At 38.8% G+C, this 72,089-nt stretch overlaps 1 protein-coding gene across 1 annotated transcript; it reads right to left on the bottom strand.

Moving 5' to 3' along the window:
• Window positions 1-24,248: 24,248 nt before the first annotated feature.
• gpd2 (glycerol-3-phosphate dehydrogenase 2 (mitochondrial)) lies at window positions 24,249-71,872 on the bottom strand. Its single transcript, XM_062997684.1, has 17 exons — window positions 71,785-71,872; window positions 66,547-66,651; window positions 60,091-60,262; window positions 58,324-58,448; window positions 56,036-56,133; window positions 51,274-51,437; window positions 47,343-47,507; window positions 46,628-46,772; window positions 46,054-46,247; window positions 39,809-39,943; window positions 38,683-38,858; window positions 36,232-36,363; window positions 35,375-35,533; window positions 32,422-32,534; window positions 32,253-32,331; window positions 30,085-30,183; window positions 24,249-27,332 (listed from the first exon to the last, which is right to left on the bottom strand). The coding sequence occupies exons 2-17, from the start codon at window positions 66,643-66,645 to the stop codon at window positions 27,207-27,209; spliced, it is 2,181 nt and encodes a 726-aa protein (XP_062853754.1). The 5' UTR covers window positions 66,646-66,651; window positions 71,785-71,872; the 3' UTR covers window positions 24,249-27,206.
• Window positions 71,873-72,089: the final 217 nt, after the last annotated feature.

The raw sequence follows: 72,089 nt of genomic DNA, 5'->3' as shown, positions 1-72,089 counted from the left end.
TAGCGGCTGCTGGTCTTTCAAAGAGGGGAAGCTCATTGTCGGCTTACATCATAAAATTTGTCAATTTATTTATACATAAATTCTGCCCTCCGTTCCTTTTCAAGAAAATGGCCTGTGATCCTATTGTACCAAGTAGGCGTCTTTTCCAGGGACTTGACCAGTGTCCTGAAACAAATACTATGAGTGTGTTTTATTTACACAATGAACAATGGAAATGGTCAAGTAATTTCACCAAGCAAATACCAAGAAATGGGTTGCAGTTTGTCTTTCGACTTCACTCGCAAAATCTGCAATGGGACTGAAGCTCCCAGTGATTAAGTGATGGTGTAGAGCTCAAAATAGCTGTCAATCAAAACGGGATTCAGCCTTTCGACTGATCCTCCAATCATCTTGCAGAAGCTCCGCGTCCAGACCCGCCCACAGCTCTATTCACCCCCAGAGATGCTCAGCGTCCGGGGGCGGGACAAAATCGTGGCATTTATCCAATGACCGGTGAGTTTCGAAGCAATGAAAAAAACCATTCCATGCAGCCCCATAGAAGTGAATAGACGCTCAGCTTCTACGGGCAAATGCATTGATGCTACGGGAGTTAACAAAATCGAGTCAGTCGATTTGTGATAAGTAGCTGATTCTGAACAAACTCGTCTTCGAGATGAACGTGTTCTAACGCATTTGTACGGTGTACATTTGTAGTCAATGAAATGTTAACACAACTGTACATATTTGACCATTTAATTTTTGACATTTTAGGGGAAGCTGAGCTTCCCTTGCAGTCTTAGAGAAATCACCACTGATACACACACACACACACACACATTGTCTTTTAATTATTTTAAGATTTTACTTAACAAAAATATTGTTGTGTTTTTACTTTCGTTATTGCAGCACTTTACCGCTAGCATTAGCCACTTCCTGCTGTAGAGGGTCGGCTCACCTAGCCGCTGCGAGTGCTGCTCATCCGGCGGGGATGCTATGGGTCTTTTGCTGCATGTGGTGGTGGAAGTGTGGGAATACAGGCACACAACAAGGTAGAGTTCACTTTAACTGTTTAGTCAGGACTTCAATGAGCGTTACAACACTTCAGACTGCCTAGCTACAGCACCCGAACTTTAATGCTCGGGCCATACGGTGAGTCTCATATACAAAACTAACTGCAGAATGTGAGAACGCACATGTATAAACCGGGTGCTGGGTACCGCCGCTACAATATTGTAATATAATAATAACGACCTGGCAAATGCAGCCAATTTGGGGGTGGGTGGGGGGATGCAGTGCGGTGGGGGGTTGAGTTCATGTCCATGCCCCCCAGCCATGGGCCCCAGTGCACCTGCCCTCCCTGAGTCTGGCTGTATTTTTTCTGGTCTCTATGATGGACTAAACTAACCTATGTATTCTTCTCCATATCCATGCTCTTTCTTAGATTTATTACTCATATTCATAATGTTTTTATCTTATTTTACAGAGGTGTTACTGTTCAAATGTTCAAAAAGGTAACATCATGCATTAGATGAAGAATAAGAACTAATAAAAAAAATCTAATTCTAATTAGATTAGAATGTACTGATGCTGTTTTTCTCTTAGTATGGTCAAGTTGTCCTGAGGGTAGAGCATTCTCTGAATAAACGGTTACAAAGGAAAACCAAAAACAGAAAGACCACTGTTTATAGGGACTTTCACACACATGGGTGGATGCAAGAATGTAAGAAATCTGTTTTGTTATAAATGTGAAAAATGACTGTAGTCCTTCATTAATAAATGGATTGTGAACCAAGCACTCGAGGGCTCAATGTCAAGAAAATCTTTATTGATCTTTATAAAGGTGGTCAACACCTCCAGGAGCCTACAGGTGGCAGTCTGTCAATGAGAATCAAAACATCGCCATTCTTTAAGTCTCCACGACCCCAAAAGTGCCCCTGGTCACCCTTTTCTATCAGCACAGACTCACACTGAACAGCTCTTTTGACCAAGGTTTCATTTGTTAGATAAGTCACCCAATCATTTCATTAACACTCATTCCTACAGCCCAGCCTAGTCTGCTGTGATTCCAAGTCTTCTTTAAGAGGAAATATGAAGAGGGATTAGGCATGTAATTCTAAATTGATGGAATATGTGCTGCAGGGTTCAATGTTTTAGCTCTTTAACCTAATCCTACTGTTCCTTCTTTATTATTATATTCAGCAGCTTCAGTTCATTATTTAACATCCCTAAACACAAATCAGTAGTTTAATTGAGTTGCTACCCAATGCCCACAAGTTCACTATGAAACACACACATTAAAATTAACCAAATGCCTTAAGATATGTGGACCACAAGCCACACACTTGTTGGACCTTCCATTCCAAACCAGGGCATTATTAACATGGGCATGCCTCCATTCCGATCCTGCACCTATAACAAATAAAGCTGACCAGTCCAAACAAGAAGAGCTTTGATGTGTTTGTGTCCATTCAGTCAAAAGAGTGTTTTGACATTATATGTAAAAATCGTGAACATGTCTTCTATTTTTCATGTTTTAAATACAGTTGAAGGAACTTGTGTACAACTTGCACCTAACTCAAGAACAACAGCTTACGAACACCTGTATACATTGAAATCAAAAAAAGGACACAAAAGGAGTGTTGTCCTTATGTGTGCTAGGGCTATTTTTAGCTGATGTAATTAGATCTATCACTGATGCTCCTTGTTCTTGTCTCAGACATTAGGTGTTATGTCAGACTTATTCTTTAACATAAATATAAAATGGCTTTAAATAATGGCGAATAATTGCAGGCACCATTAACGCTGACAAAGAGCATTAACTCTCATTATAAATAAGAGACATTAGAATATTACACAAGACTGACGTCTTCTTCTTGAACCACTATTAGTTTGTGCTGGAAAGCTTTGAATAAATGGTGCAAAACAAGTAAAACAGCAAGTTACCGTATATTCCCCAGTGACTTCCACTGCTTTATCGTCAGCAATGATGAAAGAATAGACACGAATTATTACAGAGATTGTTTTCAATATGACATCACAAATGGTTACAATGTACAAAGAATTTACCTTAGCACTGGTGTCAACACACTTTCAAATCTTTAAGGCAAAGTATGCCTATTTGATCAGGTAGATTTGCCATAGAGTTGCAAATTTAGGTCAATGAGTACCATAAAAGAACAAATATATATCTAGTATATTTTATGTACAGATAAAATATAATTAACACAGTAATGTCTACATATAAATAGAATGCTAAAATATTTATTGTCCTAAACTATTTTAAGATTTCATTGTTTTATTGTTCACATTTGTGTGCATTACCCTGACTTTATACCCTGTCACACTGACATATTATTTAAAGCATGTTTAAAGCAATGGCAGGTCAGATACATTAGAACTAAATGTTGGACAGATGTGATTGTATTGCTTTTATTATTTAGTAATAGAATTGTCAATTAATTTCATTTCCATTAATCATTTTATCTTGGTCTTGCAGCTCTTTGGCCACCCACTTAGACATAGCCAGTCAGGTCTGTGTTGATGCCTAGCTGGCTAGTGACACTGCTGAGATTCGCACCTGAATCTAGCATAATAGACCTTACACTCTAGCACCTATGTACATTTTTAGATGTATTTTTCTTGTCAATGTCAGTTTCAAAGGGTCAAACCTTTCCTCGCTTAGCATTATCCGAATTAGGGTATATCCAATTCTCATATGTATTCTGGCCAAGAAAGGGCTAGCTTCTACCTCTTTAGACATGTGTGAAGTCACCAACAGGTAACCTGTTAGACTGCTGTGCCACCCGGACACTCCACCTTTTAACAAATGATTCAAATTACAATAACAAAATTACATTTACACTCAGTATTTAGACCCATTGTTATTGTAAAGCCAGATTCAAACTCGTTGCCTTGGAAACTTGCTTAATTTATGTATAATTAACAACTACTTCAAAAGTTTTTAAATCTGCTGATTTGCTCTACTTTGTAAGTCCTAAAAGTTCTATTATCTTTGTGAGTTCTGTATAGAATCGTCCACAAAACAAATCAAGACTTCAAAAGAGCATCAGACCAAGCCAGATCTGGAGAAGGATGCAATATCATTTCAAAGGAACTAAAAATACATCAAAGCCTAGTTTATATCCCCACACATTGTGTATTAAGAATACTTATAAGCAGTAGATCTCCCTTATACCAGAAATGTTAAACTAGCAGTTTCAACCACTACAATTACTAAAATTAACTATATAATGGAAATATTATGCTTCCAACTTTGCAGCAACAGTTTAGGGAAGGCCCTTTACTGTTCCAACATTACTGTGTCCTTGTGGACAAAGTAAGGTCTATAAAGACATGAAGAAAGGCTTTAAGAAACTCAGGATAAAGAGGTCATTTAAAATATATAAATGAATAAATACATTTTATAGAAGCTGGTATTTGTTATCAGGGTAAGGCAGGTGTGTGTGTGTGTGTGTGTGTGTGTGGGAGAGAGAGAGAGAGAGAGAGAGGGTATTTATTTATGTGTATCTTAATTGGCCTTTGGGGAAAGGTGAGCAGGTTAATGAGGACATTAATGTGGATGTTAAAAACTGCACCCCCTCCCCTAACTAGCACTGGGCCACAAATTGAAAGTCTCCTGGATGAGCCCATTACACAGCTGCCCATCTTCTGGTCTTACATATCAGAACTATGTTCACTAACCACATCTGCCCAACATTTACTCCTAATGAGAATGACCTGGCATTGCTTTAACCAAGTTTGTCAAGGTGACAGGGTATAAAGTCGAGGCAGGACACAAATATGAAGATATAACCAACATTATGCCACTGAAAGAGTAAACACATGTTTATGTGTATTTTAGATCAGAATGGTGAATGTAGGGTTGAAAGCAAGATTTGGTTGTTTTGGAATAAAAGCCCAGGCTCTATTAATAACTACTGAAGAGCTGTTAGGCAGGGACAAGAGATCTATTAGCGTGTACTTGTTTATGTAGCAGTGGATCAAAGAGTTCCTGGACAGTGCTTTACTTCTGAATGCAATGATTGCAATCATTATTTCATTTTTGTTTTCAGGATAGGGGAAATGCATGAAAAAAGCTTTATGAAAATACTATGCAGGCAACAAGCAATTTTGTGTTCCTTTTACAACTGTGCATAAAAGAATGTTCAGACATTAAAAAATAAATGTAATTTTCCTTGTGCAACAAATGTAGGTGATCAGACAAAACATGTCTCCTTAAGTTACCCAAGTTTGCTTCTTTAATTATTCTTCATAGTTACAGAACTGCAGCTGGAATATTTAGCCACAAAATAATTTACATATTGATTATGCTATTAAATAGTAATAATAATAACTTAAATACATTAATAATTATATAATTCCTCTCTTTGTTCTTGGCGCATAAAAAAACACATTTAAACAGATTTAAGAAAATATATATAAAAATGATTTAATATGGCAGTTAAATTAGAATTAAGTTTAACTGTACAACACAAGCAGGAGGCTAATCTGTAGCAGTCCTCATAGTGATTATAATATGGCACAGTTACACATACATTATCAGTCCCTGGGCAATAACTACTACAAGTATAATAGACAATAATTGATACCCAAATTGTAACTGCATCTGTAATTGATGGTGACTTAACAGCTCTTCTCCTTCCCAGGCCCTGCTGTCAGCACCCAATACCAGACAGTCCTCTTTTCAGAAAAATCTAATTAAATCATGCTAATGCCTGTATTCCCTGGATATGACTGGCTAGGTAGGTCTGAGCCCAGCCAATTATGGGGTTAATCAGACCCTAGGTAACAAAAGTTTTACTTCCCCCCATACATACTAAATGAAATCAGAATCCCAGATACAGGAAGAGTGAAATGAGCAGGTATTAGAGAAATGAGAGAACGTATCTCAATGTCCAAGTGTCTGCTCAGCCTGAATAATCAACCGAGGTGTAAAGGTTATTATTTTATACTCATTTAAATTCAGGATTTAGTTGTGTTTAAATGGAGTTTTTTATATGAATTCATTTATTTTCAATAGTCACTTAATCCCGATCAGGGTCGCAGTGGGTATTGTGACCTCAAAAACACAAGTGCAATGCAGGAATACACCCTGGATAGAAAGCCACTTTATTGCAGGTTAATATACACCGATCAGCCATAACATTAAAATCACCTCCTTGTTTCTACACTCACTGTCCATTTTATCAGCTCCACTTACCATATAGGAGCACTTTGTAGTTCTACAATTACTAACTGTAGTCCATCTGTTTCTCTACATACTTTTTTAACCTCCTTTTACTTTGTTCTTCAATGATCAGGACCCCCACAGGACCACCACAGAGCAGATATTATTTAGGTGGTGGATCATTCAGAGCACTGCAGTGACACTGACATGGTGGTGGTGTGTCAGTGTGTGTTGTGCTGGTATGAGTGAATAAGACACAGCAATGCTGCTGGAGTTTTTAAACATCTTACTGTCACTGCTGGACTGAGAATAGTCCACCAACCAAAAATATCCAGCCAACAGAGCCCCGTTGGCAGCGTCCTGTGACCACTGATGAAGGTCTAGAAGATGACCAACTCAAACAGCAGCAATAGATGAGTGATCGTCTCTGACTTTACATCTACAAGGTTGACCAACTAGGTAGGAGTGACCAATAGAGTGGACAGTGAGTGGACACGGTATTTAAAAACTCCAGCAGCGCTGCTGTGTCTGATCAAGTCATACCAGCACAACACACACTAACACACCACCACCATGTCAGTGTCACTGCAGTGCAAAGAATAAACCACCATCTAAATAATACCTGTTCTGTGGTGGTCCTGTGGGGGTCCTGACCATTGAAGAACAGAGTAAAAGGAGGTTAAAAAGCATGCAGATAAACAGATGGACTACAGTCAGTAATTGTAGAACTACAAAGTGATCAGTGTACAATGGGCAACATTTTAAGTAGAAGGAAAACTGGAGTACCCAAAAGAAACCTACAAGGACACAGGACAAACTCTTGACACCCATAGGGTGTCAGAGATTACATCTTTCTGACCCTGGTGCTGTGCAGCATTCACGCTACCTGCTACCCACTTATTTAGAGATTTACACTATTTTTATTACCTATAGTATAGCGCTCAGACAGTTTTCACTCTCCAGCTGCCAAAAACAAATCTAACCAGTCAAATTAGACTATGTATTTAACTGAATCTGAGATACTGGCTTCTACTGTTACAGCATCCAAAAGGCCTGCTGCCTTACCAACTATTAATAAATTGAATTTAGTAATAACAATATCCAGATGATAATACTAATTATACCATAACCACACAATATAACCCACTTGTTTTTGATTGACCAGCAGCTTCAAAGTACCCTGAATGGACAACTATATTTAAACACCTGATCAAGACCTTGTTGAACATCCCATTCCAAAATCATGTGCATTTTACCATGAGGTCTATTATGTAAGTCCACCACCACCACTAAGATCTGGGTTTGAATCTCAGCTGTGCAGTTTACACAGACATGACTTGGAAGGAATGGGGGGTTGGCGTCCTTTCAAGGGTATTGTGGACTCGACCAGCCACAACCCTGAGCAGAATAGGTTAATGAAAATGAAAAGTGAAATGAAAAAAATGTAATTTTATAAACCTTTTATAAATCTTTTTTGTTCAAACATTTGACCTATTAGAGCAATGTTTTAATCTGTAAGGCTATATTAATAATTAAAACACAGACAGAAGACAGAGGAATGCTTTATACTCCATACATTTTTATGCTGATGCAACCAAACAGTAGTAGTTGCTGTTGCAGAGGTGTACCCCATGTTAAATTTAATTTTAAATATTGAAATGGTCCACAAGTTGACAAGTACCTAAATTATTTTAGGAAAAAGAAAATAGCTCAGAAATGCAAAAAGACCTAAATCTGTCACATTTGCATCAGCACCTTTGGCTACAACAACAGCTGTAAACAATTATTATAGTCCAACGTGTTGTTTTCAGTCCTGTTTACAGTGTTTTGCTGTATTCTAGTAGGTAACATGCAGTAGATGTGTTTTGGGAGTGAGCAGTAGGTACATCTTCTAACCCTCTGCCAGTCACAACACATACAACATCAAGGCTGTCTTCACCAAAATCAGTGCCCACTCATACAAATGCTCTTTTGACTGTATGGGCACAAATTCCCAGTAGAGTGGCTGTTGTCATAGCTGAATACATAGAGGTCACTCTATTTTAATACCATTTGTTTGTAAAATAGGATGGTAAACAAGTTTATAGCCAGGTGTCCAACTGGGTGTCAATATAGTATATTTTAAACTTGATTTTCAAAGTCTAAAACTAACAATTTTATATTATACGTGCAGTATTTAATTTATAGTTAAATATGCTTACTAGTAGTGCTATTGTTTAATTCATTAATTTTTGTATTTTAGAGCCTGACGTTCAGTTGTTCCGTTGGAAAAAAACATTGCAAATGACTACTGTTGGACAGAGATAATCACTTCAGATGGGGACATAGGTGGTAGCAACATTGGGAGACAAATAAGAGGATTAATTAGAGAAATGGTACACAGGTTGTCTAATACCTGTTTTGTTCTGTGTCATAGTGGCCCATATTCCAGATGACATACACTAACATACTTTACACTCTCAGCAGCAGTCAGAATAGTATCTAAAATAGAAGTCCTCAGTAATTAGAATGCCATTGTTCATACCCAGTCACCTACATTCTAAATAGGTGCAGACACTAAATTTAGTTGCATTTTCATTCAGACTGGCAACACTAATAATATACACTGATTAGCCATAATATTTACCATATAAAAACACTTCTACAATTACTGACTGTAGTCCATCTGTTTCTCTACATACTTTTTTAGCCTGCTTTCACCTTGTTCTTCAATGGTCAGGGCCCCCACAGGACCACTACAGAGCAGGTATTATTTGGGTGGTGGATCATTCTCAGCACTGTAGTGACAATGACATGGTGGTGGTCTATTGGAAACACCTACCAGGTTTGTACACCTTGTTTATGTAAAGTCAGAGACGATCGCTCATCTGTTGCTGCTGTTTGAGTTGGTCATCTTCTAGACCTTCATTCATGGTCACAGGACGCTGTCCACTGGATATATTTTTGGTTGATGGACTGTTCTCAGTCCAACAGTGACAGTGATGTGTTTAAAAACTCAATCAGCGCTGCTGTGTCTTATCCACTCATATCAGCACAACACACACTAACACACCACCACCATGTCAGTGTCACTGCAGTGCTGAGGATCATCCACAACCCAAATAATGCCTACTCTGTGGTGGTCCTGAGAGAGTCCTGATCATTGAACAGCATTAAAGGGGGCTAACAAAGAATGCAGAGAAACAGATGGACTACAGTCAGTAATTGTAGAGCTACAAAGTCCTTCTATATGGTAAGTGGAGCTGATGAAATGGACAGTGTGTGTAGAAACAAGAAGGTGGTTTTAATGTTATGGCTGATCGGTGTGTATCCCAAAGTAGAGCATCACAATAATAATAATTTGTATTTATAATAAAGACCAAAATGTCTTTAAATGTTCAAATTCAATAATTAAAAAAATGATAATGATAAAAACAAACAGAAACCACTAAATACAAAACAATATTATAAGCTTTATATCTGCTTTACTATAGTATTTGATTAATAATCTATTTTATTCTTATTTGTAGAGGACATACAAAATGGACATGTTAAGCAGTACACAGTATTTTTAAATGATGAATGTGTACTGATGGTAGTGGTAGTGATCTGGGAGGGGTAGCATGCCCACTTTGCCATATTTTATAATGAGTCCTTCCATACTTAATTAATGCCATGACAAAATTAATTCTGACAAAATCAATTTACCTAGGGGTGCTTTTTTGAGCTGCTCCCTCACTAAAAGGAAATAAGCATAAAGAGGGGAATGAGCAGGATGCTCATTATTATTATTATTATTATTGTGTTTGCGTTTAGACCCGTTCCCCGCTGACTCAGGCTAATTCTAATTAAGACTAATTAAAGACTCATTTAGAAGAATGCCTGTGATAGCTATGCAAAATGCAGGAAGGCTACGGTTTACATGATAATGACCTGTTCAGGCTGGTAAATTAAGACCTTCTCCTTAGCAATTAGGACCAGATGACACACAGGGCCCATGTGTGTTTGAGGAGGGGAAGGAATGGGGCTGAAATCTTTTCATACAATCTCTCCTGTTATTCACAGGATCCTCTAATGACCCTGACCTCCCTTTTTGACGGCTAAGGTCTTAATTCTTTAAAACAGAGGAACTGAGATTTTAAATTTATATTTATATTATTATATTTATAAGCTGCATTTAGACTATAAAAATAAGTGTGGAAGCATAATGAGTGTGTAACTGTGCTTTATGTGACTACAAGTAATAGCAATTATTAGCAAATGTGATTGAATAGTGTGGGCAAGAAAAGACAGATGTCAGATTAGTGTGGGAAAGCCTGCCTCATCCAATCATATCTACTGTATTTGTTCTACATCATCATAGACTGTGAAGAATTGCATGATACTGAACAGAGAGCAGATACTGTAACTGCAGCAAAGGTAAACTCTTTATAAATATATGTTTAATATATGTTTAATATGCACATGTGCATGTATAGATGTCTACATATGGATAAAATGGATTTGTATTTCTCTCAAGATTCATGCCTCTGATATGTTTTCTTCGTCGAGAAATTTGTACCCTTAAACTTGACGTTTCCCTCAAAATCAACGTGTGTGCGACTGCCACTGTATTCAGCACTTGGCTTGAGTGGTGCAGTAAAACGTCATCAAAGTGCGAATATGAGACGAATCTGCATTTGTGTGGAGTAACTGTCAAATTCACTCTGAAAGCGTCCACATATATCTGTGTTTAGCTGGATTTCCCTCACTGTTTCACTTTTAAACTTGTGTTATAGCTCAGGGTTCTGAGAAATTGTAAGAATCAGCTTTTTTGAGTCTAAAATGCTTATCATTAAAAAAAGCTTAACTTGACTTAACTCGCCACTAATAAAATTCCTTGCTAGTTGATTTAGTACAATAAGTCACGTTAAGCATTGTGTACCACCACAGTCCATAGGAAATAATAGCACAGTCAGCGCAAAAGCTTTTTTTGTGGCATCGAGTTTAAAAGGCGTAAGGAAACAATAAGAAACCAAGATCAAGCATCTCAGCGATTAAGAAGCGTAAGGAAACAATAAAGAAGTAAAAGTAAAGTGCAGGTTTTTATTGTATTTTTTATTGATTTCTGTTTTTAATTGTATTTCAGTGTTTTTTGTTATTTTAAGTGTATAAGTGTCAAAAGCCTAAAGCCTAAAATATATGCAGTTTCACATGACCATGGAACGCATTAACAGGTTCCTATACATCTTTATCGGAAAAATACCTTGAATCTTAACGCCTTTAAAACTTGACACCACTCCCAGAACCAATTAACGTCGAGTTTTAAGGTACCACTGTATATAACTTTACAACAGGCCAGGCAAGGATCTCAGTTTCTCAGAATCCACTGTCTTTCCAGGCTCTTCTTGGAGCTTCTAACTGGAGCTCAGTCTCTCACACACCAAGAAAGTTACCAGGAGGGAGAAAACACAGGCAGTAAAGAGGTAGTAATTAGCACCACAGGTGTACCCACTCACTGATTAGCCGTCTCATTCATCCTCTAATCTTCCCTCCCCCAGCTCTGTTGATTTCCTACAATTTATTCATCTGACCGCTTTTGTGGATATTATTATGCTGACAGACCTAACAAAAATGTGTTACTCTGTAGCCTACCGCCACAGTGTTAGCTTACTAAGCTAACACAGTTAGCCTCAGGCCATTCAAACCAATAGGCAGAGGCAACACAACCTACCAGCATACCAGTCGACATTCTCTTACACTTGTACACTTTTATAAAAATTAATGAGAATTCCTTTCACTTAAAAATACCTCTGCTGCTCCATTTCCATCCACCTTATTAGAATTTTTTTTGGCAGTTGTTCATACAGGGTGGGAGCAGAAGCCGGGACTTCATAACTGATACAATTTTGACCTCTGCTGGCTGATTAATGGCGCCTGCACAGAGTCGAGGGATAATGCGTTGATCAGGGTGTGGCTCTCTGTACACAAAGCTGATCCGCATATGAACTCACCTTGTGCAGGTGAAAAGATGCAATCAGCTACTGCACATGTGTCGGAGGGGCGTGTGCCAGTCTTGCTCTTCTCAATCAGAGCAGGGATCGGCATTAGTAGAGAGGAAGCGTAATGCAATTGGATAATTGGATACGCTAAAAAGTCGGGAGAAAAAGGGGAAAAATGCATAAACAAAATATCACCTAGTCACCCTAGTATTGTGCCCATTTAGTCAAAAGAACATTTGTGAGGTCCAGCTCTGATGTTGGGTAAAAAAGACTCTACAGTCTGGTTTGCCATGGACATTTCATTTTTTCTTAAGGTGTTCAGTGCGTTTAAGGTCAGGGTCTGTGCAGGCAACTAAGGTTCCTCCATATCAGACTAATATCTTTATGGACCTTGCTTTGTGCATAGAGTAGAAAATGCTTTGCTTTGTGCAATCTGTAACAGAAAATGAAAATAGGGAGTGAAGTCTATGACTTATTTTCTTACCCTTAGTCCCCTTTGCACAATAAGCTTACTGCTGTTTCCGGTTCTGCTGACGTAATCACCTCGGCCTGGCTTTGTTGACACAGGCAACTTCCGGTGTAGACAGTATTGTCTTTCACACCCCTCTACTACAGAAATACAGTTCACACAAAGGCAGGCCCAGCAAATGCATTATACAACTCTAAAAGGCTGCTGCTAATAATACTATTAATGATCATTTTACAAAATAAATGGCAGCCTAACACTTGCGAGAAACACAATCGTGCCTAATGCTGGCGCCAACTTCTACGGCTCTTTTCTTAAGTACGCAAGTGATAATAATGACTAGGCTATTATTAGCAGACCAGTGGCTAGTGGTCACACCTTCAGTGCATATGTGGGAGGTCAGTGTAAGCTGCCAGGATCAGATTCTACACTTTTGTCAGCAGCCTGGCAACTGTACAGTCCAGATTTATTTTGTTTTCGTTGCCTAGTCACAGTAATGAGTAATAATAAAAAATAAAATATTAAAAACTACTATATTTTTTGGCAATATAGTGTCATGGTAGCCAATGCCTTTATCTAAGGAGATCATAATTTAGAACTTTAATATTTTAGTGTGTATTGTATAGGTCTATGTAAACACAAATAAGTGGGACAATGGGAAAACAGGACCTAAATTCTATTCTACAATTAAATGCTGAATGCAGGTATAACACTGAAATTTAATTTATTCATTCATTGTCTGTTTTACCACTGCTTTTCAGGGTCGGGTCCTGGTGGGTGCAATCCACTGGGCGAAATTCAGGAACCACCCTGAATTTCCCAGGAACCATCACAGGGCAAGCACGCACGCACGCACGCACGCACACACACACACACACACCTATGGCAATTTAGTAGCTTTACCTACCCTGACTGGGGTGGCACGGTGGCTAAGTGGGTAGCACTGTCGCCTCACAGCAAGAAGGTCCTGGGTTCGATCCCCAGGTGGGGCGGTCCGGGTCCTTTCTGTGTGGAGTTTGCATGTTCTCCCTGTGTCCATGTGGGTTTCCTCAGGGTGCTCCGGTTTCCTCCCACAGTCAAAAGACATGCAAGTGAGGTGAATTGGAGATACAAAATTATCCAGGACTGTGTTCGATATAACCTTGTGAACTGATCTTGTGTAATGAGTAACTACCAGTCCTGTCATGAATGTAACCAAAGTGTAAAACATGAAGTTAAGATCCTAATAAACAAACAAACCTACCCTGACTGCATGTCTTTTGACTGTGGGGAAAAAACCCCAGCATCCAGAGAAAATGGGGAGAACATGTAAACTCCACACAGAAAGGACCCATACCCCTCCACCTGTGAATCAAACCCAGGACCTTTTTGCTGTGAGGTGACGGTGCTACCCACCAAGCCACTGTCTTGCCCAATACAGAAAATTAATCAAACAAAAGCAGAATGAAATAAGCATTTAAATAATGTAAGAAACCAAGAACTGTAAAGGGATAAAAGACTTGTTTAAAAGAGCATTAACAATCTTTGAGCTTAGTTTAGTTCATCATAAAGAAGTAAAAAAATATATATATAAAACACCTCTTTAAACTTCCTGATAAACTACAGAGTGGCTACTGTGACATCAACTGTTACTCTGACTGTGTTGTAGAAGTTGCCCAAAAGCAAAATTAATGTTTTAAACCTACACCAAAAGGACAGAATTTGAAATAAAAAAAACTCATTTAGAAATAATTTAGAAAGGCTGCTCAGGTGGTGCGGCGGTAAAACACGCTAGCACACCAGAGCTGACATTTGAAGTTGTCGGTTCAAAACTCGCTGGGCACTTGCTGGGCGACTACATGAACAATGATTGGCTGTTGTTCATACAGGGTGGGAGTCGGATAGGGACCTCTATAACTAATGCAATTACGACCTCTGCTGGCTGATTGATGCCGCCTGCACAGAGTCGAGAGATAATGCGTTGATCAGGGTGTGGCTCTCCGTACACAAAGCTGATCCGCATATGAATTCGCCTCGTGCAGGTGAAAAAATGCAGTCGACTATTGCACATGTGTCAGAGGGGGTCTCGCTCTTCTCAATCAGAAGTGGAGATCAACTTCAGTAGAGAGAAAGCAAAATGCAATCAGATAATTGGATACGACTAGATTGGAAAGGAAAGATTTACAAAGAAAAGTGGCAGAAAGCTATGTGATCTGGTGAGATTATAGTGGAATTGCAGGTTAAATTCTAAACAAGTGCAATCAGCCAGGAATCCCTACTCCTTCTGTAAAATATGATGGTGGTAGCATCATGTTATAGAGATGATTTTCAGCAGCAAGGACAACTGGGTAGAAATATGATTGCTCTGCTAGAAAGCTTAATCTGCAAAGGACATGGTTTAATAAGTGGTTTAAATGAAAGAAAACTGACATTCTTTAAGGTCCAGGTTCTAAACTTATGCCCATTTAGGGTAAGACTCAAAAATCAATGCACACCACTGCTCCTTACTTAACCTGGCCAAAGAATTGTGTAAAAATAAGTGGGCCAAAACTTTACGTACAAAAAATTGGGGGTTGTTCCAAAATTCTAAAGTCAGCTTAACCAAGGGCTAAATATGGAAAATGAATACTGCCATTATAGGCATTCTGTGTAATTCTGCAACTATAGTGTTTCAAGACCCACTAGTTAATAATAATAGAATAATAAACTAACAGCAGTACAATATAATAAAAACTAGGGGTTAGGCAATTTTCTAAAGTGACAAAGATGTCATACATTATAAACTACCAACATTTTATTTCCAGGTTTAACTCGTGGCATTTCAGATACGCCTTTTCAAATCAAATTACTTTGTTGTGGCATTTACTTTTTGTTGGCTGTACACGCGCCTACAATAATGCAGATGATATTTGTTGTTTTGTTAGTACAGGGTCTGGTTTATGTTTGGTTTTGCTCCCATGTTGAAGACGCAGGTAGTCTGGCTGGTTTACACCATCATTCCGATATTGCTGTGTGCTCCCTGGTGTGTTGCCTAAATATCAAACAATAGGGCCTGGTGAAAAAACACCCCCCGCCATCAAATACAGACTGCAATCGCCTCCAGCAATATTTGGTATCTTCAGTTAGATTTATGATCTATGAAGTCTTAATGTATTCAAACATTTATTTTAATAATCACTTTATTCTTGGGATTCACTATAGATGTCAATCATTCAGGACTATACCATTATCTTGGTGTACACAACTTATGTTAAGATGTTTTAAGTGGGTGGGGTTGCCAACTATATATTAAAGTGTGATCAAAGCAATTTAAATGATGTGCACACACAAAAAAAAGCAGTGATTTTAAAAAAGTGAATAAAGCACAATATAATTATAATAACTTTTATGTCCATAAATGCAAATGCACTGAAAATACTACACTTTCAATTCTAAATTAAAACATTAACAACATTTAGCCAGTTTGTGTTAATTCTTTACAGAAAATTAAGAAAAATGAATATTAGGCTGTTCAAAAAAAATAGCAGTGCAGCATTTTTCTTTAAAAGCTCAAAAAATTTATCTATAAACTGAAAAAAATGTTTGAGGTTTCACTTTACTTTAAATTACTGAACTAATATTTAGTGGCAGAACAATTGTTTCCGAGATCTGTGTTGCATGGAGTCGACCAACTTCTGGCACCTCTGAACAGGTATTCCAGTCCAGGATGATTAAACTACATTCCACAGTTCTTCTGAAATTTTGGGTTTTGCCTCAAAAAAACACGCTTCAGATATCAGCCCACAAGTTCTCTATGGGATTGAAGTCAGGGGATTGAGCTGGCCACTCTATTACCTCAATCTTGTTTGTCTGTAACCAAGATCTTTTGGGTCACTGTCATGTTAAAACACCCGTTTTAAGGACATTTCTTCTTCGACAAGGGGCAACATGATCTCCTCAAGTATTCTGATATATTCAAACTGATCCATGATCCCTCGTATGAGATAAATAGGCGTAACACCATGGTATGAAAAACATCCCCATATCATCATTTTGTACCACCATGCTTTACTCTCTTCACAGTGTACTTTGGCTTGAATTCAGTGCTTGAGGGTCGTCTGACATACTGTCTATGGCCACTAGACCCAAAAAGAAAAATTTTGCTTTCACCAGTCCACAAAATGTTGAGCCATTTCTCTTTGGACCAGTCAATGTGTTCCAACAGTAGTTCCATGCTTCCTTCTGCGTCTTTCAGGTTTTGGTTGTCACTTCAAGGCATTTGAGATCATTTTAGCTGAGCAGCCTATAATCTGCTGCACTTCTCTGTATGTTTTTTTTCCTCTGCAATCAACTTTTTAATCAAAGTATGCTGTTCATCAGAACAATGCCTGGAACAACCCATTTTACCCAGTATTTCAGAAGGAAATGTGCTATGACCAACCTGTGCAACATTTGCCACCCTCCTAAATTAAATAAGGGCCAAAATTGACATTCTTCTGCAGAATGAATGACTTCACCAATTGAACTCCTCACTGCTATTATTTTGAACAACCCCCTTTCAATCAATGCTTCGATTACTCAGAATGAGCGGCATGCATGTCTTAATTGTTGGGTTTGTTTTGTTTTCATTACTCTACTACACTTTCAAGTAAATTATTTGCTATGTAGAAATAGCATTTCTACTAAAAACTGTGATTTATCAGGTTAATGGTGTTGGACTGCTATTTTTTTTAACACCACTGTACATACACACAAACACGGTGTGGCAGTATTGTTGCCAACAAACAATAGACTTTATTCTACTTATTGTTACAGGTGCTTGATCAAACTAAATTGCTAAATTACATTACATCTCCTTTTGTTTGATCAGTTTTTTTCTTTAGTTTCAGGCAGTTGGTTAAACCTTCTTTGTAATGTATGACCAGGTCAAAAAATTTGATCTCTGCACCCTTTACACACAGCCTAATCCCCTCTTGACACTTGCTGCAGTTCTAGAACATGGGGCTGCATGTCATCCAGCCTTGTAACCCATTATTCCCAGAAATTAATAGCCCTCTGTGGTGCTGAACTTACCTGACGAAGACATGGAGAAAAAAAATCTCTAGAAAACAGAGGAAATTAAGAGGCGAGGATGCTGGAGGTGTCACTCAAATCTCCTGATGACCTTTACTGAAGCTCTGATTCTCCTTTCTTTAACAGCAGCAGAAGAAAGAGCTCTAATTGCAAATATCTTTTTTTTTTTGCTCCGGTACTGATCAGTCCGTCATCATCATCACCTGAGGACAAGCTACACGAAGGTAACCTTATCGTCCAAAAATATAGTTGCATAAACCTTTGGAATTACCTGGATTAATTTCCATTATACTGAGGCGTGACAAATGCATTTAGTCAAGATAATAAACAGACAAATATTTGTATTTTTGTGTCATAATTCAACACATTGATTAATAATCCACAGTTCAGGCTTTAAAAACTAATGCAAACCTTGTACTTAAGTGAGTGTAGAAGCTGCTTTAGCTTTCTATTGTTTTCTGTTGATGCTAATCAGACTAAGGTAATGGTTTTGTATATGGGTCTGGACTTTACACACACGTCTAGCCATTACACACAAATTTTCTTCTCTTTCCTAAACCATTCTGCTGTTGTTTTTGAAACCATTGTCTATTGAATTTCAGTTGACAGATCGCTAACCTGACATTATTTTGTAATGTTGAGTTTATATATTTATAAACCCAACTCAAAAATGTTGGGAGATATTTAATGTTTTACATTATCAAATTCACTATTAAATCATTATTAAATAAATAAATTAAATCATTATTAAATAAAGGCAAGTTCCTTATCATAATCAAAACCACCTTTTTGGAAATGTTTATAAGTAAACATTTAATTAGGTAACAGGTATTCCAATCATTCTGGAGCCCAGCTTTTTTTTCAACTGGAGCAAGGCACACAGTAACACCCTGGACGGGGCACCAGTCCATTGCAGGGCAGACACACATACACACATACACACACCCATTCACCTACAGGGCAATTCAGTGTCTCCAATTAACCTGACTGCATGACCCACGCAGACATGGGGAGAACATGCAAACTCCACACAGAAAGGACCCAGACCGCCCCATCTGGGGATCGAACCCAGGACCTTCTTACTGTGAGGCGACAGTGCTACCCACCGAGCCACTGTGCCGTCAAGGTGGAAATCAGATTGTGCTAAATCCATACTTTGCACTTTTTCTCAGTCTCTAAAACATGACCTATTACTACTCCTCCCACCCTCACCGTTTCCAACCAAAATATAAAAGTGCGGAAACTTTTTGAAGATCCCACGTAAGTGAATTTTTCAGAAAACCTTTGTCACTAAACACAGCTCATTTTTGACTTCACAAATGCAAGTTAAGACTCCAGAGGCCGTATATTAACAACATCCAGAAACACTTCAACTTCTCTAGTGATATTTGGATTTATATCCACTATAGAGCCAAAAGTATGTGGACACCTGGTCATGAACTTGTTGGACAACCTGTTTTATAACCATTATCCCTAATGTAAAATTGCCCTTCATTCTAGCTTTAACATCCTCTACTCTTTTGGGAAGGCTATCCATAAGATCTCAAAATGTGTGAGAATTTTTGCCCATTACTGGTTGCACTCCAAAGCAATGCCAATGCTTTTAGAATAAGATGTCCAACAAGTTTAGGTGCCTCCTTACAAGTGCAAGTCAACAATGGTGTTGCTACCAATATGGCATTCTATTTCTGTAGTAAGTGTTTTTAGACTGTGCCATGGTGCAAAGTGTGAATGTGAATTATCTGCCCTTCAGACATGGTGAATTACACACAGTCAGCATGAACTGAAATCTTTTACATGCTTATGGGAAGAAAACTAATCAATTTGCATTGATACTGCCCTGCAATTTTCAGCTTAGCCATATTTTGTATTTGTTCTGCATTGTTACCCATGAAACAAAGTCTGGGTGTTCCCTCTTGTTTCAAAAAAATCACACACTAGGCAATAAACCTGGCATCCCTCGTAAATAGTTTGTGTAGGTCTGGTGATTATTTCAGTTTCCCACCACTGTCTGTATCAGTGGGTAGTGTGAAATAGCTGATTTTATAAAAACAAAAAGTGGCCTTGAAATCTGCACAGGGCAGCACAGAGATATTTCTGGCAGGAATCGGAAAACCAAATTCCTTTACAACCCACGATGCATCTGTACTTCAGTGTCGTCTTTAACGTTCCAGTGAGGGGATTCTTCCTGACACTGCCAGTAGACATTCACAGTTTCATTCTGTTAGTCACCCGGGTATGTTAAAAAGGAATAATTGAACAAAGGAATTAGTATGATTAGTAGGATGGTGAGCGTAAACACACTATATGGGCAAAAGTATGCAGACACCTGACTATGAGCTTGTTGGACTTGTTGGTCCCCTACTGTGCCTTTAACAGTCTCCATTCTTCCGGGAAGCCGTTCCACACTATTTTGGAATAAGCCTTTTGGAATGTGCCCATTTACAAAGTATTTTTAAGAACAGACACTAATGTTGGGTATGAAGGACTGGTCTGAAATTAACATTTCAATTTATTCCAATGGTATTTAAAGATACTTTAAGTTAAGGCTTTGTTCAGTGAATGAAATTCTCTACTCTTTTTGCCAAAAAAAAATCTACATTTACATTTGCATTTTCAGCATTTAGCAGAAATTATTTATCCAATAACTTATCCAGAGTGACTTACAGAAGTGCTTCCATAGTAAACATTACCTTACTCTAGTTTAAGTAGACAACAGTCCAAGAATACAAATCTGCTGAAACCCTGTTAGAACCAAAGGTTTTTTTAATGCAAGGAATAAATAAGAGCATGCCAGTGCTTAAGTGCTTAGTAAAACAGACAGCGAGAGACTCAGATTTTCGGACTGACAAGGGAAGCTTGTTCCACCACTTGGGTGCTAGTACAGAGAAGAGCCTTGATGCATGTCTACCTTGAGTCCTGGGTGGAGGATCAAGTCGAGTGAGACTAGTTGTGTGTCTGAGGTTGTGTGTTACAGAGCGGCGTTTTATTAGGCCTCGAAGGTGGTTTGGGGCTGGCCCATTTTTGGCCTTGTAGGTGAGCATCAGTGTTTTAAACTTTGTAGGCAAGCAGCTACATTTTGAATAAGTTGCAAGGGTTAATAGTGGACATAGGAGCACCTGCCAAGAGGGAGTTGCAGTAGTCCAACTGTGACTGGACAAAACAAGTGACTGGACAAGAATCTGAGTGGCTTCCATGGAGATAAATGGACGGATCTTCTTGATGTTGTAAAGGAGGAACCGGCACGATCTTGTCATGTGGTCTACATAAGGAGAGAAGAGCAGTTGATTATCCAGGACAACACTACACCTACAATGACTGTTTGAAACATATAAACACAACAATTAGAAGGTATGTCCACTATACAGACTATATAGTGTTTACTCTCCTGTATTTCCCACACATACACTTTGGATTAAACTAGATAACATTTGCAAGCCAGGCCTTTCGGTCCAACATCTGCACCTGACTATCCAAATCCATTTGGGAACCAATTTTCACAGACACATTCCCAATTTCCTTAAAAGGACTTCTCAGAAGAGCAGAGGCTGTTATAGCTGCTAAGAATGGGGGAAGCTGCAACTTTATATTAAAGGGTTTGGAATGGGATGTCCAACAGGCTTATAATCATGTACATAACAAGACACAAAGTAGTCATCAATCCCGTAGTGAAAGATTATTTTTTAAGTGGAAATAAGATTTTTTAATCACATGATCACTCTAGTTTCCACTTGGGTCTCAATGCTAACCCAGGCCGAAACTGGTTCAATATGCCAGTGTAATCAGACTGGATTCACATGGCTATAGTCGTACAGCTGCTCAAATGAAGCTGAGGATTAGCGCAGGCCGTGTCACTGCACCGCAGGTTTAATTGCGTTGTGCTGGGTGCTGATGGCTCTGCTTTGGCTTTCATCATTCTCAGTGTGGAGCAGTCTGTCAAAGGGATTATTAGACAGATAAAGGAAGTATTGATACTGAAGAGCTTTAATGCTGAGAGCATGGATGGGCCATGTGTCTTACATTCTCATTAATCAGCAAAATTAGAACATAATAGATTTATTATGGAGTTGGAGGTGGATTTGGAGTCAATTAGATTGAAACCTGCCATGAAAGGAAAATACTGTACGGTTTATGATGGTGTTTGAATGTGTGTGTGAAAGAGTCATGTCCATATTATTCACTAACTCATTCATTCCTCCACAGTAGTAACTGCTCAGTCTGGAGCCATCTGGAATCACTAGGAACAAGACAGAAATACACCATAGACAGAGCAGGACATTCACATTCACTCATTCACATTCATATATTCGCATCTAGTTCATCTTCTTAATGTTTGTTTGGGGTGGGGGAAAGTTGAAGTGAAGAAAATATGAAGACTGAAGACTAAATTCAAATACAGATCTCCAGCAACCATGTGCTGTGCCACCATGTCACCTCTTGCTCATCATCATCATTATTATTGATGCCCTGCATTGGACTGGTGCCCTGTGCAGGATGTACTGTATTTATGCCTTGCAAGCAGTAACTAAAGATGTATGAATCAATTACACATTTATCCAGAAAAGTGTCTGCTGCATCCCAAACCACATACTCAGAACGAAGCTAACCCACACCCCCTCCGACACGTGGGCAGCATGCCGTATGCATCTTGTCACCTACACTTTGATGAGTGCAGTGAGCTCAGTGTTGTGTATGGAGATACACACCCTGAGAGCACTCTTTTCTCATCTCTGTGCAGGCGCCATCAATCAGCCAGCAGAGGTCGCAATTGCATCAGTCACGAGAGAGATAGACCCCATCCGGCTTAGTCCCACCCATATCTGAACAACAGGCCAATCGTTGTTAATGTGGCCGCTCAGCCTTAGCCGGCAGAGCTGAGATTCGATACGATGTGTTCGAGGTCCCAGCTCTGATTCCAGCGTGTGTTTTTACCGCTGCGCCACCGAGCGGCCTATACAAACAACAAATTTGATTTGTTAATAATAAAAAACTTTTATTTAACTAAAAAAGAAAAAAAAATTCCAATGCTTTCACTGACCAAGTAAACTGTATTTTGCAAATCTAAACAGATTTTGAAATTCATTTCTGCAATACGCTCAAAAAAGTTAGGACAGGAAAAATAAGAGAAAAAGGAAAGTTTATAGAATATTCAAGTTACATTGTTTTGAAACATTCCACAGTAAGCACTTGAACTGGTAACTGGTGTTGGTATCATGACTGAGTATAAAATTAGGATCCTACAAACACTGTCTTTGCAAGCAAAAACTTAGGCCACGTTGTGCCAAACTTTGTAAGAGGATTGTAAACCAAATTGTTAATTTAGGTCTTTCACCATCTACCATAACACTGTGAAAAGATTCAGGAAATCCAGAGAACTCTCATTTTCACAGTTGAATGTGTGTGACCTTTGAGCTCTCAGATGGCATTGCATAAGAAACTGTCCTGCTACTGTAAGAAAATATAGCCACATGGGCTCAAAAGAACATCAAATTCACTTAACACAGTCTTGCATGTGTGTAAAGGTACTATCAGTGCAGAGGCATATATTGAAATTTTACAAAATACAATAAAGTTGGTCAGTGACATTAAATCTTTACTTTATACTTTTGTCTGTTAAATAAAGATTCAAGAGACGCAAGAAATCACATGTACTTTCTTTTATTTTTTTATTAAGTCTCCCAACTTCCCCGGAAATGGGGTTTGTAGTTTAATGTTGAAAAAACTGACTGGCAGAGAAGATTTGCAGTCAGTATTTATTATCCATGATATATCTAGAGCTTCCACTGCTAAAGCCAACCCACCAAGCATTTTGTATAGTAATGACACACACTAATTAAAAGACCTAATGCTACCGTTTTGTAATCACAAATCAAAGTTATGATGTAATTCAAAAATTTCAAAAGTTTCTAGTCAAATTAGTACAAAAATATAGTGACAATTACACATAGAGCTGAAGCTAAATACTATTTAAGGTAATGTATATACACTGTATTGCCAAAAGTATTTGAAAACCTGACCACGAGTCTAAAAAGCAAAGGAAAATACAGTGCAAATGCCAATCTAATCTAATCTAAGAACATAAACTGTACAACAATCTGGAAAACAAGCTCAATAACACCAAAAAGTCACTGATAACAAGTACACAGGAAAACAATATAATACTGAACAAGGAGACTGATAAGAAGGGCATTTAAAGGAGGCTTGACGAGATGGGAATAGGTGTCAGGTGGGGGTGATCAGGTAATGTGGGGCTGGTCAGGTGACTTGGTGTGCAAGGGCTGATGGGGCTTGTAGTTATTACAGCTGCTTTTATGACAGATTTTCTCTATATCAAATCGCACGGTGGATGAGTAGGTAGCACTGTCACCTCAGCAAGACCTTTCTGTGTGGAGTTTGCATGTTCTCCCTGTGTCTGCGTGGGTTTACTCTGGGTGCTCCGGTTTCCTCCCACAGCCCAAAGACATGCAAGTGAGGTGAATTGGAGATACTAAATTGTCCATGACCGTGTTCGATATAAACTTGTGAACTGATCTTGTGTAATGAGTAACTACAGATCCTGTCATGAATGTAACCAAAGTGTAAAACATGACGTTAAAATCCTAATAAACAAACAAACCAGTATAACCAGGTTTTACTTTTTATTATCTGTTGAGTGAAAATTTATTTTTTAACAACAAATTATAAATCATCAGTTTAACCACTAACACTCACGCATGCAAGATACAAGATAACAGTGGAACAAAACTTGGATCAACTTAAGAATGCTGATTAAACCTACTAAATATTTGAATAAAATAATCTAATACAGCAGTGAATATTAACAACATTTAGCAACATAAACTCAAAAGATGTGTTAAAAATTGTGTTTATTTGTGCGTTCATTCGACATGCTGAGTTTATGTATGCTCATTAAGTATAAAACAAGGCACATTTAATACATTCCTTACAGCTAGGATATGAAAAAATCAGCAGAATACATTGTATACCCTTTTACAACCAAAGTTTCTCTTTAAAAATGTCAATGAGTTAAAACTGAAACACTAGGAAACAAACTATCAAATAAAAACATTGTGGTGAAACAATCATTATGTAAGAAATATTCTTCTGTAATAAATTCCATACTGTACATGAACAAAGAAAAACCCACAGTGTCTTCAGGCAAAATCATTAATACAGTATAAACACCAACATTTAATTTTCCTAAACACATAAAGCTCTTTCCTAAATCAAATACTCTTGCAGAACATACAGAACAAATACTAAATATGTATCATGTTACATTAGAAATGTAGGAAGCTAACAGTACAATGGTAGGAGTGATGAAGTTACAGTCAGTCTACTCTTTGGGCTATCATTTGAAAAGCTTTGCCATACAGCCACTGTTGGGTCCTTGAGCAGGGCCCTTAACCCTCTCATGCATACAATGGCTGACCCTGTGCTCTGATCCCAGCTTTAAAACAAGCTCAGATATGTGGAAAAAGAATTTTACTGTACTATACACGTGTATAATTATGGGATCTTCAAAAAGTTTCTGCACTTTTATATTTTGGTTGGAAAAGGTGAGGAAGGGAGGAGTAGTAATCGGTCGTGTCTGAGAGACTGAGAGAGAGCCTATAGTCCGGATTTAGCACCATCTGATTTCCACCTTTTTGGACTGCTCAAAGAAGCTTTAGGGGAAGAAGATTTTCATGTGATGATGATGTGAAAGCAGTGGTGCATCAGTGGCTACACGCTCAATCAAAAACATTATTTGCTAATGGCATTAAAAAGTTGGTACGACGCTGGGTAAATGCATCGGAAGGTGAATGTGTAGAAAAGTGATGTCATTTGTTTTTGAAATTCTTAATAGAGTTTTAAAAAGTGCTGAAACACTTTGAAGAACCCTTGTGTATATATATATATATGACAAATAAAGGCATTCTATTTTTTTATTGATCTGTAGTGTTCTTAGCAATGACCATGAACGAGAACGTTGAAACATTTTCTATACTGAGAAAAAAATGAAAAAAATCTGTCCATTTAAAAATGAACCAGTAATAAAAGTCTATGGAAGTTTGTTCATTTGTCTTGGTAGAGCATTGCTTAACACAGCAGTTAACATCTTTAAATGAAACATTAAACTACAGTATATCATAAAATAAATTCAGGATAAGCTATTTATTAAATAAATGTAATGTAAGTGTAGCTGATGGAGAAGCAGGTTTATGCAGCTCTTTTCCACTTATATATTATATATTTTATATTTCTCCCAATTTAGCATAGTCAATCTGTCTTCCGCTGCTGGGGGATCCCCGATTGCAGTCGAGGTGAGTATATTGCTGCTCACGCCTCCTCCGACCCGTGTGCAGCCCTTAGCGGAACCCTTTTACACCCATGGATTCTGCACAGGCGCCTCTATCTGCTAATTAGGGTCCTTACACCGGTCATCCCGCCCTAGCAGAAATGTGTCAGCTGCAGCCCTAGCAGAATCTATGCCATGCCGAGTTTCGAACAGAGGAGTTTGGAATCTCTGCGCTGGTGGGCTAGAGGAATATCCTGCTGCGCCACCTGGGCGCCTTATGCAGCATTCTTTACAAATACTATAGGGCAATAAAAGAAAAAGGGGCAGTTGTTGGTATAGCCAGTTTGGAACAGCAAATTGTTTTAGTAATGCCTGCTTAGTGGTGTACTACTATCAGATATTATATTGTACAAAATATAATATTACAGACCACACAACCATTTGTTTAATTTATTTTACTTAAAACGTTAAAACTAAAAGCCTACTTATATAGGCTTATATATAATACAAGTCTTGCCAATGCATTTTTGGCTATGCAAGTCTACAAGAGGTGCATGGGTGGCGACAGGGTCTATTACACTAGCCCACTCCCGCTATTGGCCGGCTGCACATCTACACAGACATGATTGGCTATTTCTGAGGAAAGGGAGGAGTTGAGGAAAGGCCGCCAATCATGTCTGTATTTACACACCCAACTGGTCAGTGGCACAGCTTGGGATTCAAACCCTGGATCCCAGCAGTAGTGAGCTAACATATTTTGTCGCTGCTTTAACTGAATGGCCTTATTTTATTATTTATTCTGATAAAACTTAACTTGCATTATAAATGAGCTTTTTTCTCAGTACAGCAAAATGTTAAAAAAAATTTCTCGTTTTTATTCTACAGATCCCTTGGATAGAGCCTAAATAAAAAATAAAAGGACACACCAGCATGTGTAAACTTGAGTTAATCTGCAGAAAGTGCAAAGATTGGCAAATTGCATCAAAGAAGATTGATTAAATAGCACATGTACACATGGCACAGCAGTAATTCTTAACACCAAATTAAAAAACCCTAAAAACTGTTAAAATACAGAATAGGCGTCATAACACGCTAGAACTACTGACCAGCATGAAACACACCTGGTACTGCATGCATCCACAGTGTATATCAGTGCAAAACATAGAGCAATAACACCAATATTAAATAATGACTAACAGGCTTATTAAATGAAACATAAAATAGAATGAAACATTACAAGACAAAGTGAGTTGATTTTTTGCAATATTCGATAGTTTCCAGGTTCTAGTTACAGACTAGCTCTTACACTCCACCTCCACTGCGGTCTACAGACACTGGTCCTCTGGAGTCCAGACCCTCCTCTGCAGCCTTCATCAGAATAGCCAGTCGACTGTCAGAGATTTGGCCCCTCTGTACGGCGCTCATGAGCTAAACCAATGACAGAGAGCAGATCAATCGTCAGTTCAATTGCTTTACATGAAGAGTACAGCTGGATTTCACATGCTTCTACATGTACAACATGATGCCTTTAGTTTTTAGTTTAAGCAGCATCAGAAACTATTGCGTGTCCATATCACTCAGATTGGACTCAGGTCCAGGTCCCCAGGTTTTCTAATATAGCTCGTTACGCCTTTTCTCAAGAAAACAAACTTTGACCCCTTAGTCCAAGCCTAAGTTTTTCAGTCTTGTTTCTAAAGCTTCAAAGTAATGAATTGACGCTAGCTAACATGCTAAATTAACCACCGCCTGCCTCTGACTTTGGTTGTGTTTCTCTTCTAGTATTGACCTTAGAGTTTGGCAAACTGGCTCTTGACTGGTTTAACTCCTACCTGACAAAGTATTACTCACTTAGCTATCTAGCACTGTCGCCTCACACCAAGAAGGTCCTGGGTTCGAACCCCAGGTGGGGCGGTCTGGGTGCATGTTCGCCCCGTGTCTGCGTGGGTTTACTCCGGGTGCTCCGGTTTCCTCCCACAGTCCAAAGACATGCAAGTGAGGTGAATTGAAGATACTAAATTGTCCAACACTGTGCTTGATATAAACTTGTGAACTGATGAACCTTGTGTAATGAGTAACTACCGTTCCTGTCATGAATGTAACCAAAGTGTAGAACATGACGTTAAAATCCTAATAAACAAACAAACACTTAGCTATCCAAAATATATTATGAATTTAACAAGGCATATTAGTAGCTCTTGCCATTAAATGCACCATTTATGATTCACAGAATCAAAATCAGAATCATTATTTATTTGCCAAGTACCAGGTGTACATGAAATTTTTCTTGGTGCAGGTGTCGGCATATTTTAGCTCTATTAAAAAAATAGAAAGGTATACTTTATATAAACATAGAGTAGGGACATAAATAGACAGTACATACACAGTACAGACATAGAATAGAGTCATAAATAAACAGTACACTATCAAAACTTTAAGTAAAAAGTGTAAAAAAAGTGTTCAATTGAGTCATTTTTAGAACTGAATTATAATTTTGAATGATGGTTTATATAATTATAATTTATAATGTATCATTTATAATTTTTAGAATTGAATTATAATTTTGAATTATATGTAATATAATTATACTTTTAAATAATATAATTATAATGTATCTTTTATCATTTTTGGAATTGAATTTTAATTTAGAATTGTATGTAATATAATTATAATTTAAAATAATATAATTATAATGTATAATATATTATAATTTATCATTTATAATTTTTATAATTGAATTATAATTTAGAACTATAATTAATATAATTATTATTAATATAATTATCATTCATAATATATTATTATTATTTATCAATTAGAATTTTTAGATTTATTTATAATTTTCATTATTATAATTTATAATATAATTTATCATTTTAAAAATCGAATTATAATTTGAAATTATAATTAATATAGTTATAATGTGTAATATAATTTATAATTCTTAGAATTGAATTGTATTTGTATTGTCATTACCAGGATTTACCCTAAACCCTTTCTTGTCTGTTGATGTAAACTACTGAGAAATAAAAAGTGCTACATAACGTATATTTTTTCTACTGGTATGATGTTTCAGTTCTGATCTGGATATCGTTTTGATTCCTGTAGATGCATAAAAACACTGTACTCTTGCATAACAGATGCAGTAGTCAAATAAAAGGGTATGTTAACACCCGGCTTGTTCACACTTGCCTCAAAAGGCAACTAAAAGGCGGTATGCGTCAATTTAGGTTTTTGGCATTTAGCAGACGCTCTTATCCAAAGCCACTTACAAAAGTGCTTCCACAATAAACATTTCCTACTTTAGTTTAAGTAGACAGCAGTCCAAGAAGACAAATCTGCAGTTTTTTTAATAAGATGCTATAGAAGGTTAGTAAGGGCATGTTATTTCTCAGCCTAAGTGCTTAGTAAAAAGGTGGGTTTGTAATTGTCTTTTAAAGACATCAAGAGACTCAGATGTTCGAACAGACAGGGGAAGTTTGTTCCATCACTTGGGTGCTAATACAGACTCACATACTCATAACAGTATTTACAAGGTTTCTGTAGTAACAGCATGCATGCTATTTGGGTTGATTGCTAGTTTTAGCCAAAAGCAAACTGGTCAGATTTTACCCATAGCGTGAACATACCCCGCCCCTGTCTTATAGCCTATAGTTCAATGAATTGACATGTGCAAAATTACACAAGTTAAAAGGAACATATAGACTTTGAAATAAAAGCCAATAGCCTGTGCACGTCATGTCACACAACATTAGCTTACACTCTCTAGCAGTGGGCGCTCATTAAGAACAAATTAAAAAAAGACAGTGATCATCATACTTTAACACCTGTCCCCTAGTTCCTATCAATTATACTAGTAATCTCATTCATGCTTGGTTATAGACAGACAAACTCCACATGCCTGGTGCTAATTTACCCCTGGAGGACAAGCTCATTATTCTAACTTCCATAAAACCATTTCAAAGCTTTTAATTACCCCCAGCCTGTCAGAGCTCAGGTAAAAATGCATACATGACATAGTTAAGCTTCAGCACCTCTGTCTCAGCAAGCAGGAGATTCAATCCAGTCATGCTTCTTAAACTTAAGACATGCTCTAAAAATACCATAGCTATACTTTTTTATTATTATTAATGATTTACATTCAGACAATGTAGCCAGTGTCTGTCTCACTGGCTTTGTGTACCTGCAGAAACTCGTCCAGTTCCACCTGTCCATTTTTGTTCAGATCCACCTCATTAAGGATCTCATGGAGTGAATTCTCATCAATCTGGATGCTCAGTTTCTGATGGAAAAAACACCAATACGTCAATGTGCTATTAAAACCTCCACATGTATCTTAAATAAGTAAAAGTTTTTGTCCATAAAAAAACTTCACAGAGACACTAAGAAATGCACTATATGGCCGAAAGTATGTGTGCACCCCTGCTGATAATTATTGGTAAGTTTTAACCATACCTATTGCTAATAAGTGAAGAAACTGAAACATTAAGTAAATTATATGTTTTTAACCTTGAGCCAACAGCTCAGGGAAGAGCCTTTTCTGTTCCAGCTTGACTATGCCACTGTAGTGGCCTGTACAGAGCCCTGACTGCAACCCCAGTGAGCACCTTCTAAATGTGGTAGCCTAATTAGAGCTTTGGGCTATCAACTGAAAGGTTAATAGTTCGAATCCCAGCTCTGCCATGCAGCCACTGTTGGGCCCTTGAGCCTTAACCCTCTCTGCTCTAGGAGCGCAGTACAATGGCTGACCCTGCGCTCTGACCCCAGCCTCCAAACAAGCTGGGATATGCAAAGAAAGAATTTCGTTGTACTGTACACGAGTATATATGAAAAATAAAGGCATCCTTCTAAATGAACTGGAATGTTAATTGTAAGCAGGGCCTTCATATCTAATATCAATGCCGGACCACAGAATTTCTTTTTTATCTCACTGAATGGACACAATTCCCTCAAACAATTACAAATGTCAACTTTATATTTATGCCAATGGTTTTGATATTTGATATCTGACAAGGTTCCTGGTCAGGGGTCAACACGCTTTGGACATATAGGGTCTCTTTGAAAACATAGTGGGCTGCCTAAGTAAAGAGGATTCTAATAAGCCATTAAACTTATAAGGCAGATTATTTGGACGCACTACTTAGACGGTGATTATGGCGATTACGTCACCAGTTTCGCTTACTAAGCTAACACAGTTAGCCACGGGCCATTCAAACAAATGGGCTGAGCCGGCACAAACTGCGAGCATGCCAGCTAACATCTCCATCCGTGTACTGAAAACAGTTAAACTGTCAGTGACAAGCCCGAATTTGTAAAAAAAAATTGGTGCCACACCGGATTGCCTTCACCGCTAAGGAAGCATCTGATGCTCATTCAGTCAGATTATCACTTTGAAATAAGGCACCATAGTAGGCAGCATTTTAAGGCATCTAAGAATTTGGACAGCCTTCTTCTCGGGAGTGCATGTAGGATGATGTAAAATGCGTCTATGTAGAGAGCTCACTAGGTTTTTGGACAGACCCATAGTGTATGCTATTGTTTTTACTATTTCAATAAGGTGGAAAGATTTGGAGAAAACAATAAAGCTAAACAGTAAAAATAAGTGTGAGCAAGTCTATTACTATACAACAAAGCCAGTTTGGCTTGTTTACATTCCCCCAAAAACTCCTCTTAATTTCACCCAATCAACATTGCTTGGAAATTAAGCATCTTATCATTTATGGTAATATTTGAGTTAAAACAAGAATTATTTCTTCATTAGCCCAGTCAGCTCATAATGTGGAATCTGAGTCAAATTATCAGACTAACTTTAAAATTGCTTATAAAAACGAGCTTGCAGGTTTCCAGGGACCTCATCATTCTCTTATTATTTAAAATGCAGAGAAGATGAGAATGGGTCCAGCACAGGTACAATTATGACTGAATACAATTTAAGCAATTGAGTAATAAAGGCCTCAGCAGCGGCAGAGTGTCACTGGTGGGGCTTAAAGCTGCAACTTACTGGTTACTAGTCCAGTATTTTCACCACTGAAGCTCTGGATTGGCAGTAGGTGAGAATTAGGCAGTAAGTGAGTTTCTGGTGCACCGTGATGAATATTTATCGAATCTGTATTTCTTCATACAGAAATAGGGTCTTTTTAGTAATCTAATGTGTTTTATACAACCACAATGTGAAGCAATTCATTACTCATGAATTAATCTATGATTTATTATATGATTATGCGTCAATACAGAACGTACAGTGAAAAACAGATCAATGTTATAATCATTATGTGTCACATTTAATAAAGACAATTACAACACAATTAATGTAACACAATCATACACTCACTCTGCATTTTGAACCCTCACCTCAAGAACTTGCTGCACATCCAGCATGGTAATGAATCCTTTGCTCTCTTTGTCAAATTTGTAGAAGCGCTTCTTATATCTGTATACACATAAGTGTTAGTACAGTTCATAGAAATCTTCACTTACACATGCATCCACATATGCACGCACACACACACACACAGTGTACCTGGCCACTTGATCAGCATTAAGTGAGATCTCGGAAGTCTTGGTGAGCTGTTCGGAGCGAGCTTTGTAACCCATCTCCTGGTACAGAAATGTCTTGGCTGCCTCCAGCTCCTCCTGAAGGATGTAATTTTGTAGTTGTAATTATTTGTAATTGTAATTATTTATTTCTTCTTGTTTTAATTTAGTGGCCCTTTTACAAAAAAAATGTTTTAACACAGGGCGTTTGAGTGTCACTGGTTCATTGCACTAGCTCACTACTAGTTCCCAGCAGTGCTATCAGCCGATGCCTACATACAGACATGATTGGTTAAGTCTCAGGGGGAGGGATGGCTAAGGCCCTACAATGGATTGATGTCCTGTCCGGGGTGTGAGTGAGCAAGTGAGTGAATGGGTGTGAGGTGCTCTGCAAAAGCACTCTGGACCCACTGTGACTCTAAGTGGGATAAAACAGTGATAAATTTAGATTTAGAGTTATCTAAAAATTTAAACGAAACAGAATAGCATGCTACAGCAGGTACAAGTCTGGGTTCCTCCCAAAACCATGCAAATAGGTAGAATGGCTACTCTAACTTGCCCAGTAATGTGACTGGGTGGGTGCGTGACTGGGTGAGTGAGTGAGTGGGTGGATTGAGGTGTTGTCTAGAGCCTACCTCTTGCTTCGAGGTAGGCTCCAGACCCACTTGGACCCTAATCTAAATACAAAAGTTACCATAACTAAAACTAAACTCTCCCAACAGGATGGCATGCTTGAGCAGCAGGTACAGAGGGTGCTGCAAAGCAACACTGGTCCTAGGGTAAATCTTGCATTTGTTCACTGTCTGTGAGAATCTTGCCATGTTCTTGTTAACAGTGCAAAAGAGGCTACTCTTAAGCTGCGAGTTGATGAATGAGTGTTTAGTGCCATACGATGACATAACCATAACACCATAACCCTGATGAGGATAAAGTTGATTAAAATAAAGTAATTAGTAGACTCACAGAAGAGAACAGAAGAGTTCAGTAAGTTCAGTCGCCTCATGGGGTTGTATTACCACGCATTAGAAACTAATAACTGACACAATACACCTGAAAAGGCGATGATTTCCTGTGGAGTGTGTACACATATGGGTGTAGGGTGCGGTGCACCTGTATTGTGTGCTTTGAGATGGAAAAATTGTTGAACTCCTGGGAACTGAGAAATATCGAAGCAGCACAGCGTTGTGTGCTATTTTTAGAGCTTTTGTTTACACAGGAAACCTTGAATTCACGTGAAAAGGCCAGAGTAACCCTATCACCCTCTCACACACGCTGAAAGAAAACACTCATGCAGGAATATAACACCCAGACACCTACGTAAAACACAGGTATGCCACCCAACTGATATTGTGTTAATACTATTGTGGATTATTTTAAGCTGCGGGCTCCCTGCTATTCAAACTATTTAAGACTGGTGTTAACAATAGCTTAAGTAGCAAGCATCAGCCAACCTGGCCGAGACTGTTCATTGTCACACCCGACAGAAAACTGCTATGTAGTTATGCAGGAAAGCCATGATGTTAATGAAAAAAGTGAGCCAGACCCAGCTTTAAAAATCTGACATGATCAAGTGTGCATTAAACTAATTCAACCGGACGTTTTTCTTAAGGTTACTACACACTGGGGTCCATAGGTTAGTATTATAAGAACAGTGACAAATAGTTGGAAAAAGCAGTACTTCGAACTAAAATGACTTACAACCCCAAATCAGAAAAAGTTGGGACAGCACGGCCAATGCAAATAAAATAAAAATGCAGTGTTCCTTACATTTACTTTGACTTTTATTTGATGGCAGACAGTTTGAACCCGAGATATTTCGTGTTTTATCTGCTCAACTTCATTTCATTTATTAATAAACATCCATTCCTGCATTTCAGGTCCGAACACATTCCAAAAAAAAGTTGCAACAGGGGCAATTTAGAACTAGTAATGAGGTGAAAAAACTAAATAATGATGTGATTCCAAACAGGTGATGTCAACAGGTGATTGTAATCATGGTTTGATACAAAAGCAGCATCCAGGAAAGGCTGAGAGCAAAGATGGCCAGAGGATCTCCAGTTTATCAACAAATGCATGAGAAAATGATTGCAATGTTTAAAAACAGTGTACCTCAAAGAAAGATTGGAAGGGATTTGCATATTTCTCCCTCTACAGTGCATAATATCATTAAACCATTCAAGAAATTGGGAGCAATTTCAGTGCGTAAAGGCCAAGGGCACAAGCTTAAGCTGAACACCCGTGATCTTCGATCCCTCAGACGGCACTGCATCAAGAACCGCCACTCAACAATAGCTGATATAACCACATGGGTGAGGGATTACTTTGGCAAACCTTTGTCAAGCACTACAATACAGAGTTACATGCACAAATGCAGCTTAAAACATTATTATTATTATTATTATTGCAATAAAGAAGCCTTATGTTAATCATGTCTAGAAGCTGCGTCAACTTCTCTGGGCTCGGAGGCATCTAGGATGGACCATCACACAGTGGTAAAGTGTATTGTGGTCAGATGAATCAGTATTTCAAAAAAAAATGGACGCCGTGTGCTCCGGACCAAAGACGAACAGGACCATCCAGACTGTCAGCCAGGAACAGAGAACAGACTGGGATACTTCTACACAGATTAATTATAAGGAGACCGATAGAGCACAAGTGTATACAATTAACAAGTGCTAATTACAGACAAGGGACATACAGTAGATAGACAAGGCAAGGGAACACAGACACAAAAACAAAACAAGATATCCCTATGGAGTAGAGGTCAGGACGAAGGTTATAGATATGTTTTAGAATATTTGTAGACGCTTGTGTTCAGGAACATTATTAAACACACTATTTTTATTTAACAAAATAAAGGTTGCCACTTACCTCTTTCCAGGTCTAGCAAACTATATTCCAATATTTACATTCCCTCTGCACAAGAACTAGTAATGTACCTTTTTTTTCTGCTCGCTCCAGCCCAGTTCTTTTGCCATGATGTCAACGACTCGTGGCAGAGCTTCATCTGCAGCCTGGACGTTTAGAAAACCCAGCCGTGTCCTTCGGGCAATCATGTCAATGGCTGTGCAGGCATACTCCTTAATACCATATCTCACCTACAGAAAGGCAAAACAAAAAATTAACTTTTGATAATTCATCTATGTGCTCTAATATTAGTTACATATTTCTAACTATTCAGACAGTGGAAGCCTAGTGAGTTGAGCTTTGGGCTGTCAATCGGGAGATTGTTAATTCGAATCCATGCTCTGTTATGCAGCTACTGACCCCTCTCACTTGCCCTCTTAAAGTCTTGTACAAGACAACTAATGTTAATTCAGAATGTGATACTTAATGATTTGCTGGTTGATACACTGGCTGATACACACGGCAATATGTAAATAAGAGGAGTACCGGCCCCTTTTCACCACTTTAAGCACTAAGTTTGGTGAAACCCCTTTTCCTGTGTCAGCAGGGAGGAATTTCAGTGGCCTGCACAGATCCTTAACCTTAACTCTATTAAACACTTTTGTGATAAACTAGAACACAGATTGAAAGTCAGGCCTTCTTGTCCAACATCAGTGCCTGACCTCAATGTACAAACATTTAAAAATATTGTGAAATGTCTTTTCAGGCTTTTAGAGCTGCAAAGAGAAGGAGGGGGGGATACATTCATGTATTCATTGTCTGTTTCACCACCACTTTATCCTGATCAGGGTCACGATGGGTCTAATTTATTGATAAACCAAAACAAAACAACAACCAAGCAACCTGTGAGAACTGTTCTTTGCTTATGCTAATGACTATTTCTACATACCTCACTTTCAATGTAGGGGAATTCAGAAACAAGGCGTTTCCCCACTATGGGCCACCTCTTTCCTGTGACCTGGGCCATCTTTGCAACTTCAAATGACCTCCCTCCATAGGTGGCTGCTAAGTGCTGGGCAACCTGTGAAGAAAAATAAGGATTGAAGTACTTGACACAGTTCACTTCAATATCAGAAAAATGCACATTACATGATTCCAAAAACATCTATTTATTATTTATTTATTCAGATTTTAACGTCATGTTTTACACACTTTGGTTAAATTTATGACAGAAACGGTAATTACTGGTTACACAAGATTCATCAGTTTAAGTTTTTAATGTTATAGACAATTTTGTATCTCCAATTCACCTCACTTGCATGTCTTTGGACTGTGGGAGGAAACCGGAGGACCCAGAGGAAACCCACACAGACACAGGGAAAACTCACACATGAAGAACCCGGACTGCCCCACCTGGAAATCAAACCCAGGACCCTCTTGCTGTGAGGCTACAGTGCTACCCACCGAGCCACCATGCCGCCCCAAAAACATCTAATTAGGACTCCTCAGACCAGATGTGCAAACTTTATCACTGAATTAAAAAAGACAGAGCTTGCTTTTTGCAACCATTAAAACAAATGAATATATACACTACTGCAACTCATTAGCAGCCAGGTGATTAATGGGGCACGGAGACTGCCATCTAAAACAACCAGCACTGTCACTCATCTGTGCCTTTATGTTTCCTGCTAATTATAATGGCATGGCAGGTGGGCATGATACTGTAATCCGTGCCCCCTGCCAGGCTATATGGCAATTGGGCTCGCTACTATCATGTAATATAAACGCATAAGCATATCTGTACTGATACTGACAGAAAATCTACAGTTGGGCAGTGTTATGTTTTCCACACAGTCAATTGGTCAGGTGCCTCTGTGGCTGATACACTGGGTGCAGAGCTTCATTAAGCATTTCCACCAAAAACAAACCGCACCACTTACTTCGATTCAAACTCCTCTGCTGCGCCTCTCGTCAAAGGTCAAGTGCTGTCAGAAATATCTGCATGCTGACCTTTTTAAATATGCCGCAAAAACAGTGCCCATCACAGGGCCCGGGCTCCGTCAAGCTCATCCCTGCAACTAACGAGGGGATGCCAGTCTTTCTCTCCCATAAAGAACCACAGGGGACGACAGCAAGCAGGAATCAGCTCGACCAACTCATGGTGGCCTGTCAGTCGGAGACCGAAGTGGAGTTCAGTGAATCTGAGAAAAAGGACTGAGCAGTCCTCAGTTAAAGGCTGAAGAATTGATTTTCTAATGGGATCATAAAAGAATTCCAAATTATATGGTAGTGTGTGAGTGATGGACTCTCAGGGAAAGTGATTAAGGTAATAGCTCTGTATTATGTTCTTAGAGAAGAACTGAAATAGTAGTAGTAAAGTTACCAACTCTGGTCTGGTTCAGGTGCATTAAAGCCTTGTGTTGGATCAAAATTAGGAGTGTCATATTAGTATTAAAGCATATTAATACTGTGCCAAAACCTGTTCTATTTACTCATTTATTTATTGTCTGTTTTACCACCACTTTATCCTGGTTAGGGTCGTGATGGGTGCAATTTACTGGGTGAAAGGTAGGAAACACCCTGGACAGGTCACCACTCCATCACAGGGCAAACACACACACCCACACACTGAACTGGGATAAAACCAGAGTACCCAGAGGATATCCACACAGACACAGGGAGAATAAGCAAACTCAGAGAATGGACCCAGATCACCCCACTTGGGAATTGAACCCAGGACCTTATTGCTCTTATTGCTGTGAGGTGACAGTGCTACCCACTGAGCCACCCTAAAATCTGTTTAATCCCATTTTAAAACCATAATATTCATATGGAGTTGTGTTAATTAATTCAACATTCCAAAACCAGTGGTCCAAATTATTCCGAAACCATTAAGTGGTCCAAAACCAACTGGACCTGCGTGATAAACCTATTGCTATTTAGTTTGCTTAAGCAACCAAATTCAACAGATGATCATTTAGTTTTAAAACATGAAGGTTAAAAGCACACTACACCGTAATAAAAAAATATGAAGATATGGACTGAAAAGGGTTACACAGTTATTCCTAAAGCTCTGGGAATCATTATTTCCACTGGTGGTACATTTTTCCAGAAGTGGCCAACCTACCAAAATGCTCCCAAAAGCGCATCAATGACTTATCTAGGGGGCCAGAAAACCATCCAGACAAACATTTAAGGAATGACAAGCTTCATCCGCCACAACTTAAAATGATAAATGATTTTAAAACGGGAGGTACCACCTGTTTATGGTCAGTTTCCACATATAGTGTCCAAGACCAAAATGATCTCGAACCAAATGATCTAACCCCTGTCACTAGCCAGGCCTGCATGTAGAGTTTCAAAAACCTTAAATGGCTCTTCTTTTGTCCTTGAAGCATACCTCATTCTCCAGACCATAGTCCTGAACCAGTCTAATGTAGAGGGTGGGGGTCCAGTCTTTCCCCCCTTCCAGCATCAGTCCCACAGTTCTGCTAGGCCCAGCTGAAAGCTTGTGTTCCTTTATGGCAGCATCCAGAGTTTCCTCAGCCATTGACCGATATGTGGTCCATTTACCACCTGACAGGATAAAAAAAATGATACAAATGAATTTTACTATAATACAAATCAATATAATACAGCATGAAAAACTAAACAGCAGAGCTACACTGTAGTTCAAAAAGTATATGGACACCCTTCCAGGAGCTTGTTGGTCATACCATTCCATAAGATGGATTCCCAAGAATCACTTAGCACAATGCAGTAACAGAGAGGATGCCAATTCAATGCGAGGCCTCGGCCACCCTATTTCCAAACATAGCCAGCCATGTCTTTATGTAGACGCTCGACCGGCCGATAGCACTGCTACAGATTTCAATCCTGGATTCCATTTTCATGGGCTTGAGGTTAGGGCTGTACATAGGAATTGAGGTTGGCTGAGATGTACAGGGACACAGTCATGCTTTCAACTAAATCCATCACACCTGCATATATACATATAATATATAATTTATATATTGTACAATACCTGTACATCTGGGACTAAACAAAAATTGCTTTACTCCCTACATATACTGCTATAAACATTTACATTGCTCATTCCCTTTTCCTAGTCACAGACTCACAGTAATCTTTGTACATCTGTACATTAATCATTAATAGCTTGTAAATAACAACCTACATATATAACAAAAGGGAGTAGTGTGCGTCAATGTGTATATTTTGTAATAATGTGTACAGTGGTTAGCAACATACCATTTTATACACCTAGAATTGGGTGTGGCTGAAACCGTTAAACTCATTCATTAAAACGGGTGTCCATATACGTTTGGCCATAAAGCGTGAATCACTGTATACACACATCTAAGAGATAAACACTGGAATGTGAGGAAGAGCACAATCACAGAAACATACTGAGCATTCTTGAGCCACTGGGCTACACAAGGCCAATTCAAATACGCAACAGCGCTTATTTCCTCAAGCAGTGAATGGAGACGGTACAAAGCCTGATTGTCTTAGACAGAACTGACCAGCGATGGTGACCAGCCCGCTGTCGCTGATGTTGACGACATGGTTGCGGCAGATGGACTGCGTGTCTTTGGAGTTAGGGTCAGTGACCAGTGGACGAATGCCGCTCCAGGCTGCCAGGACATCTCCCCTTCGCACTGAAATCAGAGAAAAAAAGGTTTGTTATTCTCATTAAAAATTATTCATTATTGTCTATTATTCAGTGTTTTATTACAGCAGTAGATCTATGGAGTGCAAAGAGCTGAAAGATGCCACCCATTTTATTTACAAGCGTATTGCAGCCCCGGTAAAAATGCCATAAAAACATAACATATTTAAAAAAAAAAGATCATTTCATTTATTAAGACACAAAGCTATTCAACATGAATCTCATCCTTGTAAAACTGCACCTGCCTCTTAACTAAATAACTGGTTACAGCACCTTTGGCACATTTTCTACAATTTAAAATCAGTTTTCCTGAGAGCAGGGAGAAAAGCATCATCAACATATTAAACTACCAGATAGAACATAGGTATGGAAACCAAGTAGGGGGAGATGTGTTCAATATGCCCCCAATAACCTTTCACTGTGCTTAACTTGTTTATATTTAGGCTTTAATACATTTAGTTTTGATTTCAAGGTATAAGAAAATGCATTTGATAATGTTTTCATTGTTTATTTAAGATTTTATTAAGATATTGGTCATTCCAATATGTTTAAAGAGAATCTGAAAGACTCACCTAGCAAAAAAGTCTTACTGGCGTAAAAAGTAGTGTAGACAGCAGGTTTTAACAGGTTGCAAAAGGTGCAAATCACAAAATCATGCCCACTTGCCATGCCATTATGACCAGCAGGTGACATGAAGACCCAGATGACTGACAGTAGCGTTTCTATTAATTAGACAGTCACTTCTTTTCCTGGGATCGCTACCTTGCTGTAGTAAAGAAGCCTGAGTGTACCTATGAACCTAAAAGTGATACCTTCTGGAGCTATGCTCCTGGTAGGGCACCCCTGACAGTAAAATCAAAGAGGAGAATCCAAACAAACAGTGATCACAACCCATCCTATAGGGAACTAGAACAGTGGATTGCAGCGCAGTTCTTAAATGCTGGTTCAACCTAGCACCATGTTGAGTTGGCTGCAGGGCTGATTGAGTACAAATCATTAGACCAGAACTCCAATTGACTACATTCTAATCACCCAGCAGTGAGTTAATAACGGACACACATTGTAACTCTGATAACAATCTTGTGATGTTGACGATGATGCTCAGATTTGAAAAAAAGCAAATCAGGAAGCCACAGCTGTTGGACCTTAAGGAATGACCAGGTCAAGCAATGTCAAGTGGAGGTTGCCAACAGATTTAAAGAGCTCAAAAGACTTCAGGAACCACACACACCAGATGGACTGCGGTGGCAGATGATGGACATCATGCTGAAAGCTGTTAAGGAAACTGGAAGAACTGGATTTCCAGTGATACTTTAAGTGGATAAGAAAGAAGCATGAAGCAAAAACAGTCCCCTGATAAATACAGAAAACTTCAATGTGAAGTAAAGAAGATGCTAGGAAAAGATAAGCAACAGTAGACCTGTGTTTCAGATAGTGAAGATGCTCACCAAACCATTTCAGCCTTAAACTACAGCCATGAAGGACAAGAATAGGAAGAAGTAGGTGTGTCGAAGAGGGAAAGACTACTGTGAAGAATTGTTCATTGATGAATAGGAGAACATACATATTGATTGTTCAGAAAAAAGGAACCACCACCACTGAAGGAAGAGTGTGTCATGCTAGAACTTGCTAAGTGAAAGGCAACTGGTCCAGATGACATAGCAGTTGATCTGCTCAGGTTTGGTCGAGAGATGACTCTAAACAAGCTGCATAAGGTCTGCAGCAAAGTGTGGAAGACTGGGATCTGATCTTCATTCCAATGCCCCCTGCCAAGTCTCTAGTAACACAGGTGGGCCCATTACAGTTATGGTGTCAAACCATATAAAAACCCAGAGGTGCATCTTTTTGCAAAAAGAACTAATAAAAAACAACAAAAATGAATAGAACCCCAAATAAACAAATAATAGCTTAATCCTTGACAGACGAACCAATATGGCACCCCAACAAGGGTACAACATGGCATGAAGTCCAGTTTTAACTTGGATATACTGTATAACAACATTTGAGTCTCGAGTCAATCTCCGTATAGCGGCGACATCTCCAGCATTAACTATCACGATGGGGCCGTATTTCAAACGAGAACAGACCTGCCACTGTAATGTGCAGGTTGATATTTCTGAATGTGTGCAAAAAAATGACACGGCACGCTCATTATCAAAGGGCATCGCTGAAACATTTATGACAAAGCCGGGCTGCTGAGCGGACGGCAGGCTCAGGAAGGCAGTGACACAGACACACTTTCGAAATGTGTGTGAACAGAATGCAGAAGCTATTTACACAGTCCAGCTATTTGGGCTTGCATAAACTGGTCTTAAACTGCATGTTATGGTCAGTTTGTTGGACATCCCAAAAAGGTTTTGGAAAGGCGGTGTGTCTGTGGGAATTCACTCAAAACTGAATTTGTGAGGTCAGTCAGAAAATCTGACTAATAATCCACAATCTTCATAATCCCAAATTTTGTAGAGTTGAGGTCAGGGCTCTGTGCATGCACCAATATGTGGAATCTTCTCTTCAGCCCATCACACAGGTTTTCTAACATGTTATCCAAAGCCTTTAAAAGTAAAATAGCGCAGGAACATCGAATATCCACTACCTTGTTTCATAGAGGGAGTAAGAACCTGTTCTGTATGGCTATCTTGGTGTCTGTGGCAAACCCACATCTAGTGTGTGTTGCCAAAAAGCTCTATTTTGGTCTAATTTGATCATAAAACATGGTCCTATTGAAAGGTCCAGTGACGCTTGGCAAACTGCAGGCACTTGAGAAAGTTAATCCTTGACAGCTTTCCTCTGGCAACCCTTCCAAACAACTATGTTTTTTAAGTAACGTCTGATTGTCTTCAAGACCTGACTAATTGCTGCAGTTCAACTTCCAAACAACTTTGTTTCTTTTTTTTTGTATCTTGCTTATGCATTTTCTTCCCTTTTTCTCCCGACTTTTAGCGCGTCCAATTGCCCGATTGCACCATGCTTCCTCTCCACTAATGCTCTGATTGAGGAGAACGAAGCTAACCCATGCCCCCTCCAACACGTGGGCAGCACTCGTATGCATTTTTTCACCCGCACTAGACGAGTGCGGATCAACCATGTGTATGGAGAGACACACCCTGATCAACGCACTCCCACTCCGCCCCTGTGCAGGCGCAATCAATCAGCCAGGAGAGGTCATAGTTGCATCAGTTATGAGGAGACCATATCTGGCTTACTACTACCCCACCCCTATATGAACAACAGGCCAATCGTTGTTCATGTGGCTGCTCAGCCCAGCCGGATGGCAGAGCTGAGATGTGTGCTAGCGTGTGTTTTACCGCTGCGCCACCAGAGTGGCCAAACAACTTTGTTTCTTAAGTAACGTCTGATTGTCTTCAAGACCTGACTAATTTCTGAAGTTCCCCAATGGTTATCTTGTGAGCTTGAAGATACTTTGGCCAAAATCATTTTCCTAACTATGTCCTCTACCAGGCAAAGAAACATCTGTTTAACAGGGCAATTTGTGCCCAGGGGTACCAGGTGGAACCCTGCACCTGAGAGATGTTGAAAATAAACCCAATTTGCAGGACGCATTATTATTATTCATTTTTATGTTTTGTTATTGCTTTATCCTGGTCAGTGTAGCAGTTGGTTAGTTTCCCCTGGAATCACTGGGCTCAATGACAGGACGCCGATCCATCAAGGGCCTTGGCAATACTACCAATTACACATTACTCCTGGATTTGATGCTTTTTCTCGTTGCCGTGGATGAGTAAGAGCATTAGGTCTGTGTGTCACTTCATGTTTATACCCCACCATTCTTAATCTGGGTCTCATCAGATGACAAGATATTCTAAATCTTAGTAGGAGATGTTTTTTAAGTAATGCCTTATGCTTTGTTTTTAAGTTGGTGTTTCTTTTCTGACTTCCCTTTTCTTTCTATGTCTTTGCTTTAGGGCACAACAACAAGAGACTGTCCCTTACACTGTCCTATAGTTTTTCCTGTAGCAATGCTGTCCAAAGCCCCACTAGAAAACTGTCCAGAGCCACAAGCAATGTCACCCTGCCAAGCACCAGGCTATCTCTAAACTCCATCTCTATAGCTCCACTTTTCTGTCAATTTTATTCACCCTTTGTTTGAAGCCTGGCACTCGACCATGCATAAACCGGTTACTCTTAAGGTATGACTAGGACAATGACACTTCTATTAGCAAGCTAACAAGGTGTTGTAAAGAGTACATAGTTAACGAGTCAAACTAGCTCTTAGGCCTAACAGGACGCAGCCTTACTAATATAGCTTATCTGGGACTGATTCAGGAAGACATGAGCTTACAATCAAGTGCACAATCAAGCCCATGACTTTTGCACTTCATGCAATTAAGTAGGCTGCACCGACAATCAATAGCTTTGCTCCTTGATAAAGATCCAGGGTAGTTAGTTGTTACGATGATGGCTCCGTCGCCCACTACTACGCCTGCCTGTCTGTCTGCAACACCATGCCAAACTCACTGGAGGATACACACAGAGTGGCAGAGAGGCCCAAGATGAAATGGGTGATAATGCCATGGCATTAGGAGCTTTTCCATTAGGTAACATAAAGTTATAATCAATGCATTGATGCTTATTACTCTACAAGAGCGCACATAAAATAGTAAAATGCAAGTCACAAAGACAAAACTTTGGGTGGGTGCCGTCAGTTGACGACATTCTAGACAACGTTTCAAACTACACTGAAAACTTCAAAAGCATTTTGATGATCACACTATCACTTAACTAGGTTGGCCAATTTTATACTCTCACCGGCCATATTCTTTTAGGTACACCCACCTGTAACAAGCCCACTTGCAGTGGAGACTGACGGTGTGGCTCGGTTAAGGAATCCTGTCCTTCTGCGTTCCCTAAATTGGCTGGCAGAGGTGGCATGGAGGTGCAGATGAGCTCTTAGCGGACATTCACCTGTGCCTGTCACCTGAGCATTAATTTGTTCCAGGTATGTTGTCCAGAAAGTGCTTTTTTTATATTCTATTTATTACAGTTTCTTGCTTACCGATTTACCTCCTCCTCTGTTGGCTACCTGCCATGTCTAATGAAACCATGGGCTCAATCCGGCCCAGTTTTCTGCAGGTGTGTAATGCTATAATTTTATCTTTTATTCTAACTTTATCTTTTTATTTGGCATTGAAGTTGGCATTGCATTGGCGACGTGATGACCAATTTCCAGAACACGCCCCACGTTACAAAACCATGCTGGGTGCAGGCTGCGCCAGTAGATGGTATGGTGATCCAGATCGTTCCTCTTTTTCTAAGAACTGGGTTGACGCAGACTGCAGAATTAGCCTGTCATAATGTAAAAAACAGTTTTCATTTCCCTGTTCTATCCATTTTTTCTGTTGCAGGCTGTGCACATTTTTTGTGTTTCTATTATTTTGGCCACCTTTTTTCTTTTTTGTGACTATCCTTTTTTTTCTTAGTTTTGTTTTACTTTGAATAAGCATCCTGCAGTTGGGTTTATGTTTAATTCTTGCAGGCGTCATCTTGCGCAAGGCATGACCTACCACATCTCATGGGTATACAAATACTGACTGTAGCTTATCTGTTGTTCTGTACACTTCTGTACCTAATTAATCAATGGAGAAAGACCCCTATAATAACCCCTCAGACCAGATACTATTTGAATGGTAGACCAGTCTGCAATGACACTAACAAGGTAGTAAAATGGTTGTGTGTGTTCTGGTATTAGTGTGTCAGGTGCAGCAGCTTATTTGGGGTTTTTAAATACTGTTAACACTCACTGGCTACTTTATTATGAACACAAGTATGTATACACTTAGATACTAATGTTATTTCCTTCTTTCCGGCTAATCCTCTTACCACAGGATGATGTTAGCCCTAATTTTAGTTAGGGAACTATTGTGTTAAAAAACCAACTACCCTACTGCACCTGATATGCACAAAACAGTACACTACCCATACAATACCTTTCATGTTAGTGCCACTGCAGTGCTGAGAATGGTCCACCAACCAAATATCTGGTCAGTCAGGTGTAAAGATGACAGATGTGCACAGATAGTAATTGTATACCTACAAATGGCTGTAATTACATTCCAATTTAATTTTCAGTGTTGCTCATACCTTCCACATCAGAGCTGAGGTAGTTGCGGACCTCACTCAGGATGAAGTTGATATCCTCTTCCATTGGAATAGGGTGGGCTGTAACAGTGGTGGGTGTGTCTGTTGTCCCAGCGATTGTCACTTTCTCCCAGGGCAGGAAAAAGATGACACGCCCATCACTGGTGGCCGGGTCCAGCAACCCCATGTTGTCTGGGCTGTAGGAAAGATGGTAAAAAATAAGTTAATTAAGTACACCTATCAGGTAAGTACATTAATATAAGCTACACCTACAATTATTGACTGTAGGTCATGTGTTGCTTTGTACACTTTATCACCTTCCATACACCATTTATTATTTGAAAACTAACTCTATAGGACCCCCAGTGACCAGATGTTATTTGGTTGGTGGATCATTCTCTATCGCACCGGAATAATGCTAACATGGTGAGGACCTGGTAGTGTATGTACTAGTAAGAATGTATCAGGTGCAGCAGTGTTGTTGGCATTTTTAAACATCAGTACCTTTTAGAATACGTTTTTTCCAATGTTCCAATGCCTAAGAGAAATATAGATAGAGCTGATTGGTGGACCTGACCTGTAGTATCCAGGAATGACGATGTGAACTCCAGCGCTTGGCTGGCAGATCTTGGGTGTTTTCCCATTGTCCATTTTGCGTATGGAGTCAGTAAAGGGACCCGTGGCATTGATCACACACTTGGCACGGACGTCAAACTCCTTGCCTAGGAAAGTAGGAAATAATCTGTACATAGACAAACTATAGGGAGAGTAATACTTTACTGGCTTGTTCTTTTGAGCACAGACTACAGAACAATGATCACGTGTGTATAGATTCCACTGATTATGGAATCCCAAAGAGATAAAATGCGCTCAATACGTTAACATATATATACATCAAACATTGTCGGCACACTACACCACAAAAAAAATCTGTTACATCCTACGGCAATTCAGTTAGTAATCAGTTGTCCAAGATGTCAAAGTCTAAGGCAGCTAAAAACACTCAGGTAACTGAATTTGGAAAACTACCAACCAATTCTGTGGACGCAGAGGGTGGTGTCAAAACACCGACAAACCCTCGCACCGTCGCTGAATGTTCTAGGTTTACATTCAACTGTTAAGGTAGGCTGTGCTGTGTATTGTAACTTTCATTTACTCTAGCATTCAATTTATGAGTGTACTTTAATGACTGTCATGAAATGTGGCACTTCTCTTTAAAAAAAAAAAGATACATAATCATAAGTATTATACTGTAACTTAGGCTGTCCTATGTATTTGTACTCTGTTTGTACCTGTAATTGTGTCTCGACAGTGTGCCCCGCACACCTTCTCCTTCCCTGTGACTGGATCTGTCTTCTTTAGCAGATGCACCACCTCAGTGTAGTTAGCAGTGGCTGCTCCGTAGCGAGCCGCAGTCAGAGCAATGGCTAAGTTCATACGGGAGTCATTGTGCTGGCCTGCAGGGAACAACATTATGGAATGGTATGATCAAATACTCAAACACAAGTGCAGATCTATAATGAGAAAAATAAAAGTCAAATATGTGTCATACTACGTATAAAACACAATCTGACTAACAATAACTGTAAACAAACCTAAACTTAAAAACATATATATTAAATTTTCTACATTACATCTACAAAGGTTTTTCAGTGCAGAGGAGAGCAGGTGATGCCTATGTTCTATCTGAGGGCTGCAATCCTCACAGAACCATGTCTAATGTGAACACATGCTCAGGGCAACTCCAGCAGACAATAAAGTAATAACGCAACCGACGAGCCCCCTTTAAAGGGCAAATTCCTGAATGAATTACAAGCAGTGATAAAACCAGCTCACCAGTTTACATGATTCCATGAGTCTGGTAACCGTGTGCTTTTAAGGTTTTATGATTTAAAGAAAGCTGCAACTGCTCTCTTTAAATCCCACCAAAGATTATCTATTTTCTATGGGATTTAAATCTGTAGACTGAGAAAGCCATTCCAGTATATTCCAAGACTTGGAAGAGTGGTCAAGATTGCCAGTTCCTTCAGCACAAAAACATCCCCACATCATCGCTGACCCACCTCCATGCTTGAGAGTGTTCTTCTGGTCCTAAGCCTTTTATGCTATTGATCCATAGGGCCAAACAGTTCCAATTTTGATTTGTTGCTCTGGCCTTTTTAAATTTCTTCTGGAGCATTCCAGTATACCTCTCTTGTGCTTCTTGGTGAAGAATGACATGCGTCATGGAGTCTGGCCATGGAGTCCTTGGTTGTTAAGTGATCTTCCCATGGATTCCACTAAGATTCACATTTAACCCAGCCTTGATCAGGTCATCCTGTAAGTTCTTTGCAGTAACAGTAAGAGTAACAGTAAGAGATTTGTAAGGCCTCTGGTTGGCCCTACAGATCGTTTCTTCCACGGCCAGGCAGAAATGCTGCTGCGCTATAACATGAAACTGTTCTTGGTGAAGTGTGGTAGGCTGGCCATTTCTGGGAAAGTTCACCCCTGTTCCAAGTTTTCTCTACTTGTGGGTAATGAGTCCCAGTTCTATTCTATCTCTGTAAATGATTTTTAGATTCAAAAGGTCTGGCAGTAATCATGCCTGAGTGTGACTAGTGAAATTGAACCCAATTATTAAGTGAATTTGGTTAACAGATTGATTCAGAGGCTAAAATGGCAATTGTTTGTCAGGGTCAGGTAGGGCTGAATGACATTTTTCCTTTAATACATTTTAAAAAAGCATTTTGTGTTTATTTGGGTTATCTTTGACTAATTTTAAAAGTAGTTTGATGACTTGAAACATACACCGATCAGCCATAACATTAAAACCACCTCCTGGTTTCTACACTCACTGTCCATTTAATCAGCTCCACTTACCATATAGAAGCACTTTGTAAACACACACTAACACATCACCACCATGTCATTGTAACTGCAGGGCTGAGAATGATTCACCACCTAAATAATACCTGCTCTGTGGTGGTCCTGACCACTGAAGAATAGGGTGAAAGTAGGCTAAAAAGGTATGTAGAGAAACAGATGGACTTCAGTCAGTAATTGTAGAACTTCAAAGTGCTTCTATATTGTAATGGAGCTGATAAAATGGACAGTGTGTGTAAAAACCAGGAGGTGGTTTTAATGTTATGGCTGATCGGTGTATGTGAGACAAACATGCAAATAGAAGAAATACTTTTCACTGTATAATAGAATATTTGTGAGGTATTTGTATTTCAGAATGTCAGGATCTAGAAAATGACATTAAAATGGACTCAAATTAATTGCGTATTTATATAATAACAAAAACGACCACAAAACTGGTATGGGTTTATCAATTTAGATTAAATAAAATAAATGAAGACCATAAAAAACCATCAGTGTGAGAACACTGACATATAACAGATTAGCAAAGGTCTCTGCATATAAAAGTGATGTTTTGGCAGTGAAAGAGAGATTGCGAGAAAGAGATATTGGGGAACAACAGAAGAGAGAAAGGATGAATGATAGTGAGAAGGACAGAAGAAAAGAAGGCAGGTATGGAGGGGAGGAAAAAAAAAAGATTGAGAGAAAGCGAGAAAGGGCTGAGGGGGAAATAGATGGAGGCAAATAGCGTCAGGCAGAGTGCGATCTCCAGCGGAGAAGGTCAAATTCGGAAATGTCACGGCCGTGATTGTTCCAGATTGAATAATTGGAAAGAAAAGCCAGCTGACAACCAAAAAGAAGGAGGTATGAGGGGAGGGGGATGGGCGGGCGAATAAAATGCATTTCAAAACTTTCATTACCGTGCCGGTTTTACGACTGCTCTCTTTGTCTCATGCTGGCCAAAAGAAAATTATATAAATACATTTACACACACCAAAGACCTCACAAGGGTAGTTAACGGAGCACTCGGACATCTCCTTGGTCTCCTCTTGCTCCACGCAGTGACTCGATGTGACAGATCACTGCTCAGATAGCCACCATATTCCCTCAGCAAATGTGCTGGCCTTACACACACGTACATCAGCCCGGGCCAAATCGGGACTGACAGAAAGCCCCTGAAGGCGGGCACTTGGAGAAGAGATGGGAGAATGGTGGGCAAGTAGGAGACCTTGAAGAAAAGGGACAGTCAGTGGACACGGCAGCTAACAAGGAGCATATGGAAGTATTGCCTACTGGCAGGTTGAGAAAAAGGTGCAGATGAAAAGACAAGCACTGAGGCCACTTGAGCTGTGACATTTCCTTGAATTGAGAAGCAGCCATTCCTGTTATTCCAAATACACATTAACTGGATCTGTTCAAAAACCTAGTGAGCTGCCTTGCTGCCTACCTAGACAGCTGCCTCAGTAGAGAGGATTCTAATAAGACATTGAACTTTAAGGCAAGTTGATCAGACACACTGCTTCCATCTGCCATATTTGTCATTTTTTTGTGAGAAAACTTGTGCCGCACTGAATGCTGGGATTGCTTTCACTGCTAAGAAAGAATAGGATGCTCCCTCGTTATTCAGTCAGATTATCGCTTTGAAATGAGATACCTCAGTAAGCAGCATTTTGAGTTAAGAATTCAAACAGCCGCCGCTCAGGTGGCGCAGCTGTAAAGTACGCTAGCGCACCAGAGTTGGGTTTCTAGATGCATCGTATCGAAACTCAGCTCTACCTTTCCGACTGGGTTGGGCGGCAGTATGAACAACGTTTGGCTGTTGTTCACGGGCTTAGGGGTCGAGTCGGAGCATAGGTCCTCATAACTGGTACAACTGCGGCCCCTGCTGGTTGACTGACGGCGCCTGAGGAATAACATTGAGGGGGGTGTGACCCTCCGTGCGCAGTGTCTCTCGGTGTATGAACTCGGCTCGTGCAGGTGAAAAATGCAGGCTGTACTGACTGCGTGCAAGTCAGTTGAGTGGCGTCCTCAGTCAGCGGCAAAAGGGTCGAATCAGAATAGAGGACACAATCAGGGTAATTGGACACGGTTAGAATGGGGATAAAAGTTGGGGGAAAAAAGTGGGAAAAAATAGATAATTAAAAAAAAAAAAAAAAAAGAATTCAAACAGCCTTCTTCTTGGGAGTGGGCGTATGATGATGTAAAATGCTGTCTATGTAGAGAGATAAGTTTTCCGACAGACCCACTGACAGAGACGTATTAACACTAAATGTATTCATACGTCAATGAACTTGCATCAACAACTAAGGTTACCTTAATACATAGCAGTGTATTTCATATTCATTTTCAAATTCATATCTACACATGGTGTATTTTTCTCACCATCGTAGTAGACGATGGCTCCGACCAGCTTATCCTTCTTCAGCATGGGAAAGAACTCCAAAGCTTTGCTCTTGCTCAGGACATAGCTACTTTTTAAGCAGTGTGTGCCGGCCACCAGATCGTACATCTTTATTCCAGCCCAGTAATACGGAAGCTGCCACCACCTAGTCACACACATTCATAGAATGAGCACATTGGTAGTAATTATGTAACACTTATTTGTTCATCTTTTAAAGGATTAGGCATACATCAAGAGCTACACTATACAGTATTCAGTGAATTCCTGATCAGGAGCTTGTTGGACAACATTCCAAATCTATGGATATAGATATGAAGTTGTCCCAGCACTTTCAGACTTTTCTACAGGATTTATAATGTGTCAGTCAAAATCTATCTGTGTCTATTTATTAAATGCAGAGGAACCTCGATTTAACGGACCTCCATTTAACAGATTTCGGATTTAACAGAAAATCTGGAAAGTCAAATGTTCAATCCGGTTGTTTAAAATTCTCACAAGAAGCGTACCAAGACCAACAGTTCAGTACCTGTCTGCTAGCCAGCGCACGTCTCTCGAGTGATCATTTACGTGAGTTTACATGAGTGATCAGCTTTGTTTTGCCGGGAGTCTCGCTTTGTTCTCGCCTTTTTTATGTGCTTCATTTTTGAAAGTTCTAGTGCTCAGTTATGGCTTCAAAAGACAAGGGAAGTGGCAAGAGGGTACATCTAGCTATTGCTAAAAAAGTTAAACTTATAAAGAAAGTGGAAAGCAGTGTTTCTGTGACTCACGTATGTGAGGAATACGGTTTAAAAAAAAACCAGTGAGTGTTATACATACAGTGCCTTGCAAAAGTATTCAGCCGCCTTGAACTTTTCAACCTTTTGCCACATTTCAGGCTTCAAACATAACGATATGAAATTGTAATTTTTTGTAAAGAATCAACAACAAGTGGGACACAATCGTGAAGTGGAACGAAATTTATTGGATATTTTAAACTTTATTTAGAAATAAAAAACTGAAAAGTGGGGCGTGCAATATTATTCAGCCCCCTTGCGTTAATACTTTGTAGCGCCACCTTTTGCTGCGATTACAGCTGCAAGTCGCTTGGGGTATGTCTCTATCAGTTTTGCACATCGAGAGACAGAAATTTTTGCCCATTCTTCCTTGCAAAACAGCTCGAGCTCAGTGAGGTTGGATGGAGAGCGTTTGTGAACAGCAGTTTTCAGCTCTTTCCACAGATTCTCGATGGGATTCAGGTCTGGACTTTGACTTGGCCATTCTAACACCTGGATACGTTTATTTGTGAACCATTCCATTGTAGATTTTGCTTTATGTTTTGGATCATTGTCTTGTTGGAAGATAAATCTCCGTCCCAGTCTCAGGTCTTTTGCAGACTGCAACAGGTTTTCTTCCAGAATGGTCCTGTATTTGGCTCCATCCATCTTCCCATCAATTTTAACCATCTTCCCTGTCCCTGCTGAAGAAAAGCAGGCCCAAACCATGATGCTGCCACCACCATGTTTGACAGTGGGGATGGTGTGTTCAGGGTGATGAGCTGTGTTGCTTTTACGCCAAACATAACGTTTTGCATTGTGGCCAAAAAGTTCGATTTTGGTTTCATCTGACCAGAGCACCTTCTTCCACATGTTTGGTGTGTCTCCCAGGTGACTTTTTATAGATATCTTTGAGAAATGGCTTTCTTCTTGCCACTCTTCCATAAAGGCCAGATTTGTGCAGTGTACGACTGATTGTGTCCTATGGACAGAGTCTCCCACCTCAGCTGTAGATCTCTGCAGTTCATTCAGAGTGATCATGGGCCTCTTGGCTGCATCTCTGATCAGTCTTCTCCTTGTTTGAGCTGAAAGTTTAGAGGGACGGCCGGGTCTTGGTAGATTTGCAGTGGTCTGATACTCCTTCCATTTCAATATGATCGCTTGCACAGTGCTCCTTGAGATGTTTAAAGCTTGGGAAATCTTTTTGTATCCAAATCCGGCTTTAAACTTCTCCACAACAGTATCTCGGACCTGCCTGGTGTGTTCCTTGGTCTTCATGATGCTCTCTGCGCTTTAAACAGAACTCTGAGACTGTCACAGAGCAGGTGCATTTATACGGAGACTTGATTACACACAGGTGGATTCTATTTATCACCATCAGTCATTTAGGTCAACATTGGATCATTCAGAGATCCTCACTGAACTTCTGGAGTGAGTTTGCTGCACTGAAAGTAAAGGGGCTGAATAATATTGCACGCCCCACTTTTTAGTTTTTTATTTCTAAAAAAAGTTTAAAATATCCAATAAATTTCGTTCTACTTCACGATTGTGTCCCACTTGTTGTTGATTCTTCACAAAAAATTACAATTTCATATCGTTATGTTTGAAGCCTGAAATGTGGCAAAAGGTTGAAAAGTTCAAGGGGGCTGAATACTTTTGCAAGGCACTGTAAGTCTAAAGAAAAACTAAAGGAGTATGCAGTAAAATGTAGTGGTTTTACACTACATATTTACATATCTATTTATGTTGTTCATTTTAGTGTTTATCATATGTGCATGTTTGACACTTTTGTGGACCTTAGTGTTGTGTTTTCGTATAATTTCGCTAAATTTCTAATTTAATTTCGTCAAATCGAGGTTCCTGTGTTTTTTTAAAGTCAGCCACAGATTTCATGAATCTTTCCACAATATCATGCATGATAGATGATGAAAGACCTGAATTTAAAAAAAATTATTTTTAAATGATCTTGCAAAGAATAAACATTTGATGGATCCTCCTTTTAAATCAAGTGATGTAACCACCTCACCCCCTTACTGTTTAATGTGTCAAAACTGTGTAACGTCTGTGTAACAAATTTTTACTTTTTTTTCCCATCCCAATTTAATATAAGTGTGTTGCAGACATCACATTTTAAAATGTGCTGGCTCAGTGAAAACATAAAAAGTCTTTTATTTGTGCTGTTCAAGTTCAAGAAAATTAACACATCACAGATTCTTGATTTTACTGCATTTTATAAAAATGTCCCAGTTTTTTACGAAAAAAAGGGTTTGTATTGTATTGGGAGAAAAAGGGGAAAAATATTTAAATATTATTTTTAATTTATAAATATTAATAATAAGACTAAGTGGTAAGAGGTGAAAATGCTAACAAGAAACAAGGAACAAAGCAAAGGTACACGGTAGGTACAATGCTGTCAGAGATGGAACAGAGAAGTTTACGAAGTACCTTCTTGACATCATGGAATAAGATTCTGGTATTAGTACACAGCTGGAGTGGAATTTGTGACAGAGGCTGCTGACAATTGCAGTTTGTTACAGTAACTATCACTGACCAAACCCTTTTTTCAACATATCAACCATAATAGAATTTCTGAGTTTTCAATTCAGCTTTTAATGTAGTACTAGAATCAATATCTTGATGCCAGAATGCTCAGATTTATTCTGTTTTTACTTACTTCACAAGACCTGGTCGTTCACTTGTTACAGATTTTTCATGTCTGGCAGAGAAGTGATTTGCTCATGAGGTCATTGTCTTTGGTGAGTGTTTTAAATATCATAGCAAAGCCTAAATGCCAGAAGTAATTAGAGACTGTGACGAAGGGTTGGGAGCGCTCCTCCCTGAGCCCCACTGAACTCTGGAACTTGATGAAGAACTCTGAGATGGTTAGGAGATCTGCCTAAACCCTCAGACTGGCACAGTTCTAGCACTCTAAATGCCCAAAAGGCAAAGTGCCATTTCATTAAACTTATCTCTTAATATCAAAAACGCTAGACTGTAGGTCATGTGTCACATATCACCAGACATACAATCTCCTATTTTTTACTTTAAATGTGAATTAATTCTCTTTAAAAATAATAAAGTAAACAGGAGTTTTAGTGTGTTTTTGTCATGTTTTATTTTAATTATATACTTATCTGGTTAAAGTAGTTAATATAGACACTATTTATATGTGCTTAATAAAAATCTTATTCTACAATCATAAGCATTCAGTTTAGGGCACAGCAGGTTTTGTATGTGGAATTCAGGACAGAAAATGGCATTTATGTTCTCTCATGGGAAAGCACACCACTGCAGATAAACGGGCCAGTTTGAATCTCAGCAGAACCAATGACCTGCCTGGCATCCACACAAAAAAAACATGCAGTGTCGGAGGGAGGATGGAGTCCCAACACTGGAAGGTGATAAAAAGTGGTCACAGACTGTAAACGTCACAGAGGGGGCGTGTGGTAAGCCAGCCGAAAATGACTAGGTTGGGGGATAAAGAGGCAAAAACAAATAGGATTTGCGGTAATAAGCCATTTCACATCAATAGCCAAAAATGTTTGTTTGCATCATCAAGGCAAAAACATTTACCATTGAAGTGTATTTTGTGTAAGATTTAAGTTATTGTTACCCAGCCCGAGTGCAAACATTAACAAAAAATGCAGCGTAATGATTTAAAGTTGATCAGAAGTCTGAACTACATCAATTAGAAGCTGTAAATGTCTTCTATGTTTTTACATGGGCAAAGCTTAGCTTGCTAACAGTGACCCGCATGGGTGACACAATTGGCAAGCAAACTTCCAATGTTTAAACCTGATTCTGTCCACAAAAAACATCCCAGACCATAAAACCTTCACCACCATACGTTATTATTTATTTATTTATTTACTTAGTTCATTTGGAATGAGATATCATCCTTGTTCCTGATATAGTAGCAGGGTCACCACTTTTCTGATGTTAATGCTTAGGCAATAGAGAATGAATTGCTAGTAGCTGATTTTAGTCTTACTTGTAGACTGGAAGCATGATGGGTAGTGGTGCCGACAGGTGAGGAGCAATCTCCAGCAGGTTAGCACGCTCATGTAGAGCCTCTTTCACCATCATGTACTAAAGACATGGAAAGAAATATAGTGATTAATGACTTTAAATCTCAGCAAAATCTCGACTCGGACAGGTCAGACAGACAGGTCAAATCCTTTAATGCCTCAATCAGTGACCCCACCTAAACATCTCTATTAGGTTCAGGTTAGAAATTTGACTTGGCAGTGTAGCTCTTACTAATTGCTGGAGTCCGGTACAACATTATGATATGTGACAAAACCACTTTTGCGCTGACTGTGCCATTGTTTCCTATGGAATGAAGCAGTGGTTCTGTACTTGTTACTTTACTTGCTTACCTGTGTGGCGCAACATGCACTGAAAGTCACTTTACCACTTGCTGCTGTGCTCAAGGTTGAATCTGAGTGAACTTTGACCCAGTTTGCCACTGACCTTTTTAAGTGCCATTAACGAGACAAATTGTTTGTATAGTGACCAGTGAGCTGTGAAACAGGGTCTGTATTTTAGATAACAATGCTGATCCTACTGATCCTGGAATTGCTGACTGAAACAATGACGTTTCACAAGCCCATTCCCATTTTTTTTCTTTCCATGTCTTCAAATAACACAACTATGAGTCAGAACAATGATTAATACAAAAGATGATACGGAGGAACAAGGAGCAGAGCAAAGGTACATGGTAGGTACAATGCTCATGTTGCAGAGCTCTTTTGTTTTAAGCTAAAATACATTTAATGCAAAACTGCTTGTGAATAAACCGTCAATACTGTGTACCATATTGTGGATGGTGCTCAGTGGCACAGCCATCAGAAAGTGGTATTGTCATGTACCATGTTAAAGGCCCAAACACTGCGGCAAGCAGCAATATGACCTCAGCCTTGCTGTGAACAGAATGCAATTATCATTTTTAGGGGCGGCTCGATACAACGTTTTTATGTCTGATACCGATACTGCAAGTTGAGTATCTGCCGATACCAATCCAATAATAATTTCTCCTCTCAAACAACTAAGCAGTAATAATACATGTCTCAATGCACCATGGTTAAACTAGCTATCTAAATAACAATGCTCAGACTGTGAAACAAATATTCTAAAGAAATAAATACAGACCATACAACATCACACATATGCAAAACTGCTGTTTTTATTTTCACTTTTACACACAGAACATTTAGCAGCATTTTTGGCTTGTTTAACAAAAGTGTCTACAAGTAAAAGATGTGGATGTCAATCAAACGTGATGGACCAATTAGAATTGACGCAGAGTTGAGATTTTCTGTTAAAGTTCTGTCACGTTTTTAGGTTATTAAAAACCAAAGCGCGCTTATTAAAAAACCCTGCTGGATTTTAGCTTGTTTTATTACAGTAATGAATTAATCGTTGAGGATGTGAAATATCTCCAAGCCGGGACAAGATAGATTATTTATCTCAGGTGAGCAATTTATCATTTAAAAAGCGTTTTTTTAGACGTGGCAGTAGTAGATGATTTTTTAAAATGCTAAAAGTTTAAGTAGATCAGTGTGTTTTAATTTCTGAATGGCTGTTGCGGATGAGTTGTAGATCAGTCGCACATGTTAATGATGTCATCAAGAGTGAGCTGGCAATAACTTGCACAGCTGGCACTGTGTTGGAACGTATCTTCGTGTGTTATTTGCTTTACACACAAACAATGGCCTTATTTACATTAAGTGTTATTTACATTAAGCAACAGTATCGGATCGGATTACACATTTTATTTCATTCTGATATCCGATCCAGTGATTTGGGCCAATATCGGACCAATATCGGTGCCAGCCCTAATCATTTTAATAATTATGTAAAAGCAGTCTTAGTGTGTCTGTAGAAACTTTAAGGTAACTTGACTTCGACTTTGGTAAAGTTCAGGATGACTGAGATTTATATTGCATAATGCTGGATAAAATTAAGACTGGCTGTGTTCAAAAAGCTAAACTGGCTTACCAATTACATTTGATTATCTATACATAATATTTTTGTAAATTCACAAATAATTCATAATAATATTTATCCATTTCTTATTCCAAATCTAGGTTAAATAGTAATAAAACTCCATTTTAGACTTGTTTGTATTCGAAACACTAGTTTTTAAGCGAGGCTGAATGACTTTCTGTTCCTCCGTACCCTTTCGTGCTGAATGTTTGAAATGTCAGAGTCTTTGTGCGGCACTGCAATTCCTCTTCTTAAACTGTAGGTAAACAGGTAAAAATGAGGGACCTTCACCTGTTCATAATCCAGCTTCATGATGGCCTTCTGCAGATAGCGCACCCCTCCGTGGATGAGCTTGGTGCTTCTGCTGCTAGTCCCCGATGAGAAATCGCTCCTCTCCACCAGCGCCGTCTTCAGATCTGAGAGGGGAGGAGGGGGGGTTGGGCAGGGGGAAAAAGAGCCGACAGGAAACACATTAAGCGCCGCACTGGCATTTCAAGCTCCCACGGCACCAAATATTTAGACTACGCTTGGTGTCATTTTCATACGGATTTTCTCTATCTGTAATATGCATGAGGATGGAAAGATCAGAGCATTCATATTGCATCCGGCCAGGTTTGCCTGTATATTGCTTTTGAGTCTGAGGAGGCCACACTGACAATACAGGGACATTTTTATTTATTAGCACTGGATTAACCAGTATTTTAATAAAAAAAAAAAAAAAAATTTTTTGCAAAAGTTGGGACATTTTAAGAAAAATAAGAACCTCTGATTTGGGATTTTAAAGGACATATGCAACCATCAAGGCAACATCTGCCAATGCCAGGAGGCACACAGTAATTTCAGCAAGATGAAACCAGGCTTCAATTAGCATGCATGCACTACAACAGCATGATTTCATAGACACAGAGTGTGTGCTTGACTGGCCTGTCTGCAGTCCAGATCTGTTTCCTATTGAAAAATGTACTGAGCATCACGAAGAGCAGAATCAGACAACGACGGCCATGGACTATCGAACAGCTAAAGTCTTGTATCAAGCAAGAATGGAAAAAAAGGATCCACTTGCAAAACTATCGTGAAACAATTAGTGTCCTCAGATCCCAAATTATTAAGAAGTCTTATTGACAGGAAGGTGATGGAACACAGTGGTTTGAGTGTGTCACAGGCATCAAATTTTAAATGTGTTTATACAGTGGTACCTTGAAACTCAATGTCAATTGGTTCTGGGGTTGGCGTTGAGTTTAAAAGGTGTTGAGTTTCAAGGTATGGGAAACCTGTTAATGCGTTCCATAGTCCCGTATATATTTTAGGCTAATGTAAAATAAAGGGGTTGTTTTTGACACTTATACACTGAAAGTAACACAATTATAATATAAAAACACTGAAATAAAAAAAATGCACACTGTATTAGCTCACACATAAGCAGAGCGCTGAACAAATTGGCTGTTCATTGTTCATTTGAAATTAAATAAATACATTTTTAAAAAACAAACTGAACACGTTGAGTTTAAGGGTACAAATTTCTTGACTAAGGGCATTGAGTTTTAAAGATTTTAAGTTTAGGGGACGTTGAGTAACAAAGTACCACGGTATTAACAAAATAAATTTAAGATGGTCAGTGAAAACATTGGAAATCGTTGCTTTATACTTTTGTCAGTTAAATAAAGCTTCACGAAAAATAACAAATCCCAGATTCTTGTTTTTATTGCATTTTACAAAATATCCCAAATTCCAATTATTTTAAAATAAAATTAAAATTATTATAAATGTTTTTCTTATATCTTTTAACATCTTTAAAGAGTATAAAAAGAGATGAATTGTGCACCAATTTTTTACTAATTTGGTTGTAGCAAATTACCATTGCTAAATCTCCCATAACAGCTACCAATTTTGACAAACATCTTAAAACAATTACATGCTTCCTGCATAACAATGTAAGTTATGCAGTTAGTTTTAGAATTAAAATGTAATTATTCTCAGTACTAATTTTACAATATTTTCCATAACTTTTAATGGCAATTTGATAAAAAATGACATCAACCAAAAGAAAGTTTAACTCACTGCGTGTGACTGCATCTAAGGCACATCCTGATCCAGTAGCGCCGCCTCCGATGACTAAGACATCGAACTCCGGTGTGTTCTGCAGTGTAGTGAGTTGTTCCTGACGGTTCGGCAGACCGTCTTCAAACTTCATCGTCAACGAGCCCTGCGCCTCGACGTAGGCCAAACGAGCCTGGTCATGTTCACACACAGCAAGACAAAATCAGGTCTAAACAAATGACAGGAATCGGTTTTCAAATCGATGAAACGGTTGCCATGCAAACCACCTGAAGTATTCCCCACAGTACTAGGAGAGTTAAATGAAGGTTAAGTGAAGTTAGTCAGAATTAATGACACCCATCATTTTAACGGCTCAAACCTATAAAGTCTAACCAGAGGTCCCAAGAAACATTACATTAAATGGGTTACATTGGTATTAAAACAACTGAAAAATGTTAGAAGGAAATTTAAGGCACTTAACACAGGCTGCAATTGAAACATTATTAGATCTGTGAGGAAAGTTATAAATTTATTTATTTATTATGATTATGGGTGGGTCTGTCCAAGGGTTGCCAGTTCTTTTCCGTTTTTTTTTCCCAGATATTTAAGTGATTTTTTGATACTGAAAATAAGCACATGGTTAAGAGTAAATAAGAACTAATACAATCTAATAATTGCATGCAAAAATTACACTAAATCTCCAGCAGGCATGAAGCATTACAATTGTACAGTGTCAAAAAGTTTAAAGCAACAGAGTGGATGAGACATATGATATACAGTGGTACCTTGTAACTCGACGTCGCCTAAACTCAAAATCTTTGAAACTCAACACCCTTTGTAAAGAAATGTGTTTCCTTAAACTCAACGTTTCCCTTAAACTCGACGTGTGTGCGACTGCTGCTTTGCTCAGCGCTTGGCTTGAGAGGTGCGGTAAAACGTCATCAAAGAGCGAATACGAGACGAATCTGCATTTGTGTGGAATAACAGTCAAATTCACTCTGAAAGCATCCACATACTGTATATCTGTGTTCAGCTGGATTTCCCTCCTGTTTCGCTTTTAAACTTGTGTTATAGCTCGGGGTGCTGAGAAATTGTAAGAATCAGCTTTTCCGAGAAAGTCTAAAACGCTTATCTTTAAAAAAAAAAAGCTTAACGTGACAATGTTTTAAAAGAACGACATAGAAACACTAAACCTCTCTTAATTATTACTGCTAATGAGTTCTCTTCACTAATTAAGAAGCATAAGGAAACAAGTTAAGGTAAAAAAACAGGTTTTATTGTATTTTTAAATTAATTTTTAACTGTTTTTAATTGTATTATATTTGTGTTATTTTAAGTGAATAAGTGTCAAAAACAACTGCATTATTTTACATTAGCCAAAAACACATGCAGTTCCACAAGACCATGGAACGCATTAACAGGTTTTCCATACATCCTTATGGGAAAATACCATAAAACTCAATGCCACTCCGAGAACCAATTGCCGTTGAGTTTCAAGGTACCATTGCATTTAGCTTATATGTCATTTATATCAACAATTTGTGTTTATAATGTGTCCATTTGTCACTACAGGTCACACCAATTACAGCTGATTATCGTCGAAAATGCTCAAGGCATCATATCCAACACCGTTGTTCTAACAAAACACTACGTAGTGCGGATTGCAGATTTTTCAGTCTTCTGCAATATCAGATTTTTTGACATCAGGTGTAAATGTAAAGCATAGGTTAAAGTAATCATTTCAGGGACAGTTCAAGAACATGTGGTTTTGGAAGCCTTGTCTCTGACTTCAGACTGTAAGAAACAAATCCCAGGTCAAAGAAGCAGACTTACTTCTGAAAGTCAAAATTTCAATGCAGTAATTCATGAGTGAAATCAAATGAATAGATGAAGCATGTATTTATCTCATCGTGTCCTAACGAAAGAAACAAGAAGCTTAAATGCATCAAATTATATTAAAACAGGAGCTGAGGAACTGAGAAATTGAGTAGATTTGGTCATAATGAAATTATGCTATTCACAGTGTCGTCGGCAATCGGCCTAAGTGATTACATCCATCCGTCCCCCCTGGTCTGTTGGGTCCATTTGACTTGCTAATGGCCAAATGAAGTCAGACATTTGCAACTGAGACAGTAACAGAATGTAGAAACAAGATGCAATAATTAGTGTCTGTTTCCAAGGACGAAGGCTTTATTTAAAACATCCACAGAGAATTAAGAGGGAGGCTGTCCTGCAATCACGACGAGCGCACAAAAGGCAACACACGAATTTCATGCAAATACGCAATCGGCCTCCGCGGAGAGCTACTCAGCCCGATAGCCAGAGTGTGGCAGTGCCCTTGCCAAAGAGAAAAGAAACACACACACACAATCATCAATTTACCATCACAATTTTAAAGATTAGTGTCTTAGACATGCATGATTGCAGATTTTTAAAAATCTGTTTTTTCTATTGTTTTTGTCTTTACTTAAGCTTACCCATTCAGGCTGTGTAGATAATGCAGGAGGTTGATGAATAAATAGATGACGGGAACATCAAGAGACAACAAAAGTTTGTGTTAATGAGAAGTTTTGAATGTGAACTTACACTGTGAACTTACCGTAAAGAAAAGTTCAATGATTAAATAAAATAAACATCAGTGAAACATAGTAAAACGTTCTGTTTCTTCAGCCATAACATTAAAACCACCTCCCTGTTTCTACAAACACTGTCCATGTTATCAGCTCCACTTACCATATAGAAGCACTTTGTAGTTCCACAATTACTGACTGTAGTCCATCTGTATCTCTACATACCTTTTTAACCTCCTTTTACTCTGATCTTCAAAGGTAAGGACCCCCACAGGACCCCCACAGAGTAGGTATTATTTCGGTAGTGGATCACTCTCAGCACTGCAGTGACACTGACATGGTGGTGGTGTGTTAGTGTGTGTTGTGCTGGTATGAGTGGATCAGACACAGCAATGCTGATGGAGTTTTTAAACACCTCACTGTCACTGCTGAACTGAGAATAGTCCACCAACCAAAAATATCCAGCCAACAGCGCCCCGTGGGCAGCGTCCTGTGACCACTTATGAAGGTCTAACAGATGACCAACTCAAACAGCAGCAATAGATGAGCGATCGTCTCTGACTTTACATCTACAAGGTGGACCAACTAGGTAGGAGTGTCTAATAGAGTGGACAGTGAGTGGACACAGAATTTATAAACTCCAGCAGTGCTTTTGTGTCTGATCCACTCATACCAGCACAACACACACTAACACACCACCACCATGTCAGTGTCACTGCAGTGCTGAGAATGATCCACCACCTAAATAATACCTGCTCTGTAGTGGTCCTGTGGGGGTCCTGACCATTGAAGAACAGCATGAAAGGGGGCTAACAAAGCATGCAGAGAAACAGATGGACTACAATCAGTAATTGTAGAACTACAAAGTGTATATGTCTGTTTTTTTTGTTACACAAATGGGTATCTACACTTCTGACCACACCGATCAGCCATGACATTAAAAGCACCTGCCTAACTCTGGTGCCGCCAACCCTCTCTGACCCAGTTCATGAACTGAATTTTTACCAGCAAAACATTTTCCAGAGCCTCACACTGTCTCTGCCAGCTTTCCTTTCTTTCCCTTAGTGCATCCTGGTGACGAATCTTCCCAGGTAAGCAACCCCAAGTATTTAAACTCGTCCGCTTTCAGCACCTTAACTCCTTGTAACTTGACTTTCTGCCCCCTACCTCTTATTCACACACATGTTTTATTCCTGCTAACTTCCATTCACTTTCTCTTCTGTGCATACCTCTCTCTATCCTTCCAGGCTCTCTTCAACCTGCTTCCTATTCTCGCTACAAATCACATTGTCATCTGCAAACATTCAACAATTCTAATTTTAATTACCCAAAATATGACTCAAACCCCCATAATATTACTTTTATTTCTACTTAATACTAGTCTTTGGACTTTAATCTCTCAGAGAGAGTAGTGAAATGAGGCAGGTAGAAGATTAAGGTGCCTCAAACAACCCTGTATGTAAAATTGTACAATATAAAACAGGTATTGAAACTGAAAGTCCCAGTGCAGATTCTTATTTAATAGCATTTTCGACACATTTTGCATCTCCTTGGTAACTAAACCCTTGCGAGGCCGTAATTCTCTCACTCCCCGGAGCCTGAGAGGGAGCCTAACACTACAGAAAAAGGATAAACAAAATAGTTTCTGGCGGATTTGAATAGCTGATGAGAGAGTAAATCAGGACCCCCGTTGGTCTTCGAGAGTGTGTGTGGGTTCTGGATTTTTTTATTCGTTTGTTTCAGATGGTCTTGTTGATTATCTTAATCTACTTGACCTTAAGTTATTTAGTGTAACAAGCAGACGAGATGAGACCTGTACCCCCTAGGGCTCTCGGCAGTCTAAACACAGGTAGATTGTGATGAATGCCCTGCTCCCTGGTGGACTGAATGTGGATGAGATTGGCTTTTATTTCATATTCAAGTGAGGCCTCTTGAATAATTAGTGTATTACTCTTTAAGTAGCATAGAAAATGCAAGCTGATGATAAGACAGTAGTCTGTATAGATGAAGATGATGGACTGGAGATTAGGGTCTGCTTATTCTCAGTCATAATTTCCAATCAGGAGGCACATATGAAATATATTTTCTAATTTAGGACCGTTATGTATAATATAAAACACATATTTTGGTTGTTTGACATCAGTGTTGCTACCAGTAGTGAATCTAATGGCACAATCATAACAAGCTCGCTGTGCATTGACTTGATAAAAGCTTCCTAGTAATCACACTATTCCATCAATTTAGTGGTAAAAGTATGCAAACACCTGACCATAAGCTCGATTAACATCCAATTCTTAGACCATAGGCATTAATATGAAGTTGCCCCCCTCAGGTCAAGCAGTGCCCATTGGTGTTGGGGTCAGGGCTCTGTGCAGGCCACTGGAGGGCACAGTCAAGCTGGAACAGGACATCCCCAAATTAAATATATAAAATAGACTTTATAAACCTGTAAAGCAATTATTATGGCTGAAATTCAATAAACAGAGTGTTATTATACTACTGGCCATTGCTTTAATCAATTTTGTTGTTAAAGATGCTTTTATTTAAAGTAATTTACAATTAGGTTTAAGGGTCTTGCTTAATGGTCCAACAATGGCCACCTCTGGTTGTATCATATGAACCAGCAACCTTTCGATTACCTTAAACACAGAGCTACCAATGGCCTATATCTCTTGCAATTCTGTTCCAAACACAAGTTTCAGGTTTGATTGATTAAGCACATATTCTGTACATAACTTACATTACGCTTTGATTAAACAAAATAACTTCCTGATACATTTTAAGCAAGACAGCCATAAAACAGCTGATCAGAGCTATTTTACAAACATTTCTTACACATTAGACAGGATGTTTAGAGTTTGGATGGATGTATTGTGTCTGTGTAAACACAATACTGCAATGATGAAGTCCAAATGAGTTCAAATCTTATTATGGGTAAAGTAAAAATTTCTCACACAAGGATGATGAACAGTTATGATGATTATAATTATTATTTTAATTATTATTATTACTATTATTATTATCATTATTACTGTTGGGTTGCCATTGTATACTAATAGTACTTTTAATATATTGTATAAAAAATGTACAGAGAATTATTCATGTTAAATGTTCTATTATTATTATTATTATTACTAATAATTCTTATCATTATTATTGATGTTGTAAGAAGCTGTTGCTGTTTCTTGCAGCTTTTTGTAATAAAAATAATAAAGTAATATCAAAAAGAATGTGTGGTTACATTTCTCACAACAGCGCCTTGTAAAGAAACTCGTAGCTCAGCTAAGCACATTTTGAAGTAGCTTACTTAACACCTTTATGTGGGAGCTAGGGCGGTGCAGTGACCTATCAAGCCAACCCACCACCTCTATTCAAACCTGGATCTCAGTGCTGCTTTCAGTCAGCTCTGCGTCTACTTCAACATTACTGACTATGTCTGAATAAGAGGGGGCTGAATCCCTGCGATGAACTGGCGCCCTGCCCAGGGTTTTCCTATCTTGCATGCAGTGTTCCCGGTGAAACCAGGACAAAGCACTTGATACAAATACAATAAAATGAACTAGTTTTATAGGCTCTTGATTATAAATATGTAATTACAACTCTCATGATTCAGCAAATTCCTTACATGTTATTAAGAAACACATTCCTTAAGCTAAGATCAGATATGAGCCGCCACTCCTTCTACAGCACATTGTAATTCTACCTAAACAAGTACAACAGACCCATAATAAACAGGGTGTAAAATACATTCTAATATACAAACCCAAAACCAAAAAAAAGTTCAGACAGGGGCTGTGTTACATCACCTTTATGCTCCCTAATTCTTGCTATTTTATTTACTGTCCCAACTTTTTTTGAATTGGTTTGTTTATTAGTGATATATAATATAGTCACAATAAATCTTTACCTTACTCCTTCTGTATTCGATGAACTGTGATAGGCCAAATGCTGTGGCTATTGCTCCACTCCCTATCAGGGTCCCCTTTACTGCTTTCCGAAAGGCCATTGGCTCCTGAAATGCATAAACAACATCTGGAAGTGTTAGTGTATAAATGATCACATCCGTCAAGTAAATGAAGCATGTTCAGCTGTTTAAAACAACCTAAATGCTGTACAGTAAAGTCAAATTAGGGTTTAAATTGTAAAGATTTTTCCAGTATGTTATAATTAGTAAATAAATACAAACTATGCACTAAAAATTAAATATTTTTAGTTTTCCTGTAGAGACTGTATTTACTTACTTTCACTTGGAAATGTAATTTCACATGACATGAAATTTAAAGCCTCGTTGAGTATCCGCTCCAAGTGGAAGTGTTTCTATTTATCAGGGTTTCTTCCTTACAGGGTTGGTTTGGAACCTGCTTTTCCCTTGATATCGTAATGCCAGACTCTATCCGATCCGGTGAAGTGCAACACCAGCCCAGTACTCTTTATCTTTCCCAAAAAACTCAGCCAGTGTTGTGGCACCTTTCAGCTGTTTCCGGAGTGGCCCCCATGTTTGGATCCACACTGAGTGGAGTAGTGGTCCTGCTACTTCATTGCTCTTAGCAGCTTGCCATATTGTGAAAGTTGTTATTTCTGCACTATCCACTTTTTATCCACTTTCTCTGTTGGTGCTGCAGAGTTTTTGTGTCTTTCATTTGTTACTTTATTTTCATTGTTTTGGCCACCTGTTTAATTTCCTCTTACTCTTTTAGTTTGTGGTTTTTAGCCACAGTATTGTTCTATATTGGTTAAGCATCCTACAAATTGGGTTCTTGCAGGTGCAGGGCTACACCTGGCACCTCAGTGGTGAGGCACGACCCGCCCCATTACTTTTTTGTAATAATGCACTTTAACGTACACATATTTTTTACATCTACAACCCCAAATCAGAAAAAGTTGGGACAGTGTGGAAAATGCAAATAAAATAAAAATGCAGTGTTCCTTACATTTACTTTGACTTTTATTTGATTGCAGACAGTTTAAACCCGAGATATTTCATGTTTTATCTGCTCAACTTCATTTCATTTATTAATAAACATCCATTCCTGCATTCCAGGCCTGCAACACATTCCAAAAAAGTTGGGACAGTAAAGCATTTACCACTTTGTAATGTTGCCATTCCTTTTCACCACACTTAAAAGACGTTTTGGCACAGAGGATACCAAGCATATTGTAGTGCTTGACAAAGGTTTGCCAAAGTAATTCCTTGCCCATGTGGTTATATCAGCTATTGTTGAGAGGCGGTTCTTGATGCAGTGCCGTCTGAGGGATGGAAGATCACGGGTGTTCAGCTTAAGCTTGCGCCCTTGGCCTTTACACACTGAAATTGCTCCCAATTCCTTGAATGGTTTAATGATATTATGCACTGTAGAGGGAGAAATATGCAAATCCCTTCCAATCTTTCTTTGAGGTTGACAAACTGGAGATCCTCTGATCATCTTTGCTCATCAAAGACTCAGCCTTTCCTGGATGCTGCTTTTGTACCAAACCTTGATTACAATCACCTGTTGACATCACCTGTTTGGAATCACATCATTTAGTTTTTTCACCTCATTATTATACCTAAACTGCCTCAGTCCCAACTTTTTTGGAATGTGTTGCAGGCCTGAAATGCAGGAATGGATGTATATTAACAAATGAAATGAAGTTGAGCAGACAAAAACATGAAATATTTCAGGTTCATTCTGTCTGCAATCAAATAAAAGTCAAAGCAAATGTAAGGAACACTGCATTTTTATTTTACTTGCATTTTCCATATTGTCCCAACCTTTTCTGATTTGGGTTTGTAGTTTCAGTATACAAATAAGTAGCTTAGGAAACATGACAGTTTGAGTTGTGTGTTTTAAAAGAATTTTAGATTTCAGGGAGTTTAAAAGAGTCAAGCAAACATGAAACATATTCCTTATTTGTTTGTCCTGTTAATTTGTTTCAGTTCTGCAAAAAGAAAAATGCAATATGTGTGCTGGTACAAAGTCCTAAAGTGTTGCTAAAGTGTTGAGTCACTGCAAACCAGCAATAAAAAATTGTCATCCTGAAGGTGACCACTCCCATTAAAATCTAAATCAAATCAAAATAGCTTTTTATAAAATTACATAACAGACACCAGACTCTCAAAATAATTGAATGAATAAAAGTTCTTGAAACCAGTTCAGCTTTTCCAACCTTAAAAATTTGAGATGACATATAAAAACCAAAAGGCTTTTTGATACTACAAATCAAAAGGAATTTCAGTTGTGTTTTTTTAAAAGGCAACAACCAAAAATATGCCAGCTATATTTAGCTCAATTTTACCAAAATGTCTGCCTTGGGGTTAGCATGTCAGCAGAGACCCAACCGTGACCCAATGACGAAAATAGAAGCCATGAGTTACAACTTTTGTCCGTTTGTCTGCCAGCTCAAGTCAGAGGTACATTCTCACCTTTGACCTAAACAACATAATGAAGGATAATGGCATGACTGGACAGTTGTTGTTACTGGTTTAGGAAATGAATAAGGCATTTTATGACACTGTTATCACCCATCCCATGCATGTACCATGCACAATAAACATAATAAACCTTATACTGATAGATTAGTTGGGCTAAAAAAACATACTGGTCTTAATTGCAAACTACAATAGACTGGTGTATCTATGTATAACCTATGTGAAGCAGTCTGGACATCCACCTAGTCCAGATTTAGGTTCTAAGACTATCTATAGCTTATTTGTTTCAAGGAAATAGTATTATTACACTTGCCCTATTCTCCTATAGTAGGGGTGTTGTAAGGGCAGTTGTAGCCTAGCAGTTAAGGTACTGGACTAGTAATTAAAAGGTCACTGGTTCAGGCCCCACCACTGCCAGGTTGCCAATGTTGGGTCCTTTAGGAAGGCCCTTAACCCTCAATTGCTTAGACAGTATACTGTCACAGTACTGTAAGTCGCTCTGGATAAAAGCGTCTCCTAAATGCTGAAAATGTAAATGTGGTAACAGGAATAATGGAGATTATTCACCTCATAACTTTAACAGTTTGGGCTGGTAGAGAAGACGCACACGCACAATGCATAGTGTGTTTCTCTTTGAAATACACTTTAAAGCATTCCATGTATCTAATCAAATTCACTACACCTGGATAAAACGTTTTATAAGTGTACCTGGGACACTTGCTTTGTTTGTTAGTCATTGGTTTGTCTGTCTGAAATGCCTTGCTGATAGCCAGACTTGACCAGCTGCCTGGACTCCCGATGGCCTTTCCGTGGATATTTTTGCATCATGCCCCAGAATAAAGGTAGAACTCTGCTCATGACCTCAATATAACTATGATAATATGGTCAGGAACAGCTGTACTATAGCAACTGAATCTGCATCTATTAATAATGATTTTTGTGTTTGGTTAGCGCTTGTAATGAACTGTTTATTACCGACTCAGTGTAAAATCTACATTCTGAAAGCTGAGCTGGTTCTGCTCACTGTGTTTATGTTCCTCTTACATTTACATTTTTGTCATTTAGCAGACCCTTTTATCCAAAGCGACTTACAGTACTGTGACAGTATACTATCTAAGCAATTGAGGGTTAAGGGCCTTGCTCAAGGGCCCAACAGAGGCAACCTGGCAGTGGTGGGGCTTGAACCAGCGACCTTTCGATTACCAGTCCAGTACCTTAACCACTAGGCTACAACTGCCCCCAACTGCTCTTACTGTTCTACATTACTGTCATGTCCACTGTGATGCTGTTTTTAATTAAAAAATTATTATTGGTTACATAAATTACTTGAATTTGCATTCCTAGAATCAATTCTTTATTGCACCACCCAATTTTGTAACTGTTAATCCAATCATATTATTTATTTATTAGGATTTTATGTCTTTGGACTGCATGTGGGAGGAAACCGGAGCTCCTGGAGGAAGCCCATGCAGACACGGGGAGAACATGCACTGTCCTACTTATGTTCTACTTGGTAGCATATAAATTTTTTTTTAGCATAGATAAGTGCCTAGCAGAGTTGCTACTTTAAGAAACATGGTCCAAAATTACTCTTCTTTTGCATTTCTTGATGTAGTGATGGACTGTGTTATGTGCCAGTGGTTTTCCGAAGCAGCAGGGTTCAAATCTCAGCAGTTTTATAAGCCAGTCGTGTGTCTTGCAGGACATGATTGGCCAATTTCTGGGGGGTGGGGAGGTTCGAAACAGCCCAGCCAGTGGGAGATGCACTTGTCAGTACTAGCTTGAGATGGGTATGCTGTATTAAGTCCAATTTTTTTTTTTTTTATGGTAAAACAATTGCCTTGTACCACCAGTTTTTAATAAAAAAAAATTATAGAGCTCATGTCTTTACCTATTTAAATGTTGTACAATATATGTAATTCATAAGGAATAAGCTATTTTGCAGGATTATTTGTGATAAAATAGCTTCTACTTTATATAATTTTTGTTTTTGTTTCTAAAGTTTCAGCTGTGAATTGGTAAACTCCCAAGTGGGTAATATCATTTTATCAATATAGTTCATGAATAAAAGATTGTGTGTAATGACATTAATGCTTTTGCAGTGAAATAAAAGTGGTAACTGGCATTCTCATGTGTATGGGTATTGATTTTGACTACGAAAATGTTAATCGTATTAAAAGTACATTTACTCCAGGGCTAAATCTGACCAATGGGCAGATCATTACATTGTGGATCTTTGCTCATCACAAGACTATATTAGTGTATTGTTGAAATTTATCATTCTAATACATTGTACATTATGCAAACAACACATTTCCAGCTTAAAATGGTAAATCTTTATTAGTTAGGTCTGACAGTTCCTGACAGTGTGACAGTATTTGAACAGGCTATTTCTGTATGATACACTTGTTGGTGTAAGGGAAGCCCTCTCCTGGGGGACTGTTAAGTGCAAACCCTCAGCATCAGACATGACCATGGTAAAAAAAAAATCTAATGTGGAAACATTTCTATAAATAAGTGATTTTAATAATGAAAATCAGACATGTTGTTATAAAAGAGAAAAGCTGAACTGAGCTGTGCTGCACCTCACTTCCATTAACATACAGCTACAGTATATACCACACAGACTGGACACTCCTTATGGTCTTTTAGCTTTAAAAAGCAATATTTGGTAGATTTTGATAAATATTGACAGTAATAACATGATAACTTGACTGAAAGCAGTTTTTTACTCACTCTTTGCTGTGATGCTGCTGGCTTTCTCGGATAACAGGAGCATACACATATATATATACTGAAGTAACAGCGCTGCTAGCCTTTCTTATCCAGGAAGTAGTGCATTAGTACGCATCGCTTCTGACTGACACATAGACCAAGCAATCAGATAGCGAGATTTGCGATCCTGTCCAATCATGTTCTAGGAGGCGTGTTCCATTGTACCTTCAATCTGAAGTACCTAGATTTAGAACTGAAAAATATATCTATTTAACTTACATTCACTTACATTAAGAACATTTCACATTAAAGTCAAAACAAATGCA

The sequence above is a fragment of the Trichomycterus rosablanca genome, chromosome 6 (assembly GCF_030014385.1).
Source record: "Trichomycterus rosablanca isolate fTriRos1 chromosome 6, fTriRos1.hap1, whole genome shotgun sequence".
Taxonomy (NCBI): Eukaryota; Metazoa; Chordata; class Actinopteri; order Siluriformes; family Trichomycteridae; genus Trichomycterus; species Trichomycterus rosablanca.
This window is presented reverse-complemented; position numbering and strand designations above follow the sequence as displayed.

Coding starts and splice junctions, on each gene's coding strand:
- gpd2 (XM_062997684.1), bottom strand. CDS start 66,645: ATGGCCTTTCGGAAAGCAGTAAAGGGGACCCTGATAGGGAGTGGAGCA. Junction 56,134..58,323: donor TGAAGCTGGATTATGAACAG/GTGAAGGTCCCT, acceptor CCATGTCTTTAG/TACATGATGGTGAAAGAGGC. Junction 30,184..32,252: donor ATGTGCAGCAAGTTCTTGAG/GTGAGGGTTCAA, acceptor TTTTTCCATCAG/AAACTGAGCATCCAGATTGA.